General features: G+C 42.6%; 3 long non-coding RNA genes and 1 other non-coding gene across 4 annotated transcripts, besides 4 other annotated features; 2 read left to right on the top strand and 2 right to left on the bottom strand.

Moving 5' to 3' along the window:
• Window positions 1–20,986: 20,986 nt before the first annotated feature.
• On the bottom strand, window positions 20,987–40,034 carry LOC105371988 (uncharacterized). The gene is made up of 3 exons (XR_935142.4): window positions 39,298–40,034; window positions 24,563–24,745; window positions 20,987–22,122 (listed from the first exon to the last, which is right to left on the bottom strand). It is a non-coding gene; the product is annotated as an uncharacterized LOC105371988 (long non-coding RNA).
• Window positions 31,322–32,521: an enhancer, noted in NCBI's record as "BRD4-independent group 4 enhancer chr18:10413718-10414917 (GRCh37/hg19 assembly coordinates)". NCBI's record gives its function as "activates an origin of replication core promoter dependent on BRD2, P300/CBP, MED14 and CDK7 cofactors, and independent of BRD4, by STARR-seq in HCT116 cells {active_cell/tissue: HCT116}" and the evidence as "EXISTENCE:reporter gene assay evidence [ECO:0000049][PMID:35650434]".
• Window positions 31,872–41,109, top strand: LINC01254 (long intergenic non-protein coding RNA 1254). The gene is made up of 3 exons (NR_110775.1): window positions 31,872–33,461; window positions 40,027–40,104; window positions 40,871–41,109. It is a non-coding gene; the product is annotated as a long intergenic non-protein coding RNA 1254 (long non-coding RNA).
• Window positions 39,078–39,864: an enhancer, noted in NCBI's record as "OCT4-NANOG-H3K27ac-H3K4me1 hESC enhancer chr18:10406375-10407161 (GRCh37/hg19 assembly coordinates)". NCBI's record gives its function as "activates a minimal SCP1, AML or CMV promoter by ChIP-STARR-seq in naive and primed H9 embryonic stem cells {active_cell/tissue: H9 hESC(naive and primed)}" and the evidence as "EXISTENCE:reporter gene assay evidence [ECO:0000049][PMID:30033119]".
• Window positions 39,865–40,651: an enhancer, noted in NCBI's record as "OCT4-NANOG-H3K27ac-H3K4me1 hESC enhancer chr18:10405588-10406374 (GRCh37/hg19 assembly coordinates)". NCBI's record gives its function as "activates a minimal SCP1, AML or CMV promoter by ChIP-STARR-seq in naive H9 embryonic stem cells {active_cell/tissue: H9 hESC(naive)}" and the evidence as "EXISTENCE:reporter gene assay evidence [ECO:0000049][PMID:30033119]".
• Window positions 41,433–42,086: an enhancer, noted in NCBI's record as "H3K4me1 hESC enhancer chr18:10404153-10404806 (GRCh37/hg19 assembly coordinates)". NCBI's record gives its function as "activates a minimal SCP1, AML or CMV promoter by ChIP-STARR-seq in primed H9 embryonic stem cells {active_cell/tissue: H9 hESC(primed)}" and the evidence as "EXISTENCE:reporter gene assay evidence [ECO:0000049][PMID:30033119]".
• LOC105371989 (uncharacterized) lies at window positions 45,097–62,165 on the bottom strand. The gene is made up of 3 exons (XR_001753348.1): window positions 61,904–62,165; window positions 58,274–58,400; window positions 45,097–46,172 (listed from the first exon to the last, which is right to left on the bottom strand). It is a non-coding gene; the product is annotated as an uncharacterized LOC105371989 (long non-coding RNA).
• Window positions 56,242–56,344, top strand: LOC124904370 (small nucleolar RNA U13). The gene has a single exon (XR_007066488.1). It is a non-coding gene; the product is annotated as a small nucleolar RNA U13 (small nucleolar RNA).
• Window positions 62,166–70,854: the final 8,689 nt, after the last annotated feature.

Here is a 70,854-nt window from a genome sequence, read left to right as displayed (position 1 = left end):
CAGGTTAGCTCCAAGAGATAGGTGGCTGGTTAAGCACGGCTGTGGCCAGAGACTTCTAGAGAAGCAAAAACTGAAATCATCTATTACCAAAATAATTTGAAAACAAAATTATCTCTCTCCAACCAGCCAGAGAATAGGTAGATCTGAGAATAAAGAAGAATAAGGAAAAGAATTGTTGCAGCACAATCCTTGAAGAATGCCGTATACAGAGAGCCAAGCAGTAAGGAGAGAAGCATGTCAGACCTTTTTTTGTTCCACAAAGCTTTACTGAGAACCAAATCTTATTCTTCCTCTTACACATGTATATTTTTGAAAATTAAGATCTCTACAGTGACAAGTCTAGTCACATGTGTGTGGGAACTACTGCCGGCAGATACACTCTTCATTTGAAAACCAGTGGTTTTCTAGAATTTCCCAAGAGAATCTACTGAGTTATCTCTAAGGTCTTGCCAAACACTGGTGATAAGAGTTGAAGGAATCATAATATATTTTCACTTTTTCCATAAGAAGGGAGGCAGCATCACCTGTGGTTAAGAGTACAGGCTTTGGGGTTTGTCGGAACAGGATGAAAATTCTGATTCTATCACTTGCCACTTGTGACTCCTTGTGCAAGCCAGTGGTCCTAAGAGCGATGTGAGTTGCTGCTTAGAGTCTATGGTGGGTTAGGGAAGCGGATGATGGAAAGTACTTAATGCACTGCCTGATTCCTGAATGTGCTTCATCCATGGTCAAGTGGGGTGGCCCAAGGGGCTGCAGCTCCGATTGCCTCCGTTTAAGTCCTCCCACATTCTATGCCACCTATTATGACTATTGCTTGGAACGTGGACATGTGCTTTCCATGTCTACTTTGAGTCACTCATACATTCAATGAATATTTACTTAGCATCCACTGTATTTCAGACACCATGTTCTTAAGTGCACCACTACTTTCATTAGGAAGGAACAGAAGGCTTCCAGACTAGACGAAAGACTCTCAGTGAGAAATACTTCCCAGCTTCTCTCACTCCCAGGTCCCCTGCGCTGTGCTCTGCTTTGCAGGGCTCAACATTCATCTCTTTGGGCTTCTTTTTTCTGCCCTCATCCTCCCAAAAGATACCAGAGTATTCTTATGTCCTCTGTCTTTCTTTCTTAACAGAATAAGAATTGATCTTATAAATGCATTCATGCTAAAATATAAATAATTTGTAAGTTCAAAAGCATTAGCCTTTATCTGGATTTTTGCATTTAAACTGCAAGTGAAGCCCTGAGCCAGAAGAGACCTGGAAAGGTGGAATTCCATGGCACTCACGATGTGTCGCTGTCACCTTTACCACCGGTGAACCACTGACCTGTGTTTCAGAGACCGCCCTCCCCCTCTTGGGGTGTGAGTTTGGAGGGAGTGGTGGAGACTTGGCTTTGCTGTGTTTATCTTGAGCCCTGGGCCAGCCAGATTTCTCTTTCATTTACATTATAGCTGTGGTCGTTTTATTTATTGATTTTAGCCGGGGGTGGGGAATTTGGTAACGTCACTGAGTGTTGTCTTTTGGTTCTGTTCTAACTTGTAAATGTTATCTAGTTCTATTCTGTTTTCCACTTTATGTAATGTAGATCCAGGATCTCAATTATCTGAGCCATTAATCAGGTTGCAAAACCTTTCTCTTTCCCACGTGAAAGCAAAAAGGAAGAGTGGGACTTGTCTACAGATCGCCACCACACCTGTTAGTTGGATTTTTAGGATTGTCTGCTTCTCACATACAGTTCCCTCCCTCACTCTCCCTTTCTTTCCCCTTCCTTTCCCTCCCTTCTCCTCACTCTCCCCTGGGAGAGAGGGGATATAAGGTATTACTGAGAAAGACTTCACATGCAGGGCAGTAACCAAAGACTACCAACTTTTTATCTCACACTTTGTCTTGATCACTCTCTTCCATTTCCTAGTGGTGATTTCTCCATCACTAGCAAGCTGGGGATCTGTGATTTCTAGTGCTCGTCCCTGCTGGCCTGTGGCCCCACTCCTGAGGTCCTTTCCAATAGATGAGCAGTTGATGCATTCCACACCTGGCAAGAGCTGGCATTGAATATGGTGATGATCCTCCGTATTGTCCAAGAACACTGTGAGATGGAAAAGGCTGAGGATACCTGCAAGTAGCAGGCTGTGTCAGGATGGATTTTGCAGGCTCTAGATGGATCTCAAGATGTGTCAAAGGCTCCAAAATTGGCGACAGTGGCCTGGGGCTGGGTGGAGTGAGTGATGGCTGGCCCAAGACCCAAACAAATTACTCTGGTATTTCACTATTATCTAAGGAAAAGATAAGTAGTCTATCTTTATGTTTGGGACCTTAATCTCATAAATGTCTGCCATAACAAGCTTATTTATAGCTCATTATAAAAATTAGTGTACCTGGCTTAAATAAATAAGTGGTACAGACCTTGACAGACACCGGAGGATTGCTAGAGGTTTGCCAATCTTGCAGATGAAAGCAAAGATATGTTCTTACCAGACTTCCCATGCAATTTTTTGCACTTTCTATTCCATTTAGATACAAAACTCTTTGAAGTTAAAATAAATAGAAACAAAAAGACAAAAACAAACAAAAAACCTAAAAACATTTCTCTGGACTGCAGTAAGCCTCATGACTCTTTAAAAGACATGGGAAATGCAAAGAGAAGTTTCTTTTAGTCCTACTGAGAGGTGTACTGTCCATGTTTATTTGAAATTTCCCCTTTGTTTATTTTCTTCTTTAGAAGTAGAACAACTTTTTCTAGCACTATGAAGATGTGGTGTCTTCGACCCATTAAGTTAATTTCATTTCAAGTGGAGATACAAGTTCTTATGAAGTTTTTACAAAACTTCTGTTACAAAAGCAGAAATGGGATGGTTTAGCTTTCATTTTCTTTTTGGGGTGCAATTTAATTTAAAGTTCATAAAATATGCATAATGACTAAAATACAGCCTGAATTTACACACACAAAAAAATGGTATTAAAGGACATTGTATATTATTACCCAAATGAAGCCATCTTTAGGCAGCTGTTAAACAATCAAGCTTTGTGTGTGTGTGCACGTGTGTGTGGTGCCCACTTCATACATTTACAAAATACACATGGTAATATGAATAAACTGAATAAGTTAGAGAAAAACAAAGCAGAATTGGACAAAGTTAATACTGCCAGCCAGTTTACAATCTTCTTTGAGCATTTTAACATGAACATTCATACAAAAAAGACAATATTAAAACCATAAAGTCCAGAACCCACTCCTTTTACATAAAGTGGAGACGTGTCACTAGATTAGACAACATGGCTTTGTAACACTAAAACAAACCGTCTGTTCAAAAAGACCCATGCACAAGGAGGCATTATTGGGCCTTGTATCTGCATTGAATGAGCATTCAGAGCACTGATTTTCTATTGTCCCAACTCCATGATGGCCTCCCCCAGCCTCAACACAGATGACAAAAGAGATTTTTAACGATGTAGCACCACGGTAGTTAGGACCCACAGGGCCAAGGCAGAGAGGCAGCTGATCAGAGGCACAGGGAGGATTCTGATAGTGTTTCATGGTCTGGCAACGTAAAACCACTAGACTGTGTTATCAGTGATAGGGTGTTTGTCCTCTAAGGCAGGACATTGCAGCAGGCTCCCAGGAGAGAGTGCCACAGACTGCCTAATGGTGGAAGAGCACTTTCTATTCTGTTCCTTAAGGCTAAGTACTCAACAGTTTTTTAGGCAAACATTTTTTCAGTCGCATTGAAGGTCACAGCTGCATTTGACATGACTTGAATTGGCTGTTTGAGGTGTGTCTCAAACTTGTGCTATTGGCAGCAGAGGTCTGAATGTCTAGGTTGAAACCTGTTCCCCATTTTAAAATCAGTTCATGCTGGATCAAAGGTGAGACCCCTGTCAGGGTTAGCAACGAGTTGCTGATCTGTGTGGTAATAAATAGCTCTGAGTCTGGGAGGAATGGCTGGTGAGGCTGGAGTGCTGTAGCATGTAGAAGTGCGGACGTTGGTGTCTGATGCGCTGCAACGAGGTTTTCACTGTATCGGTGTGACTCTGATGCATCGCTGGATCTCTCTCTCTCTCTCTGTTGTTTTTTTTTTTTTTTTTGAGACAGACTTTCCCTCTGTCTCCCAGGCTGGAGTGCAGCGGTGCGATCTCGGGTGATTACAACCTCCACCTCCTGGGTTCAAGAGCAGGAGGTTTAGCCTCCTGAGCAGCTGGGATTACAGGTGCGTGCCACCACGCCTGGCTAGTTTTCATATTTTTAGTGGAGATGGGGTTTCACCATGTTGGCCAGTCAGGTCTCGAACTCCTAACCTCAAGGGATCTGCCCACCTCAGCCTCCCAAAGTGCTGAAATTACAAGCATGAGCCACCACACCCAGCACTATCACTGGATCTCTTGAACACCCACTTTCTCCTTTGTAAAGTGGTGGCAGCAGCAGAGCTGATCTCTGATGGCTGCTGTGAAGATTCGATGAGATGACCATGGAAAGTTCAATAGTGGTGACGGGTGAGCAGCCCAGAGAGAAGCTGAGCAGGTGAGCTCCTCCCGGTGCTGGCCTTTGCCTGGGACCATGTCCACAGCCAATTATGAGAGCAGACTGCAGTACTCCAGACAGCCCTGGATCCACTTATCAGATTGCACAAGCTAGGAGGGCCTTCAGTTGTAGAGCAGCAGAAGCTAAGTTTGGTTAATTTAATCACAAAGCATAGAGCTGGCCTTGTAAAGACATAGTCACTGCACCATCAGACCGGACAGTGCAGATTGCCTCACAGACACCACTGACATTGGGCTCTGGAAATAGCCACTAGAACTATGGCCCTGTCCCCTCTGAAATGGTGGCTGGCTGCCCCTGCTGCCCCCACCCATAGCAGAAAGGATTCCTAGAGAACCCGTCTTATCACCACAAGCTTATGATCCAAACTTAGGGTGGATGGGCTGTTTGGCAATACCTAGATCTCATACCTGAACCCCCTACCTGTGAGGGGGCAGGCATTTTTAGCTTTTCTGTGGGAGGTGGGCTCCTCCACTAATCACGTCCATGGAGTTCCCTAGTTGGGAGGCCAGAAAAAATGAAAAATGTCTACTACAAGACCCTGACAGATGTCCCTAGGGTTTCCTGTAATTGTCTACTTACTGTCTGCACACTCAGCTTGTAATAATGAACTGATTCCCTAGAGGCCAATGATAGACTGATGTTTGGAGTATTTGACAAGGCAGAAAATTTTCTCTCATATCCTGGATTATGTTCATTGCTTTTATGCCCAAAGTGAAGGGAGTACCATTTCCTCACAGCCTCAGAAGTGGGAAGTGAGCTCGCATGTTTAAAGACCTTCTACATACCTGACAGTTGAGACAGACTGTGGATGGCGGAAAGAGGACTGGACAGAGTCAGGAGACCTGGTGCAACCCGGGCTATCACTTACTAGCTTTGTGAAATTACTAGCTTTGTGGGGTCATTACAGCAGATCTCTGGATGCCAGTCGCTGTATCTGAAAAATGAGCATCATCATCATAACTATCTAAGGGAACTGTAAGAATAAATTACATGACGTTTACGACAGTCCCTGGGACATAGTCGGCATTCAGTGCCCTCAGATGGTTTGGTCTTTGAGCTTTGATTACCTCCTGAGATGATGGTTAGAATCATGCCTGTGTTGTCGGAGGGTCCTTAAGATTCCTCTCCCCATGGCCTCTTCTTGTACTTCTTAGCACGCTTGAAGAAAAATCCCTTACGGGAGCCTCATGCTCTGGGTTTGGGCTTCCTGTCTCCAACAGAATCCAAGTTTTCTTTGATCATGAGAAAAGCTGTGTCCTGAACCAGGAAAGAGGTCAAGGATAGGAGGAAAAGACAGAGAAGGCATAGAGTCCAGGTATGGGGACACGAACCGAGAGGCAATGGGGCTTAGGCAGGGGCTGGGTCTGTGTGACCACCTCACAAGACACAGAAATGAGAGTTCCTTTCTTACTAACTGCATTAGGCATAGGAGGACTCCCTTTGTGTTCCTGGGGGCTTTCTGCCTTGGGGCCCCTTGAAGTTACTCAGGCTTTCTGCATGGCTGCCCCATGGGGCTGCCTGATTCTGCACTGGAGCTCCTGAGTGGATTCCGGCCCCTGCGACTGTGTCAAGAGGAAGCCAGGTTTGAGGACTGGCTGATCCTGGGCTCTGCAGGCCCACGTGTTTTCCTTTGACTCAACCCACTTGAAATTCCCTCCATCTTCTCTAAAGCTCAGAAGGAGGAAACTGGCAGGCCTCCTTATAGAAGGTATCTAGGAGATGAAGCCAGGGAAAACAAATTGGGAATAGAAAGTAACGTGTTGAGACGTGAAGATGGAGGACGACGCTGGACGTTGAGATGAGAGGTCAGACAGGAGAGCTGACTCAAATCTCCGACACCTGGGACTGTGGTCCTGAGAAGTCGGGGATGCCTGGGTTGCCGGGAGGTGAGCTCAGCGTGTCATATTCATTGTCACAGGCTCAGGCCTGGGCTATTGGAGTCCCAACCCTGTGTACTGAGAGAGGTTGAAGAAACTCCCCATGCCCCTCCCTGTGCTCAGAGAGCTTTTACTCCTAGGTAAGCCCTGCCAGCAAAGTTCATGGAACATCATCAAAGCTTTCCCTAACCCCTAGTAGGTAGAGGTTTTCTAGGGAGAACATAGACTTAGCTAGAGCTTTTTAGGGTATTACTGGCACGTGTTGATGTTACATCATTCAATGCAGCTATAGCTTTGCCTCTTCCCAGGCAGAAAGTAGGTTGGAGACTGGAGGATAGAAACACAGGGCATGACTGGGAAAGCCAGGGAGGAGGTTTCCAAAGTGGTGTGTGTGTGCCTCCTGCCTTAGTTGGGACAGGAAGGAAATAGTAGTACTTTGCCTTATTGTTATTCTTATGTTAAAAATAAGAAATACTGAAGATTCCCTAATTTTTAATTCATAGGCTGGCCCATGATCCTCAGTTGGTCTGTATGTCAGGAAGTCTTGAATCACACATCAAATGCCGTGTGCCCATGGGGACCCCCACACAGAAGGAGGCACCTTTTCTCCCTGTTCCCTTCCAGTCCATGACAGGTGGCATGTCATCTGCCTAGGGTGTCAGCCACTGGATCTTTCACTAATATTCACTAATAATCTTTTTTTTTTTTTTTTTTTTTTTTTTTTTTTTTTTTTTTTTTTTTTAACATGGAGTCTCCTTCTGTTGGCCAAGCTGGAGGGCAATGGTGTGATCTCGGCTCACTGCAACTTCTGCCTCTCAGGTTCAAGCAATTCTCCTGCCTCAGCCTCCCACAGGCATACACCACCATGCCCAGCTAATTTTTGTATTTTTAGTAGAGATGGGGTTTCGCCATGTTGGCCTGGCTTGTCTTGATCTCCCGACCTCAAGTGATCTACCTGCCTTAGCCTCCAAAAGTGCTGGGATTATAGGCATGAGCTACCATGCCTGGCCTCACTAAGAATTTTAAATGGAAATACTTACAATATTTTGTAATGAGATTCTGAGTTAACATGAAAATCTTTTCTACCACACTGAAGTTTACTGCTATTTTATGGTAAAGTTCTTAGAAAAGTTGTCTAATATACAAATAAGTAGTGCATTATTTCTTATTAATAAAAGGCAACATGTTTTAGAAATTCTGACCTTTTCTATAACAAAAATTCATTCCATGTCAGTGGAGAGCTACCTAGCAGGGTTTTTGTTGGGTGGTCGGTGGGAAGCTATCTCCTAGAGAAGCAAGCCTCAAAAATAAATAATAGTAAAAGTGACTTAAAAGTGACTTAAAAAAGAAGGAAGGAGGGAAGGGGGGGGAGGAAGGAAGGAAGGAAGGGTTTCAAAAGAAACACTTGCTGTAGAAAAAGATGAAAATAGATGTTTGTGATTATTTCAATCATTATATGATTTTGTTACTAAAATAATACAAAAACCTTCATATCTCTACTCTTCCAAACTCTTCCAAACTCTTTTCAAACAGTTGGAAAGAAAATTCTCTCAAATGTCCAATTTAATGTCCAAAAATTAAAGTGCAAAACTTTCTGATTAGTTTGCAAAGAAACAGAACACTGCAAAATCTTGATTGAGGTAAGGAAATGAAAACTTTTTATGTAAATTTCTAAAACACTGATGAAATTGGTGGATGGGATTGAAAAATAAGTGGTGTGATTTAGGATGCCCAGCCAATAGAGTTTCTTCCATTTGTAGCTATGTAATGTGAGTCTTGCCATCTTCAGCCACCAGAGCCACTACAGCAAAGAATCAGATAAATGAGCTGAGAGCCAGATATTTAAATCACTTTATCACAAAGTGCTAAGGCAAGATTTTCAAAAAAGCATAGTCAACCATGAAGGAACAAGATTTATGTATCATTGATAACCTTTAAAATATTGCTTGGTTTACCTTCATCTCATCATTTTAAAAATCTTAGTCTTCCTATATGTCTCCTTAAGGAAATAGCAGTGTGACACTTTTTTTTTCTTTAATCAATAGGACTAATGTGGTAAAAAAAAAATAGTGATAATAGACCTCGGCTCTAAATGTTTTATAAATTTGGAGAAATTTGATTTCTTTCCTTCAGGTGAGGCAAATGGAAGATGATCTCTTCTCCACTGAACTTTCTTCTAAAGTTAGAAGGCGCTTTAATTGCACTATATAAAATTTAAAGCTAAATTTAAAACTTCAAGGAGATTACTGAAATTTGCTAATTTCATGTCTCAAATAAGAAGTGAAGGACAAAGAGTATTAACCTGAGAAAGTGTGTATAATTTTAAATGTTTAACTATTTATAAACATATTGACTATGAGATTTTTAACATTATATTAATAAGCAAGGGTCAAAAATAGCTGATAGCAGTACATGAAAAATCATACAGAAATTGTTGACCACTTGACTATAGTAACCTGTTTAATTTAATTGCATTTGTCTTAAAAGGCTATTTCCAGCCTCTAATTTTGATACATTTTGAATAATTGGTTTACTAAATAATACCAGTTTTTTTTTAAAGGGCTCATATAAATGATATGCTGTAAAGTGGAATTTTGGTGAATGTTTATGCCACATTAACTTTAAATAAAAAACCTTTGATTTTAAGTTTAGGAATACATGTGCAGATTTGTTATATAGGTAAATTGCATGTCTTGTGGGTTTGGTGTACAGATTATTTCAACACCCACATAATACGCATAGTTCCCAGCAGGTAGTTTTTTGATCCTCTCCACCCTCCACTCTTAAGTAGGCCTCACTGTCTGCTGTTCCCCGCTTTGTGTCCTTGTGTACTCAATGTTTAGTTCCCACTTATTAGTGAGAACATGCAGTGTTTGGTTTTCTTTTCCTGCATTAGTCTGTTCAGGATAGTGTATGCCATGTTAACTTCATTGCAAAGATTTGCATATTCTGTATGTTCACTGAAATCTGGTTATTTTAACTGAGTTCTTTATGATTAATATTTAATTGATTTTAATTGCATACTCCTGTGGAGATAATAATACAGCAGCATTTGAATTTTCAGTTTGTTTACCTGCCTACTTTTGATTCACCAATATATTGTCACTTCCATCTAGTTTCTCGTTAATCACCACTCCAACATCTATCTACGCCTTTCACTTTATGGCTCCATGAATATATAATCCTAAAATATTTGGTCTGTTCAACTCTTGGGCACAAACTTAAGTTAAAAAGGCAATATAATAAAATATGCTATCTGTTAGGAATTCACAATAGTTACTGAACAAGTGCAAAAAGATTTAATTTGTAGAGCATCTAATGGACCCAATCATTATTTCAGTAATGAACAAATAAATTAATGAATAAATTAAAATGCTCAGCTGTTCCATCATAAAGATACAACATTTCCTGGATTAACTATATTGTAGTTAATTGCATGATTGCACGTGGGCTTATTTTGTGTCCATTCAGCAAAAATGGGACAGCTAAGCTACTCGATTGAATGAATTCCAGTCAAAAACCCAAACTTTGTTGTTAATGGCTTTAAGACAACTTTAAAAGTGAATCTTCCAAGTTATAACCTTACAAACCATTTACCTAGTTTTGAACCTGTTTTCTGAGTCCTTCGGCAAGCCAAGGCCCTGGCATAGGATTTGCTTCCTACTGAATATTGGGAAGTCTTACCCTAACTGCTTCCAGGTGTCCTTTCCGGACCCATCTAGCCCTTCCAGAACATTAGCACTTGTTTGGGGGAGAAAAAATCCTTTTGAATCAGGATCTGTTTTTCAAATGTTCAGCGCATGAAGATTGGCCATTTGATGTGGTCAAAATCACATTTCTTCTTATGTATTTGATGAATGTTAATTAGTTGTTTTAGGTTTTCTCCTAATGATTTACTTTTAAAAATCATGCCAATTGTATGCTCTTTCAAGACAATACCATATAAAACATACATCTGAAATGTCACATGTGGTTTGCTGAAAACAATCATGTTTCCTCATTGCAAGGTTTTTTTTCCTTTTCTTTTTCATTAGATTCACTGACTTTCAACATGTCAAGTAAAAATTCTGGAAACAAAACCAGTTAAATTATATTCACATGAACAATAACAAGCTGGCCCAGAAGGCAGAACGGTTTGTTTGACCACAACATATAAATATCAACATCAATATAAAATCAATATAAACATACACACATATGCATACATATGTGTATGCCTAGATCTACATCTTCAGACACCAAATGGCCACCATAAACTTTGAAGATTAAGCCTATTTTAAAAACACAAAGGAAAGAAAAACCTATAAAGGAGAAGAAAGCTTTGAAATATGACTGTAAACCATGTGAAATGCATTTAGGATTTTCAAAGTGAATCGAAGCCTTTCAATTTCAACAGAAGTAAATTGCTGTCATTATTAATAGCAGACATGTGGTAGTGTTTTTAATTGAGATCAAAAGTGAGGGTTCTTCCTAGTACAAAGACAGTGCAAACTCAGACTGTGAAATGCTCAGGAGTGATTGGGAGAAGTCAGAGGCTTTGTTTTGTTTTTTATTTTTTAAAGTGCCTGAAAGTTCAGTGTACAGCCTTAGAGTTCAAGGGATAAGATAGTTTGAAAAGTGGTGGCAATCCTTAGAGCAGGAGAAAAGCTGTCTATTGTTCCAGTATTAAATGACAGTATCCAAGATCTGTGACTTTTATTGAGAATTAGGGCAATATTTACCCATACAGATACTTCAAGGAAGCATATAAGCACCTGCTCCTCTTCATTTTCTGACAATCCTCTCACTAGGATTACATATTTCTCTCCGACATGGTTTGACTTAGGAGACTAAATATAACTTAAGAAGCATGTTCTCTTAATAAAAGAGCTAATAAAACTGCCAAGGATATATAAACATAGACTGATATTACCTGGAAAGCAACAGAAAGTGGCAACACTGCAAAGAAATTGTAGTTGGGTTGGGGAGATAGACATGTTAGCAGATAATTGCAATTTAGTGGGATGGGTACAATAATAAAAATAGGAACCAGGCCCATGGTAATGTGTGGAGGGGACTAGGCAAGTCTGCTTTGGGAAGCAGGTCACTGCTCCCAAACTTCTCATACTTCAGCATGCCCCAGAACCCCCTGGAGGATTGCTGGGCCCCACTCTTACAGTTTGATTCAATAGATCTGGGGTGAGGCCCAAGAAAGTCCTAGAAAGTCCCCCAGGGGCTGCTGCTGTTGGTGGTTGGGAGCCTACCCTTGGAGAACCACTGTCCTAGAGGAGGAGATGCTGGGTGGGTTTTGCAGGAGGAATAAAAGGAGAGGACCATCCTAGGCATACTTTTGTAAATGCCAAGGGGGAAGCCCCAGGTAGGAAGACTTTGGGGAAGTCTTAGGGCTGTAGGGAAGGGCCCAGGTGAGGAGACCAATTTCCCTGGCTTGCCAGGGGCTGAGAGGTTCCCCAACGCAGGACAAAAACCAGGACAGTCCTGGGCAAACTTGGACAGTTGGCCACCTGGGAACAGCAAGAGGATGAGACCAGACAGGTGGGCATAATTCACACCCTGATTGTCCTGGGCCAGGTCAAGGGGCTTTAACTGGAAAGCCACTGGGAGTCATAAAAAGGGCGGTAAACATGGGAGAATCACAAGGTGTTTTTTTTTTTTGCTGTGGGTTGGGGGGGGTGGTGGCGGTGAGGAGACAGAGTCTTGCTCTGTCACCCAGGTTGGAGTGCAGTGGCGTGATCTCAGCTCACTGCAACCTCCGCCTCCTGGGTTCAAGCAATTCTCCTGCCTCAGCCTCCCAAGTAGCTGGGATTACAGGCACCCACCACCATGCTCAGCTAATTTTTTGTATTTTAATAGAGATGGGGTTTCACCCTGTTGCCCAGGCTGGTCTTGTACTCCTGAGCTCAGGCAATCTGCCAGCCTCAGCCTCCTGAAGTGCTGGGATTACAGGCATGAGCCACTGTGCCCCGCACAAGGTTTTTGTTTTTAAAAAATCACTTTGAAAGTCGTATGAATGACTGATTAGAAGAGGGTGAGACTCAGGCAGGGAGGAAGCTCCGGAGGTGACCTGGGTGGGAGACGCCATGACCTGAGGCAGGTGTTTGGGGGCAGCACATGGATGAGGAGGAAAAGAGGCAAACTATGCTGGAAGCCTGAGTGCACTGGACTTAGTGACCCATGGAAGAATGTAGGAGGACTCCAAGGCCTGTGGCCTGGGGCCAAGTGAATGGTGCTGACCGAACACGCATTTTACAGACAAACACTGAGACCCTGAGAGTTTGTGTGATTGGCCAAGGCCACAGCATCCGTGAGTGGAGGAGCTGTGTGTGATGCACATCCATGCTCAGAACATTCCTGCCACAGTACTCGCTCTCTTCCACCTGCTAATCATATCTCCATGGTGCTTTCTACATACACCTGTTAGGTAGGTTGGCACAGTGTTTGTCCAGTGGTCTTTACAAGTGGTGATGACAAGCTGTGCTCAGAGCATCTCTTTAGTCCTCGACTTCCTTTAATGGAAGCATCGTGCCTCTTTTTCAGAAGGAGACCACCACTTATTACATTTCACAGGTGGCTCTTTATTCCTAGTCTGACCCTGTGCATGCCTGGTTTTTCTCATCTTTGTTCCAAGTTTCACATTAGTGAAGCAGTATGCATACTTGGCTTTTGTAGTCTTCGGATGTACACTTGAGTGACTAATATTGGCTTTTAAATGAATTTCTATTGCTTGATATTAATCCCTTCTCCCTTTTTGGCCCACTGTGTCGTGGTGCTGCCAAACACAATCTTTGAGAACTCTGTGGACACAATGGGAGTGTTGCAAGGCTGCTTGAGGAGCACCTTCTACTACACATCGCACTAATTGGAAATAAATCTCGAGTTTCAGCGTGAGTCAGCCAGCTTCACAGGACTCAGCGCAATTTCCATTCTACTGCTGTGCAAACAGGGGCTGGGCAAACTGTTACCTTTCGGCTAGGGCAGACCAGTTTACAACTGAGAAGCAGGTGAGGGTCTTTGCTGGGTGTGCAGAGTGACCAGCATGGATAGATTTCCTCATCCTGATCCATGACAGCTGTAATTGGTACCCTGACTGAGTTAGGAAAAGCAATCCCAGGGTCAGCTGACGGCGAGAGGCCTGTGGCACAGGGAGGATGAGGATGGAAACAAGCCAAGATAGTAGGCAGAAGAAAAATTGGCCAAGAAACAGCAACCCAGAGAGCCAAAGACTGCATACAGCACAGAGGTCAGTCTGAGAACCAAAGTCAGTTAAGAGCCAAGGGAAGATAAGGTGGAAGAATAAAGGTTCAGATGGGCTCCTTTAAGAGAGTTTCCTGGGCAAGAGTTGTTTGCCAGCTTCGTCTTTGGCAGGACCCTGGCTCACATTATAGGCTCAACTCTCCAATTTTGGTGCCTGAAGGGTGCAATGACAACGTTAAATATCAGGCATGAGCCAAGTGGGCTAACTCCGATGGAGTCCCAGTTGTAGCCTGGGAGTAGCAGGCAATATCTGAGTCTTCACTGGGAGGGGGCAAAGCATAGCCTTGAAAAGTGTGTGTGAAGAGATGGGTGATGGGTGAGCCCCCAAAGTCAACCTGACATCTTCACACTTTCCTCCATATCCAGCTGGTCTTACCCCTGTTGAAACTGTAGGACACACCCTTTGTAATAAGCCAAGGCAAAGGTGTGGAAGAACTGATGCAAAAGGTATGTTCAGGTGGCAAGGGGCCAGCCTCCTATAGATCAAAAGTGAGGGTTCTACAGATCAGGGTGAGGGGATCTATCCATGCTGGTCACCCTGCACACCCAGCAAAGACCCTCACCTGCTTCTCAGTTGTAAACTGGTCTGCCCTAGCCGAAAGGTAACAGTTTGCCTTGCCCCTGTTTGCATTCTTTGCAGTCTTTCAGCCACTAACAGGTTGGAAGGGGATTTTTTTCAATGAGTTCACCTTGACGTGCTCATAGTTAATCATTTGAAGGAATGATCATTTTGGATGGACTGATAACCTTCTTGTGCCTTCAAATCACACAAAGTCAGGAAGTGGCTTCTCTGCCTTTCAGATTAGCTCTGTGTCTGTAGGAGAGCTGTTTAAACTGACTATTGGGGTGTACAGCTCTCTCCCTCCCCACCCAACTTTTCACTACCTGGGACCACGCTTATTTTCCTTTAATAATAACTACTTCATTATTTTTGAAGAAACAATTCATAATTATTATGAAAATTTAAGCAATGCAGAAAATCCAAAGAAGAAAGGAAAATACAGTCCTTGACCTCAGGTGATCTGCCCACCTCAGCCCCCCAAAGTGCTAGGATTACAGGCATGAGCCACTGTGCCCAGCCTAGATATCCTTCTATGGTTAACAAAAATGATTGGGAAAACAATAAGTGGTAGAAATCACTGGCTGTTTTACAACACGTTTCAGTATTAGATAGGCTAGATTCACTCCTATCGTGAACAGTGGGACATTTGAGTACTTCTATTCTTCCTGACACTTCTCTTATGCTTTATTATGATTTTTCCTAATAAGTTTCATAACACATTTATTTCATTTATAGCCACAGGTTGTTTAGCCTTAGCTCTACTTGTAAGTGACGCCCTACCATTTATTCTTTTACTGTGGCTGTTCCATTCTTTATTTCTTTATTTTGATTTATCACTTGGTTGGCTGGATTTCATTCTTAAAAGCTTGAAAGGAAAACTTGGCTGGATCTCAAATTCCTGGATCACTTTCCCTTAGAACCTTGTAAACTTTGCTGGCCTATCTTCTGGCATGAAATGTTAGTCCTCAGTTTCTCCATGTAGCCCCTGGTGAGCTTCATGTCATCAATACGTAGTTTTGCAGAAAGGACTCAAGGGTGCTATATTTCCTGAGTTCTTTCATGTTCAGGACCTTTGACCTTTTGTCTTTGTACTTGAATGACATCTTGGTTGGGTGTGACATGCTTAGATCAGAGTTTCTTTCCCTTATAACGTTGCTCCAATGTATTTTGGCTGTGACGATTGTTATGCACAAGTCTAAGGCCAGCCAACCAGGCCCCAGGAGTTTCTCTATTTGGACAACTGAAGAATTCTTGATGTTTCCCCTGAAGGTTAATGACAACCAGGATAAGTCTTTAGAGCCGTCAGTTTAAAATCTATTTTCTGGAAAATACACCTCTATGATCTGGAAGGCTGCTTCTTCCTTCATTTCAGAAAAATGTCTTTCCTGATATGTCTTTGTATACTTTTAGGTTTTCAGTTGCTGGCTTTTTTTTTTTTTTAAGGACACTAGCTTTATATCTATTAGGTTCTCTTTGTTATAAGGAATTAATCTTTTTCCTTTGTATTTACTCTGATTATTTTAAATTATTCTTTTATGTTAGTACTCGACTTTTTTGTGTGTGTGTGTGTGTGTGTGTGACAGAGTCTCACTCTGTTGCCCAGGCTGGAGTGCAGTGGCCTGATTTCAGTTCACTGTAACCTCTGCCTCCTGGGTTCAAACGATTCTTCTGTCAGCCTCCTGAGTAGCTAGGATTATAGGCATGCGCCACTGCACCTAGCTAATTTTTGTAGTTTTAGTAGAGATGGGTTTCACCATGTTGGCCAGGCTGGTCTCGAACTCCTGACCTCAAGTGATCCGCCCGCTTAGGCCTCCCAAAGTGCTGGGATTACAGGCATGAGCCACCACGCCCGGCCAATAATTGATTTCTAACCTTAACTATATATTTTGTTTCTTGCTGTTTCCAATCTATTTACTGGTTCTGTAATGGTATTATTTCAATGCTCAATTTATTTCCTCAGCTCTACAATTCACCTCAATCTGTGTTTTTCCCAGATACTATTTTGCCTCTTGTTTTATGGAGTTCTTGTTAACATTAGATCGGTGATTTTATGTGCAGAAAGGATTATTTATGGCTTATTTGGTTTAATTTAAGTTTACCTGATTAACTTGCAAATCTTTTTTTTTTTTTTTTTTTTTTTTTGAGACAGAGTCTCACTCTGTTGCCCAGGCTGGAGTGCAGTGGTGCAATCTTGGCTCACTGCAACCTCCGCCTCCTGGGTTCAAGCGATTCTCCGCCTCAGCCTCCTGAGTAGCTGGGACTACAGGTGCCCGCCACCCTGCCCGGGTAATTTTTTTTTTTTGTATTTTTTAGTAGAGACGGAGTTTCACCATGTTGGCCAGGCTGGTCTCGAACTCTTGACCTCAGGTGACCCACCCGCCTCAGCCACCCAAAGTGCTGGGATCCATCGCGCCCAGCCACAAATCTTAAAATCTAATTTTAAGAGTTCAGGTTTAACCCACAACTCTTACTGTTTTACAAATACGAATTTGATACAAATAATCTTGTGTTTGAATTATTTTGCCTCCATATTCATTTTTTCAAATTCTGTGTTCTTATACATTTCCACATCTAACAAAGAGGAGTAATTTTACCTTCTTAACTTGACAAAGGTTTCTTGGGCCAAAAATTCCAGGCATCAGTGCAGTTGCTTATCAACCAGGGATCTGAGCCAAGGATTCAGGAACCAGAGGCTACACTCTTGCAGAATTATTCCACCTGAGTAAAGATGTCAGGAGCAGTTGTGCAGATTGTGCCTTACACAATGATATCTGCAAGAGGGCATTGTGGGAGCTAAAATCCAGCCTGCACTTTTGCCAAGACACAACTGGAAAAAGGACACTCGTACGAACTGCTCTGCCCAGAGGGGTTGCTTTTATCTAACTGGTACAGCCAGAAAAGCATCTTTTTGTTCATCAGCATACTCTCCTATAGCTGTGCCTGTTTCTAATTTGTACATAAACGCCTTATAGTGGTCAAGTGCTAATGGTGACTCCAAGCCATGGATGAATGTGCTGAACCTGTCTGATAATCAGTGCTGGCTTTTAGGGCAGCAGAAAAGCCCCAACCCTCACTTTTAGGGAGATTTCATTTCACAGGCTAGTGCATCATATGCTCAGTGTTCGTGTTTCCAGTCCTGCTCTGCGGCAGGAGTTAATCCCGACTGGGAGAGATGGAATCCTGTGCCCTGCTCCTGCTGCTGCCAATTTATTTTGTGACATGATAGAGTCAATTACCTTCCTGACTGCCTTGTTGGACTTGGCATTATTTTACACTTCTCTTGATTAAATCTCAGCCTCACTATAGTCATTTATTAACATGTATTTTCAAAATTCTATAGTCCGAAACACTTAGGGATCATCTTCTTTTTCTCAAGTTGTATTCAAATTTCTTCCATGTCCTAAGTTATGTCTTCTTAATTGGGCTCTTTGTCGTCACATAATGCTTCTTGCTTCCTTTCTTTCTCTTTCTTCTCTTTTCTTTTTACTTCTTTCTTTTTTTTTATTCTCATAATTTTGTTGTTGCAGATTTGCATACCAGCCAAGAGAAGGGTTTCTTTTCCTTGATTAATAAAATGTATTTTCCTGGCCATGCACGGTGGCTCACGCCTGTAATCCCAGCACTTTGGGAGGCCAAGGCAGGTGGATCACTTGAGGCCAGGAGTTCGAGACCAGCCTGGCCAATGTAGTGAAACCCTGTCTCTACTAAAACTACAAAAAACAAACAAACAAAAAATTAGCCGGGCATGGTGGTGCACATCTATAATCCCAGCTACTTGGGAGGCTGAGGCAGGAGAATTGCTTGAATCTGAGAGGTGGAGGTTGCAATAAGCTGAGATCACACCACTGCACTCCAGCCTGGGAGACAGAGCGAGACTCCTTCTCAAAAATAAAAATTAAAAAAATGTATCTTGCATTTTTGAGCAGTTTTAAGTTTATTAAAAAAATTGAGCAGAAAGTACAGAGTTCTCATACAACCCCTCACAATCCACCCCTCCACCAACGTCTCCTATTTTTAACATCTTGCATTAGTATGCTACATTTGTTACATTGATGAACCAGTACTGACGCATTATTATTAACTAAATCCATCTTTTACACTAGGGTTCACTCTTGTGGTGTAGGTTCTGTGGGCTTGGAGAAATGTATGCCATGTGTCTGCCATTACAGTGTCATACAGAATAGTCTCTCTGCCGTAAAATGTTCTGTGCTTCACCTATTCATCAGAGGAAACTTTTTTCATCTAGTTTTGGTGGCTCAGTTAATTATAACGGATATTCACTGACAGCCTACTTGGAGCATGAATTGTAAGTAAGTCCTGACACCTGAGAATTAATAATGACCTCCAAATATCAGCCATTCTGCACTATGCTGTAGACAAGAGGTAGGCAGACCTGCATAGATGGAGGGATTGACCTTGGGATAAAAAGTATGGGTCATTGTCATGGTCTCCTGAAACTGTAAATACATTCTAAGATGCTGGCAAAACCAAGTTGACAGAAATGAAATTGGTCTATGATACATTTCCTGAGTAGGATTTTTAGTAAAATATGTTTAAAAATATTTAACTGAAAAAGAATGGTTCATGCAATTTACCTGCCCTTATTTATTGACATGATGGGAAGTTTGTTAAAAATCTACTAGAAATGTCATCATAAACGTCTGAGGGAGGAAGAAAATCCACCATTTTTCATGATTCTAATAACACTGTTCTTAAGACCTAAGAATTGAAGATAGAATTTTGACATCATCACTGGTAATGTTCCACAAAAACAGATGGGAAGTGCCAAAAGTTTGGAAAGGTGAAAATATGACCTCACCTTCCAAAACAGGGGAGAGAAGTTGATGGCAAAACTCTACAGCAGATTACTAATGAGTTAGGTTACGAGTATCTCTTAAAGAAGGGATGTAATGGTTCCACAGTGTGGCATAGATGTGGAAGAATGGGGAGTTTTGAGTGTCCTATTTGGGGAGGTTTCTTGGCATTCTGAAACATCTCAAAAGGAAGTGTATCCTTGCTCTCCAAGCCTTCGGAAGCATCTCTTAAGTTGACCCTGTGTTACATGGCCTCCAAGGCCACAGTAGAAGTAGGGTTTCTGCTGTCTAATTAGCTGTGAAGTCAGACGAACCTGATTTTGAATGCTGGCTGTGTCAGTTATTGGTTGAATTACCAAGGACAAGTTATTTAGTGTGTCTAACCCTCAGGTTCCCCATCTGTAAAAAGGGGGTATTAATAGTTCCTATCTATTAACGTTGTAATGAGAACTGAGCATGAACTCACAGCACTTAGCGTGATGTATAGCACATGGCGTGTCCTAAGCAAGTAGGAGCTGCAAGTGGTGTGCCAGACTGCATTTGCGAAAGCTCTGTGTGGCATTGCCCTATACACGTCTTCAGCTGGAGAGTCCTCATGCTTGAAAAGCAGATCCTGCCAGCTATCTTATAGAGAGAATTCCTGAGTTGACTGAATATTGGACTAGATGATCCACAAAACTCTTCCAGTTCAGAGTCTGTAATTCTTTGGCTTTTATAAGACCACAGTTTCCAGGCAAAGCTGAAATGGTACTGGGCCACAAAGGGACCTCTCCTTTTTCACCCGTTTGGAAAACTTGTGGTGCTGTGACTGCCTCTTGTCTAGTTACCAGGTTTCTACACCAGGGGGTGAATCATTTTTTGGGAAACATCCCTGACATCCCTGATTGAAAAGAGCATCTGGCTACCTCTTATGGAAATGGAGACTGGTTACCCGAATTACCAAAGGTATCACGTACACGAGAAGGATGGGGCAGAGAGGACTGGACACCTGGGTCCCTAAATCATCACATGCAGAGCAAGAACAAGGCAGAGAAAACTGAACACCTGGATCCCAATGTATGACATCCAGGAGAAGGACAGGGCAGAAAGGATGGAATGCGTGGGTCCCAAAAGCATCACATGCAGTTGAAGGACTGGGTCAGAGGGAAAAGCTCCATCCACCCGTGCATCTCTGGAAGTAGGGCCTGATGAAGGCAGCTGCATTTTGGTCTTCCTTACCTCTGTGGCTTCCTTCCCCACCTCACCTTCTATTCTCTTCTGAGTAACCCAGCATGTTGTATAATGATAAATGTTCATAAGGCTGCCCCTAGGACATAGCATTAGCCATTGCTGCCTTCCTTTGTGTATTTGTGCAGCCAACATTTTTTATTCATTCATCCAACATTTTTTGTTCATCCAAAAAATGTTGGATGAATGAATGTACAAATGAAAGCAGCAAAGGATAATGATTATATCCATCAGCTCCCCGCTGTAGTCATAGTAAAGGGAAATGTTCAGAGATAGATGACTGCGGACTACAGTGGTCGTCATGAGCAAAGATGCCCCAAATGGTGTCTGCCAGCAGGTTTGAAGCAATGAATATTTGGGGTCTCAATGCACAGGGGCCAGTGGGGGCTGCAGGCATGGGGCCAGCAGGTACCAGGAAGGTTTTCTGTTGCAGTTTCCTCACCTGGAAAATCCAATTGCCTGCATTGCCATGTTCCTAATTGGGGAAGAAATTGTGTCTAATAAGAGATATTCAATCCTTTAGTTTTGAGAAACTAAGGACTTCCCAGGGTTTGAGAGAAGGGGGAGATGGCATCATCAGGAATGCTTGCACTGCAAGGGAGCATGTGGCTGTGGCTCTTATTTATTTATTTATTTATTTTACCACACATGTTTATAAATGTAGATTTTTAGACAGAACAACCATTTCAGCATTTTAAGCCAGTGCTTGCTAGGTCTCTGCTTAGAAAGAATACTTTGCCCTCAAACCCATTTTCAACCCCAATTCCAAAAACAACAGAGATGAGAGAAATTTTGGATTTAATGATTCTTAAGTGCCTGAACTTGACATTGCAACATGCTTGAGAACATCGTAGCTCAGTGTCAGGAATTCTGCAAGAGGTCACAACTAAGGAAGGAAAAAATCAAAAGCAGCAGCATGAAGTGAGCTGAATATGAAAATCCTGCCAATCTATATTTGTCCAAAGACATAAAACTGAAACAAATCAGTAAATTTGCTTGGTAATGAAATGCATGCTGCTTCTAAAGCTTGCTGTCTTCTCTGGGACATTTATGAATTCTGAACTTGTATGTTCATTTGTGGGTTTACCACTCAAAAGCATGTCGCTTCTGGCCCGTGTGGCTCTTCCTGTGGTTCCACATGCATTTCCTAATCTGGCCATCCATGGAGATCAGAGAGAGGGCTTGAGTTTTCCTGCCTCCCTCCCTCCCTCCGGCACCCTCCGCCCCACTGCGTCATCTCTGAGCCTCTGCACTGAGAATGTTTTATCTAAAACTGAGCTTCAATTTGAAGTCTGCCTAAAATCTGACCTTCACATTCACCTCCTTCTGGAAGCAAAAGACGTAAATTCAGCATTTTTATTTCACTGCATATGGTAACTTTCTTATGCACTGCTTTTTAGAAGAGCAAAAATAAAACATTAGGGGCATGACTAGTGTCACCAACTTCTTCTCTCTCTCTCCTCCAGGAAATATTTATTAGAGATTGACTGTATGTTGGGCACTGAGCTGGCACAATAGGCATAATTTGAAGGAGGACACCAAGGAGGATTTAAAACAATATCAGGTGACCATCCTCCTCACCAGGGCAGGTTTTAGGGTTTGCGGGGCTGTGGGCAACTAATTTTTGTAAGGCTCCTGTCTACACAATTTGATTGTAAAATATGTTACAAAATTCATGGGTCCACGTGGGGTATAGTGATTTATCAATGGGGATTTGCGATAGTGGGTGGAGAAGAGGAACCGCTGTATTTTTCTATCATCCAGCCAGTGCACGTGATGTTTGTGGTGTCCAGGCATCATCTCTTCTTTTTCTTTATTGTCAAAGGCAGCATTCCTGGTCAAGGTCATATCTCTAGGAAGAAAAGGTAGCAAAGCTGTCATCACTCACTGCCATGGGTCTCAGGGACCTGTTTGTACTGAAACAATGTAGACCTGGGACCGTTCATGCACCACTGGTCACATCACCTGTGAGGCTGCAGTGTCACGACCAGGCATGGCTTCTGCTGACTCTCAAAGTGGTTTATGTGCTTTGCTGACATGGACCACCAATGCCAGGATTACCCAGATGATTCAGGAAAATGCAAATGAAGATTTATTTTCTGGTCATGTGGTATTTTGAGTTATGTAGCATGAATGTGGAATAACCCATCATCCACGGCGTCATCCCTTGACTTCTTTTTTTTTTTTTGAGATGGAGTCTCCCTCTGTCGCCCAGGCTGGAGTGCAATGGCGCGATCTCGGCTCACTGCAACCTCCACCTCCTGGGTTCAAGTGATTTTCCTGCCTCGGCCTCCTGAGTAGCTGGGATTACAGGTGTGCGCCACCATGCCCAGCTAATTTTTATTTTTAGTAGAGACAGTGTTTCACCATGTTGGTCAGGCTGGTCTCGAACTCCTAACCTCGTGATCCACCCACCTCAGCCTCCCAAAGTGCTTACAGGCATTGGGCCCTGGGATTACAGGCATGAGCCACTGCACCCAGCCATCCCTTAACTTCTTTAGGCTGACATCATGGCATGCCTATAATGAATGGGGTCTCTTTCCCCATGGACAACATCTGCCTTCCACGCCGCACCAGCAGGAGGCCAGGTGAGAGGGCTGCAGCAGAACAAGGACAGGGAGCCCATCCATACAAGATGGGCTGTCCTTGCTAGTGATGGCTTCAGAATGACCCAACAGAGCAGTGTGGCCACATTGATGGGAAGTTTCATCAGGAGAAATGGATTTGACCACCTCCAAAACATAGCAAGACACATGTGCAGAGTCTGTGGAGGGCGGCTGGTCAGTGGGTGCTGTGCACCATGAGGGACACATGTTGGCACCTACAGCACCATCCGGTGCTATGAGCTAGAGGGCGTCACAGCCAGAACACAGAGGGGAGGAGCCCATGTGTGGAATTGCACACAGGCTGAGACTCAAGGACCATGGTCACCTTAACCAGGCTGTCAGCACCACTCTGATGGCCAGATCCCAAACGATCTCCGGTGGCAGTGAGTGGGAGTGACGGCCATGCTGGGCTGCCCCCTGGAGCCAGAGCCCACCCACGACCCACATGACTCCACAGGCACAGGTCCCTCAGCTGCTCTGGGCACCTGCAAGGAGTGGGTCAGTGCATGGGGCCAAAGCACAGGCCCCTTCAAGTGGGGAGCCCTGCAGGGGACCCTTGCTGGGCCAAAGGGCCTTGCTGCCCCTCACTTCCCAATATGTCAGGAGAAAAGATTGGGTGAGGCCCCGGGGTCATTAGAGGGATGTGTTGAGGGAAGCTGGCCAGGGACTGTGAGACGGAAGCCCAGCACCTAGACACTGAGGGCTGCCTGCACTGGGAGCCTCAAGCCACATGGGAAGCCAGACTGCAGGCTCTGGAAGCTGGTGGGACCAAACTCTCAAGATGCTCCCTAACCTGCACATACACTTGACGGCAGAGAAGGGGTGTTGTTAATTCCCCATGTTTCGGTGTAAGGATGAGAACGAAATGTAACTACCTTTATGCTTATCATTCTGAGGAAGACACAATATGTGGATTAATTCAAGGAACAGTTTTTAAAAGCAAAGTAACTTTTAGGTAATAAAATTGACTTGTTTTGAAAGATTCTTTTCCAAAACCATAAGGAAAATAAGCCAACAATAGGAGGTTACAAAGGTTGGTATTCAGGCAACCTAATTCAATTGCTAGATCTTGCCTCTGTGGATGAAGGAAAGGCTGTGAGTGTAGACCAGAAAGCCTGGGCCAAGTCCTGAATCACTCACTGGGTGATCTTGAAAAAAGTCACCTACATTGTTTGATTTCGGTTTCCCCACCTTAAAATAAGAATAATATTAACACATCTCACAATGAGCTGTTTTTAAGATCCAATGAGATAATGTACAAAAAGTGCAGTGTAAAATGCCAAATGCCAGATGGATATTAGTTCATTCTTACTTAACCACAAAGAAGGTTTCCTCCTTGGCTCTCAGATGCCTCAGCGCAGCTGCAGAGTTCTTGGGCATTCTGCCACTGCCTTCTTTCTGGCCACATCCCCCCAACCACTCACGATGGGGTCCCTGAGGATGTCCACGTGCAAATCCCTGACACTCGTGATGAGGTTAGGCTACATGACAGAAGGGAACTAAGGTTGCAGATGGAATTAAAGTTGCTAGTCCACTGACTTTAATTAGGGGGACGATCCAGGATTTTCAGATGGGCCCAAGGTAATGACAAGAGTGGAGGAAGGGGACAGAAAAGTCAGACAGAGAAGGGGGGATGTGACAGCAGGAACAAGGGCAGAGTGAGCCACGTGAAAGGACTCCATTCACCATCTGTCGCTGGCTTTGAAGATGGAGGAAGGAGCCACCAGCCAAGGAATGTGGCAGCCTCTCGAAGTGGGAAAAGAGCAAGGATACCGATTCTCTCCCAGAGCCTCCAGGAAAGGACACAGCCTGTTGACACCTTGATTGTAGCTCAGTGAGACCCATTTTTTGGACTTCTGATCTCCAGACCTGTAAGATAATAAATTTGTATTGTTTTAAATCACGAAATTGGTGGTGGCCATTCTGATAGCCTGGGAATTGGTGGTAATCTGTGAGAGCTGCAATAGACAACAAATAGTGCAATATCTGCTATCAAACTAGCTATAGCAAACAGATGGCTTATTACAGTGGCAATAGGTGAGAAATACAGCACCTCATTTCCCAAGCACCCTGCAGGCTTTCCCAATCCTGTGGGATTGGGACTGAAACTAACTCTGCAAAGATTATGACAGTTAGATAAATCCAACATAGTTGACTCCATCTGTGACAGTAAGATAAATTCGATGTAGTTGACTCCATCATGCTTCTAACCTCCAAGCTATTGTTAGTCACTCCTGGGTGTAGGCCAAGCTAACTTTGGGAGGAATTTAGTTTAGAGTTTAAGCTTCAAGAAATGATGATAATACCCCTTCTCAACACCAAACTGCCTTTGTAAAACTAACGAAAGGCCACAAGCTTAGGATTATGACAGGGACCTAAATTCTGCTAAGAGGTAGGCGTAAACAATAACCAGCTATTGTTGAGGAGGTCACAAGGTTTGTGACTTCTCCAATTACTCCTGTAGATAACATCACTATCGTAGATACTATGATTGGCCTTTTGAGATGTTTTTTGAGACTTTTGCATTTCTGATGATTGGCTGACTCCACCTGGACCAACAACTCATGACTCAACTGTTCCTGTGGCTCCTACCAGAGATTGACTCAGCCCACAAGGACTGTTTTCCACACCCCTATGATTTCATCCCCAACCAATCAACATTCCCCATTCCCTGCCTTGCCAAACTTTCCTTGAAAAACCCTAACCTCCAAGCCTTCAGAGAGACTGGATTTGAGTGAAAACTAGGCCTTCCACATGCCTAGCCTGGCAGCAATTAACTTTCTTCACTGCAATACCGTAGTCTCAGTGAACTGGTTTTGTCTGTGCAGCAGGCAAGAAGAACCCATTAGGCAATTATGCAGCTCTCGACTTCTAACCCTTTTTAGACCATGAGAATCCTACTTACCCTTTAATCCCTGGTCGGATGTCTCCTCCTTCACAAAGCCCTCCCCAGCTTCCCTTTGGCTAGGTACAATGACACCTTCCTATAACTTTCTGCAGTGCTTGGCTCATTTCAGTATATTTCTGTTTCAGATTACAGTTTAATATTTGCAAGTGTGTCTTCTCTGACAGACCGTAAGCTGTATAAGTTAAGGGATGGCCTTTTAGTTATTTCTGTACCCCTCACAGTGCCTAATTCAGAGCTTTGAACTGAGAAACAAAACTGAAATCCTAAGCCCTCCAACAAACTGAATAGACCCCCACTTGGCCAAGAGGACCCCAGAGAACCCCTAAAAACTGAGTTCTGGCCATGATAGGATGGGAACTCAGACATGTTTCACTATCCCCCCTCGTTTGCTGGCCCCATTAGCTTTTCTTCACTGGGGGCTGAACAGAAACCAGCCCTTTGGAAAGACTACTCCACACCTGATATCAACCAACTGCATGACAGTGCCCATCCCTTTTGCAGTTTCAAAACAACTGACCAGCATTCCTTCCTGATAAGACTACCACTGACCACAGTGTGGTTTTGGCCAGTCTACAGAGGATCCACAGAGAGGGTTTTTTTTTTTCTTTTCCTTTGCTTCACCTTTTGACATCAGAGGGCTAAAGTCTCCACCCTCATGTCATGCTAATGCCACTGTTTTTGGACCTGGGTCCCCATGGAAAGGCATGAAGCTCAGTTGTGCGTGTGCATGTTTCTCCTCCCATAAATATCCACAACTCCTCCTAGAGATTGTTAAATATGTATACTTGGCCACACCATTCCGTATACATTCTTGCACCCTTTGCCCCTCCCTCTGAGTATCTGTTTCTGGCTTCTGGCTAGAGGCTACGATTCCCAGCCTATCAGACTGGCCACCAGCACACTGCCCTTTATGAGAAATGAAGTTCTCCTTTCCAGATGTATGAGCCTAATCATTCTTCAGTTGACAAAATCTTGCAACCTCTGTGTGCCGAAGTAACATAAAGTAAATTAAAAGGATATTTTTCACAACAAGCTACTATCTTAATCAAGGTCCTCCAGAGAAACAGAGCCAATGGTGTCTATAAAATGAGGAATTGGCTCCTATGACTATGGAGGCTGAGAAGTCCCATAATCTGTTGTATATAAGCAGGAGGCCGAGGAAACCCAGTGGTAATTCAACAGGAGCCAAAGGCTGGAGACCCAGGAGAGCTGATGGTGTAAATAACAGTTGAGGGCTGGAAAGATGAGACATTTCAGCTCCAGAAGTGAGGCAAGAAGGAAAAGGGACAGGTTCTTCCTTCCTCTGCCTTCAGGCTGTCAAGGGATTGAATGAGGCCCACACACATTGGGGAGGGCCATCTGCTTCAGATGCTAATCCCCTGGAAACACCCTTACAGAAGTCACAGTTAATCTGGGTACCCCACACTGCAGTCCAGGTGACACAAAACACAGTTACCCAGAGGGGCCTCAGCAAGGCAGACAGGCTTGTGACCCAGGAAGAGGTTAGGAGGCTTCTCTTCTCCAGCCCTGATCCTGCCTTCTTTGCCATCAAGGACCTTTCTGGGGCACCCAGGGTCTCTTTTTGCCACATCATTTACTGTCTTTCAGCCTTCTTTTCCCAACCTCCCAGACTGCTTCCTCACTATCATTTTTTTCCAGAATATATTGTTCATGGCCATTATTATTATCTTAGAGTGAAATTAAATCATATGTTACCTCTCTCATTGTGTTTACATTTCAGACTTTATGTGTACTTCTGGAATGAAAAGCTCTTCACTCGTTAAAAGCATTTAGGACTTTCATTGCACATTACAAAAAAGCACTGGGTTGGGACTTAGAAAACCTACAAAAGGTGGACACTATGTAGAACACTTTTAGGATTTCTTCCATCCTGAGATTCTGCAATTTTTTTTTTTTTTTTTTGAGACAGAGTCTCGCTCTGTCTTCCAGGCTGGAATGCAGTGGCCCGATCTTGGCTCACTGCAAGCTCTGCCTCCCAGGTTCACGCCATTCTCCTGCCTCAGCCTCCCGAGTAGCTGGGACTACAGGCACCCGCCACCACGCCCAGTTAATTTTTTATGTTTTTAGTAGAGACGGGGTTTCACCGTGTTAGCCAGGATGGTCTCGATTTCCCGACCTCGTGATCCGCCTGCCTCGGCCTCCCAAAGTGCTAGGATTACAGGCGTGAGCCACCACACCTGGCCAAGATTCTGCAAATTTTAAAACCTGTGGAAAAAGAGTTTGAAAGAATAAGTCAGGGTAAATTTGCCAGGGATAATAGAGCTGCAGTTTTTCCATAAACTCTGTTTTCCCTGTAACTGTGTAAAAAAAAAGGTAATCTTACAGGGACATGTGATATGGTCCTGTAGTCAGTGCCAGGCACAGGAGCAACCTCTGTCAAGTAGTGTAGAGGGAAAATAGCAATGGGATATGGGGCATAGCTGGTCTGGGGCTAAGCACATTTTGTTCAGGCCAGGCCTAACCTAGAAAAATGCTCTTTGAGATGCAAGAGGTGGCACAGCCAACAACCAAGAAACAGCTCCTGACCTCTTGGTCTGTGTGGTATGCTGTGCTGGGGGGGGACTTGGGTTACTTCTTGTGGACACACTATTAGCTGGAACCTATTCAGTGGAGCTGCTTACACAGAAATTTTCCAGCACACAGCTGCACATAACTAGAGCCCTGTTTTCTCAACCAAGACTCACAGTAGGAATTGCAATTTACATCATAACTCAGTACTCAAAAGGCTGGCCTTGGATGTATTCTCATGGCTCAAGGATTTTCTCCAAGTTCTTCTCCTTGCCATTCTTCTGTCCAGTTGCCTCAAACCTAAATTTCCCCCTTGTGCCTGTCTTCTTTAGTCTTCTTTAGTCTCTTTAGTCCCACCTCTTCTTTGGGAGGACTGCATAGTTTTTAACTTTGGTTTCTACATAAGATGTTTTCTCTTGCTGGGTTCCCTTGTCTCCAAGCATCATAGCCCAGGGGCAACTCCTTACCCAGCTACTACACCCAGTCTTGGCATGCAGACTCCACCCACCCCAGCTCAGGTGCAGCGCCCCAGGTCCTTGCTGTGTGGGAGGAAGAATCAGACAGGGAGTGACATGGCTCATGGCTGAAGATCTGGGAATCCAGTACACGCTCTGAGTCAGCAGGGAGGTAGCAAGCAGGCTTTACCACCCAGAGCACGATGGCTCATTTTTTGGGGCCTTTGGGATGGAGGGCACAGTAGCCAAGGATAAAGGTATAAAGGCACCTTGGAATGACCAGGGGAACTGACCACCTCCATTGCCTGAACCAAACTTATTCTACTTGTCGGTTTGGGACTTTCCTGTTGCCTGTCTGTCATGGTTCACTTTTCCTCTGAGAGTGTTTCAGTTCCAAGCTGCTTGTAATTTTTAATTTACTGTTCATATACTTGTGTGCGAAGTTGACACGGATGTAGATGTAGCTCGTATATAGCTGAAAACACACTGAATAAATCAGTGGCAACATCTGCTCCCCTGGGGGCCTAGGTGCTCCTTCTCAACCCACCCACCACGAGGATACATGGGCAGCCTGGGATATCTTGTTTCTTCCCTTCAACGGATGTTCATAAAAGGAAAAAATATCACACATATTCGTCCAAATTCCTTCTCTGAATATGTAAAAGAAGCTTGTCCAACCCGCAGACCATGGGCTACATGAGGCCCAGGAGGGCTTTGAATTTAGCCCAACACAAATTCGTAAACTTTCTTAAAACATTAAAACATGAGATTCTTTTGGAATTTTTTTTTTTAGCTCATCAGCTATCATTAGAGTTAGTGTATTTTATGTGTGGCCCAAGACAATTCATCTTCCAATGTGGCCCAGGGAAGCCAAAAGATTGGATGCCCCTGGTGTAAGACAGCCCCCTTTGAATTCTAGGCATCCCCTGTATTAAGAACTAATGAGTATATTAATTCCAGTGTGTATCTAGCCATCTAACTTTGACCTTGGATTTCTCTTTGGGGGTAACCTTTTCATGAAATGCCTTTCCTCGGTGTTTAAGACCTTAAATCTCCCCACAATGAGCAGGTGGTTGTCTTTGAGAACTATGTGAGAAAACACAGCATTTTGCCATGTAATTAGGCCTCTGGGGCACAAGGCTCTTTACAGTTATAACACACTGCCCGGCTGAGGCTGTGTCTGTCAGGAGTGCCGCTCCTCTGCGTGGTCTTCGGGTCAGTGTGTAGACTGATCGCGTTTTGGTGAGGAAAGGACATCTTATATGCTGTATCGGCAATTACACCCTGTCTATGAATTGCTCATTGCTGAACATGATTTGAATTTCAAAGGATGCAAAAGAGGACACTGGAGCTCATGAAATTCTCCCTTTTCATCTCCCCCCACCGCCACCAAGGTAATAAAAAATTCAGTGTCAAGCTAAGCAGCTGAAGCAATTGTTGAGACGGGAACTGCAAATCACAAGTCAGGCTCTGTCTCGATTCTGATTATATTTCTCATGATAGTTTAAGATCTGAAACCTACTTTTTCCTTAGTTATCAATATACAGAAGCAAAGTAACTTTTGGGTCCCCAAATCTGCACAGTAACATAGGGAATGGGATATATTTCTGTTGGGGAAGCATTCTTTATTTTTAAATGTCAAAGGAATTGGGTATTCAGCAGGACACCTAAGGAATAGAATGCTGGGTGTTAAGATCCGAAGGCAAAAACACTGTCCTTATGATTGTGCCTTCAGAACATATTTTCCACTTCTCGGTTAAATAGACATTTACGTCATACGCCTGCATTTGAAAGCTAAGTTCCTGTGTGGGGCCAGGAGAGCACCAACATGCAGATTTCACATTCCTACAAGTTTGCAAATAAATAATTGTGCCTGTGTTGAGAGTGTCAGGTGCAGTGAAGTCTGGGGAGAAGGGGCCATAGTGTTCTATATATTCATTCATTCTTCAAAAAAGAGTGATTGTGTTCATGCCCCCAGTACAGTCCTATACACGAAGGATACAACAGAGGCCTGCTTTCCTGGGAGAGACAAGAACAGATGAATACAGAAAAGAGCGTGCAGTGTCAGTGCAAGGCGAGGACTGAGAACCGGGCGATGCGGCTGCACAGCTGGGTCAGTGTGGATGATCGGGAAGGGGCTGTCTGATGGGCTGGCCCCTATGCTGAGATTTTTCTTTCTTTTTATTTTCATTTAAGATGGAGTCTTGCTCTGTCACCCAGGCTAGAGTGCAGTGGCATGATCTTGGCTCACTGCAACCTCCGCCTCCCAGGTTCAAATGATTCTCCTGCCTCAGCTTCCCAAGTAACTGGGATTACAGACGCCTGCCACCATGCCCAGCTAATTTCTACATTTTCAGTAGAGATGGGATTTCACCGTGTTAGCCAGGCTGGTCTCGGACTCCTGACCTCAAGAGATCCACCTGCCTCATCCTCCCAAAGTGCTGGGATTACAGGTGTGAGCCACTGTGCCCGGCCCTGAGATTTGAAAAGCAAAGAGAGCAGCTACACGATGATCAGGGAAGATGAGTTGGATGCCAAAAATCCCTTGCCCTATTCGTGTTGGTTAAATCAGGGAACAAGACTTGCAGGGCAAGGAGCAGCGAGTTAAGGCTCTATGATGAGGGAATGCTGGCAACTTGAAGGAAAAGCAAGGTCACCTGTGAGCTTCAAAGTGGCATGGAGACGAGGCAGGGCCACAGGTGGAGGGCTGAGCCTCGGGGTGAGGAGTTTGAATTCTATGAGGGATGTGAGGAAGCCTTTACAGGGCAAGCAAGGGAAGGGCATGATACACTAAATGTTAAGTGAATGCCTCCGGCTGCCAGGTGGAGGAAGGATTACAGAGAAGCTGGGGAGAACCAGGGAGAGCTGCTAGACTCCACGTGGTGGGCGTGGTGGGCGAGTACCAGCAGAAGCCGCCTGGACAGCAACCGGAAGTGCGGTGGCTCTGGTGGGCGTGGTGGGCGAGTACCAGCAGAAGCCGCCTGGACAGCAACCGGAAGTGCGGTGGCTCTGGTGGGCGTGGTGGCTGAGTACCAGCAGAAGCCGCGTGGACAGCAACCGGAAGTGCCGTGGCTCTGGACTCTGGGCTGTCGTAGCCAAACACGCCTTCTTGGCCGAGTGGTGGCATTCTGCCTGCCCCCTGTGGGCATCATTGAGATTCTGCTCCCCAGCTTCCGCAGTGCTCCGTTTTGTGATGGAAAGTCAGCATCCCTTGCCTTAGGAGAAACCCAGGTATCTGGTGATGGAAGAACTTTTGAGGGAAGCTTGAGACTGGCCAGTCCACACTCTGCTTAACCAAGGGAAGGGCACCACTTCTACCACCAGGAGATACCTGCTGTGGGACACAGTGCTGCTCCAGCCATGCAGAAGCTCACACAGGCCTGCAGCAGTTATTCATCCGTGCACAGCTGCCACTGGCCAGCAGAGCCTGTGACGGGGCCTTCACAGGTAATTCCCAAGATCAAAACAGCCTCTTGTACTTAAAATAATTGCTTTGCCACCATTTCCAAGATGCTGCAGAGTGCTTCTGAATTCTGTTCATTTCAAAGAACCCACTTCCTCTATTTGAAAAACGGGTATTTTAATGTCTGCCAGGCCACAATTCCATGAGGCATGATGGTGTGCAGAATGTTCTGGAGATTTCCATAAGAAAGATCTCTAAGGGCCAGAACTGACTAAAGTCATGTAGGCCACCTCTAAAAGAGGCAAGGCTCAAAGATAAATACTAGCATCAAAAGAGAGGTCCTTTGGTGTGATATGCCCCATGTCATTCAGCTTTGTTGTGGCCAGTCATCGTTGGTGGCAGCTGACTGGTGGCAGAATCACACCCACTGTGTGATTCTCTGCAGAAGGCTGGTGATTTGAGGATGGACAGGAAGTTCTGAACTCAGGAATACCATGCATTTTCACAAGCGTTTTCACTTTGCCTTAAGATTTGTAGAAGAGTTAAGTTGGGATCCCATCATCAGCAAAACCTAACACCACCATCCTGAGATAAGCTAAGAAAAGCTAAGAAAAAGATAAGCTGAGAAAAGCTAAGGAAAGATTTGTCAACCTTTCTTCTAGATCAGAACAGCAAACGTGATGCAGGATTTCCTGAGGTTGGGACCGGACCGAAACGTTTTCCATCTTCTATTTTTGTTTACTCAGCTTCAACTGCCACCTTTTATGCTATCCTGGGGGCAAGGGGGCACCCATGTGAATGAGAGATACTGGATTTGGCCAAGATCATTAGGCAAGGGTGCCGTTCCCACACAGTAATGCCTTGCAGGCACAAGGATGGAAAATTATGCCAGGAATGCGATACCGCCAAGCCTGAACACAGAGAGGACACGACGTTGGCACAGGCCTGTTGGGTCTTGACTTCAGCCTGCAGAGGAGCTGGAGGAGGCTGGCAGACTCTGCTCACAAATGGGAAGGCCCAGCTGCCAATGGCTTTTCCTCTCTGCCCATGTAACACTTTTTGTGGGGAATGTGTGGACACAGCTTGAGGCTTTGTATCCACCCTGTCAGTTGGTGAGATAGAGAAGAGATGGGCTGATGGTTATTGAGGCACTACTGCTCAGATGGGGCATTGTTGGAGCCCATAGATGGGGCATTGTTGGAGTTGTAATGAGAGAAGTTGCTAGTGGCCCCTGGAGCAAGACACCTGGAGCTTCTATTCAGCTTGCTCTTCTTCAACATCCATGCTTCTGTAAGATGAGATTTGCACGGTGCTTTTATTTATATATTTTATTATTATTATTTTGAGATAAGGTCTTGCTCTGTCACCCAAGCTAGAGTGCAGTGGCATAACCATCGCTCACTGCAGCATTGACCTCCCTGGCCCAAGCAATCCTCCCAACTCAGCCCCCTGAGTAGCTGGGACTACAGGCACACACCATCATGCCCAGCTAATTTTTAAATTTTTGTAGAGTTGGGATCTCACTCTGCTGCCCAGGCTGGCCTTAAACTCCTGGACTGAAGTGATCCTCTTGCCTCAGCCTCCCAAAGTGCTAGGATTACAGTCATGAGCCAGCATGCCCACCCACATCATCCTTTTAGAGTGACAAATTCGGGCTGGCTCGGTGGCTCATGCCTGTAATCCCAGCATTTTGGGAGGCCGAGGCAGGTGGATCACCTGAGGTCAGGAGTTCAAGACCAGCCTGGCCAACATGGTGAAACCCTGTTTCTGATAAAAATACAAAAATTAGCTGGATGTGGTGGTGGGCATCTGTAATCCCAGCTACTTGGGAGGCTGAGGCAGGAGAATCACTTGAACCCAGGAGGCAAAAGTTGCAGTGAGCCAAGATCGTGCCACTGTACTCCAACCTGGGCAACAGAGGGAGACTCTGTCTCAAAAGAATAAAAAATAAAAAAAAGTTAAGAAGGACAAATTCAAATAGGTCTAGGGGAGAGGCAGAAAAGCTGCTTTATGTTAGGACCTGGCTTGTATGAGAGGGAACAATAACTGCAAATGTGGAAAACTGGTAGGGAGAAAGGGGATGAGACTGATTTTGTATCACTCTAAATGGTAACTACGCTGACAAATGGAAATATCGAAGGAAAGTTTCCACTCAATAGAAATGAAGTGTTTTCCAATAATTAGAATGGTGGAAAAAAAAAAGTGGCTCCAGGTGAGAACACCCAGAGTTCAAATTCCAGGTTTGTGACTGACCACCTCTGTGACCACAGGCACATTAGACAATGACTCTGAGCATGTTTTCTCATCTGCAAAACACATATGTTTTTGACGATTTCTTATTGATCACCAACTACATGCCATGTTCTAGAGACCATGTTCCACCCAAGAGTTGGAAAAAAAGGGGTAAATAAGTCCTGCAGTTTGCCTTCTAGGTGGGAAGAAAGAATAAAGAATGAAGTGAAATACCCACTGCACAGTGATCAGTGTGATGAGAACAGAACAGCAGGGACAGACATAGGTGTGGGTAGGGTGTGGCTGTGTGTGAGCTGGTAGGAAAAATCTCTCCCCCTAAGGTGATAAGACTGAATGAAAATCACACATCTAACACCATCCACATATAGTAAACAACAAATAATAGCTCCTTTCCCTGCCCATTTTAGCAATGGAAAGGCTATAGAGAGAGGCACTGATCCCCTGGCCCTTCGGTGTCACATGGCTCTGCCATGGCTGGGTGGACAGGTTATGCCTCTCATCTGTAGTATTACCTTGGGAAGTAATAAGCCAACATATGCAGTGTGCTTAGAGCAGCACCTTGCACATAGCAGGTGCTGTGTGATTGACAGATCTTCCTGTGATTGCTTTCCCTTTGATTCGCAGGGCTCCCACATGCAACACCCATTGTGGAGCACCAAAATGATCTCATTGCAGGCAGTGTGAGAATGCAGAACCAGCCAAAAGGAAGCACTCTCCAGTGCATTATTCTCATGCCGCAAAGACCTCCTGGGCAGTAGGAGGGGCCTCTCCCTGGCAGAGGGCTGGATTTGTTGACCATATGACAGTGGGCCTTTCAGGCCATCTGAAAGCAGACAGCAACAGGAGGTGTGGTCTTGCTGGAAATGCTGTAAGGACGATCCATTGAGCACATCACAGGCAGTGGATTTATTGTTCAGATGGGTAGTGACTAAAGTGTGAACAAGTGGGAGAAGGTTTCCATGAGCTGGCAGGGCTCATTCACTAGGAGTGTTGGTTTCTCTTTTGCACGGATTAAAACAGTCACCTGGATCATTCTTAATCTCGATCAGCTACTTGTTTAACATAAGTTTCAGCTGAGAACTAAGACAAGCTGACCAGGGCAGGCACTCCTGTTCTCTGTTCTTGGCTCCACTATCTGCACCGTGAGGCCTGAGGACTGCATATGACCTTCAAGCTCTCTCTCAGCTCAGACACGGTACAGTTCTCGGATGTACCTGGGATCTGAGCAAGGCGAGTGGCTCTAGGATAAGAGGATACTGGAATGATCCATGGGGGGAGAGGTGCCTTTCACTCTCCAGATGGTCCTTAGAGCAGCAGTCTCAATGTCAGCACAGTGACACGCGGGTCAAAACTGCCATGCTCACACTGTGGCCTCCCCGTTTGTTTACAGGGACATCAGACCAGCTGGACTCAGTTGGCTTTCACCACTGGGATGGCTTCTGCAACCCTCGACACCAGCCCAGGAGCTGCAGCACAGCTCATAGTGGGGCTGGCCAGGGACTCTCCTCAACATCTGAGAACATTGTTCTCCAAAGAGTATGGGTTTCTGGAAAACACACTTATCTGTTTCTTCTGCTGTCCTCCCATAAAGGCAACTTCCCACCCACAGTTGAATTCCTTCAGCTCTTCTGAAACTTCTTTAGTCTCTTGGGGCCCAGGAGGTCAGAGGGGTGTAAAAGATGTCTTGCCTTCTGCCTAAGCTCCCCTATCCACCTCTGAGTTCAGTGGAGAGCAAGCAAAAGTGTAAGGTCATGTGATATCAACGTCCTCCCCACATACTCTTCATTCCCTGGGAGAATAACTACTGGAGAAAAAAAAAAATGGTGCCTCTTTCAAGAACCGAGTCATTGTGACGACCTCTGGGCCACGTGGTCAGGAGCTGTCGATGGTGTCCGGCCAACAGTTAGCAAGAAAGCAGAGACCCCAGACCCCTTATAACCACAAACAGCTGAATTCTACCATCCACTTATTGAACTTGAGAGACTACCATAAGCTACAAATGAGATCCGTGGCATGACTAATACCTGACTGCACCTTCGGGGGACCCTGAGCAGAGGATCCAGCTAAGCCATCCAGACTGCTGGTTGGCAGAAATGTGAGCTCATACATGGGTTTTGTTTTATGCCACTAACTTTATGGTACTTTGTTACTATAATGCACTTTGTTTGTATAGTGATAAATAACTATACAAAGGGGAAAAAATCTCAGCCTCATAAACAGATAGTTACTTTGAGTTCCCTAAAGGGGTACTATTTTTTGGGTGAAAGTGACAGTTCCAGTGAGTAAAGATGCTCCTTGGCAAGATGCATATTAAACTATTTTCTTTTTTTAATTTTTAAATTATTTTGTAGAGATGGGGGTTCTCACTATGTGGCCCAGGCTGGTCTCAAACTGCTGACCTGAAGTGATCTTCTTGCCTCAGCCTTCCAAAGCACTGGGATTATATGCAGGACTCAACATGCTCAGCAATTTAATTACCTTCTTTTTTGGAAAAAAATTTACCTGCATGAGGTATAAATACCTTGGATGACTTGAGTTCTCCAACAATAGAGAAGAAATTTTGCAAATGACACATCAATTCCAATTTAATATTCCCATGGAATATGAGAAATGTAAAATAGAAAACAAGAAAAACCAGTTAAACTAATCAGTAATAGCAGAACCATTTTTAAACTCATGTCCACAAGGTCAAAGTTTCCATGCAAACATTTATTTAAGATGAACATATGTACATTTAATAGGAACTAAGGGCAAATAATCACTGAACTCTCCTTTCATCAGTTCCGTTTTACTTCTTACTTTTATCATTGCCGAGCCATGTATTTTTCTATGCTACATCCTATATTTTAATTGTGCTTCTTTAAGTGATGCTATTTCATGTTCATAAGCCATTCCATGTCTCATTGCAATCCACTGAAGTGTGACTAAAGAACACGGATTCTGCATCATAAAATTTGGAGTCAAGTATGGGATCTGCTTCTTAACAGTTGCTAGCTTTTTAAGCTGGTAACTTAACAGCTCTGAGCTCCCTTTTCCTGAGCAGTAAATACCCAATTTATAGCTGTGAATGTCAAATCCAGTGTGGATGTAATGTATCTCAAGCCTCGTGAAGTGGTAAGAGGTCTGCAAACTCTCCTGTCTCTCAGAAGCTTGCAAATACATCAAATAGGCCCAGAATAATTTTAGCCCAACAACTGCAGCTAGGCTGTATCAGGGCAGCGTTGCATGTGTTTCCATAGCTGCCACTACTGCTGAGAGATTCTGGGGGCTCGCCTTAGAACAAAGATGCTCCTAGCCCCTCGGAGAGTCCTCCTGCAGGGTGGAAGCATGCGCTCTTCCATTCAGGTACAGTCTTAGCCTCCCGCTCGCTGGTGGGCAGCCTCTTTCATCCAGCATGTTGGATAAATTCAGCCAGCCTCTCCAGATCCTCGTGGCTGAGATGACAAGTCTCATTATGGCCTGGCACTCACCACTGCCTATCTTCATCAGATTTGAACCCTTCTTTATCCCTGGACCTGTCTGCCCAGCCTTGGGCACAGCTCAGCCACTCATCCCAAGGAGCTGACATAAGACAATGAACAGACCCCCGAGTCTGAGGCAGCACTGCCCTGATGATCCCCATTGCTCCTGACCCTGACATTCCATACTCCTTCCGTCCACTTAAAATCCCTCCACTCATCAGCCATCACCTCAGCTGTTAGTGGTGTTTCCCCCCATTGACTTAGATGTCTTCTTCAATCTGGGGCAATAAACTTTCTGTTCTACCGCTGGCTCCTAGGGTATACCCTTGTCCTCCCGCTCCAGCTAGGGGAGAATTAGAAAAGATACAGTTTGTGTACCTTAATATTGCTTATTTATTACATAAACATTTCTAACAAGCACATGGTATAAGATTGGCAATTTTTTAGGACCTTCACCAAGGTTAACTCATTTAATCTTCACAGGACATTAGAAGATATGGACTATTATTATTCCTGTTTCTCAGATGAGAAAAACCTAGGTACAAAGAAGCTGAGTTCCTTCCCATGGTCACACAGCAAAGAAGTGAAGGCCACATTCAAAGGCAGGTATCCTGGCTCCCATGCCCTTAACCGCCACACCACACTACCTGGCACTGCCTGGATTCTCCTTCTAGGTGGGTGAGTCCTTCCTACTTTGGGCATTGGAGACTTAGACATTATCTGAGAGGTCTGGTGTGGGTAGGCACAGCTTCCTTCACAAATAGACATCTCCCCTGATTCAGTTCATTATTTTACTCAGACATACCATCATCTAACCACGTCCTGATTCTTAAACTTTCATTCTCTCACCACTCTGAAAACTCTAAAACATTACCTTCAGGCAAATAATTTGGGGGACATTTAAGTTGATCTCCGTTTTCCTCTATCTTTGCACAAGACATTTAATTTTTTTTGTAGATTAGCTTTTTGTTGAAGGTATTCGGGATGATGAGCTGTAAATCTGAGCAGTGAGCTTATGGCACCAGAAATATTGAACCAATTCACATTGCCACATAATATTGAATGGCTTACTCATAATCCCAGTGAAACTGGCTCTTATATTTTTTATTTTTTATTAGGTTTGTAATGATACTTAGATATGCTTAATCACATTTCCTTTACTGTTAGTAATATTGTTAGTATGCACTTCTATAGGTGACAATTTTACTTTTTGAATTCATGTCTTTCCAAGCTTATTTAAATTGCATGATGGAGTTTTAAATATCCATATCAATCTGAAGGGCACAATGCACTTTATCTTTAAATAGGCCATGCTATCCTGTTCCACAAAACAGAGTTTTGGACTTTAGGCTACAAGAAAGCTGAAATATGAGAGGTAATATTGGTATTATTTGTATTTTGTGAGCACTTACCATGTGCTTGTTAATCAGTTGACTTACAAGGTGTTTTCTAACCTTAGTTCTGTGCATAACAGTTGTTCCTCACACCCTTTGAAAAGGACACATCTCATCCCCTATGATGGAAGAGGCAGGAGGGAGGACGGAGCGCAGGTGGGAATGTTGAAATGGGAATATTCCAGAGCTGCTGGAGTTCAGAGGTGCTTGAGGAACTCCTCCTTTCCTCTGCATGTTTAAACTTGGAATCCAGTTGACTTCACAAACAATGGACCCCAGGCTCATGAACATCCTGGCTGAAAGTGCTGTGAGTCAAAAGAAAGCCCCCAGCTGGGGTGTTTCTGAGGAAAGCCCTTGATGTCAGGACTGTGTGGGGCGCCTCCCCCAACTTGGAGGAGGTCTCCTGCTGCTGGAGGAGGTGAAATTCTGATGATGGGGGCTTTGGGGCTGCTGCTGAGCTGGAGATTCAGCTGGCGCGCTCACGGGGGAGGGACGGAGCAGCAGGCGTGCCTCTCAAACCGGGCTCAGGCTGACGGGCACTTCTCGCTTGAATAAGGTCGAGGTAATTATGGGGGTCACTCTTGCTGTGACAGACATTTACACAGGTGCCAGACATTGGCCAGGACTTCTCGGCTCCTTTGTTGGGATCTCAGCCAGCATTTCCTGGCCACATCAACAGATGGTTCTCTGAAGCTGCCTGGGGAGGAAAGACCTCTTGATAATGAGCTCTCTCTCCCTCTCGTGTAGGGAACTTGCATTCCTCACAGTGAAGGATGGAAGCCCTTTGGCCTTGCCCTCCCGCCCAGCTGATGGGATGAGAGGCAGGTAAATGGGTGATATGGGAAGAGGGGGCTATACTCCCAGCACAGAAATAGTCTCGTTGCCCAATGTAGGACTACACATTCTAAGCGCCAATTTCTGAGGCTCAGGTTTCCAAAAACCAGCTTTGGATTCACAAAGAGAATAACTATCTTGTCAAAGGTTGCTTCCCATCCCCAGTTGGTGGCAGATTCGAAGGCAGGCCTTCTCTGTTCACAATGGGGTCTCAGCCCTTAGATCACATGATTTATAAGGCAGGAGGGAGTCCCCTGGATGATGGAACCCCCTCCCTTGTATAAATCATTTGATTTAAGGGCTGAAACCCCTTAAAAATCATTTGATCTAAGTCATACTGCTTTGGGAGTTCCATTCTCAGATAGGTTGTTCTGGTTGTTTATATTTTCCCTTTACAGATAGCAATACTCCAAAAGTCTGGCTTTTCCATGTAAACCTTCCAGTGCCATTGAAGATATACCACTGAGACTTGGCTTTACTTCTTACATACAATGGAGCCAAATTTCTTATCTTCCACTTATTTAAAAAGTATTGCAAATGCCATTGAATTTAAGGAAACACGCAGTGGCTGCAGCATTCAGCTCCGTGTCCTAACCCCAGGAGGGCTCACCTTTCCTTCTAGATCCTACTCTTCATCATTAATTACTTCCTCTTCATTTTGATTTCAAACATTCTTCACAGTCAGTTGATAATTGATAATGAATTTGAAGAGCATAATGAATCCACATAAAGGATGAGGTTATTTAATGTTTTCCAGATGCAGGCAGCTGTCAGGAGAGCAAAGGGAAGGGAGATACTGGGTCCGGAAACCCTGCTGCTGCTGCGACAAGTTCTCCGGGTCCAGGCTGTGATTTCCACAATCTGCATCCAAACCACAGAGTGAAGCCGAAATTGTGTGAATGATCGGGAGTGTTTGCAGAGTTCAACCACAGTGTTATCACGTTTTATCCAAATCTCCTAGTCCAAAAAAGAATACCACGCCCTGTTTTTATCTCAGTGCGGAGTGTTTCATTTTGATCAAAATTGCAGTTGCGTAATTGACAGATGAGAGTGAGTGCTTGCAGATGTGAAGACTGGGGTGAAATAACACAGCAACAACACCCGCAAGACTGGGTTAATATCAATACAAATTCAGTCCGCTTTTGTTTCCCAGTTCATTTTTCCTTAAGAGATGATAAATTGTCTTGAATTCCAAATTCATTTCTGAACCAGAGATGTAGAAAGACCGCAAATCCCATGTATAAAGTTTTAGTTCAATTGCAGATTCTAATTTTGCAATATTGTGGAGTTTAACTTTGTTTCCAGGCTTAAAAAGGGCCATTTGAAAATTGATCGTACCTACAAATATAAATCTATTTTAAGATACTTTTGAAGGATGCCAAGTTTTTAAACTGTTTTTTCTAGTTACCACATTTGTGAGCAACAGGAGAAGTTAGGAGATTCCGGGAACCCTGTACAATTTAACAACTAGAGTTAAAACTCGGCACCTTCAATTTTCCTAGTTTGCCACTAGAGTTGGCGATGAGACAAAGTAACAAAAGCCTGCAGCCTTCACAATAGGTGAATCCCCAGTACAATTTTCCTCTCCTCTGCTTGTTTTCGGCATCACCATCTCTCCGCCCTGGGTGTTTAATCCTCTTAGGGTCCTATTCTCTCGGGTTGCCCTGAATCTCTGAGAATAGAGGAAGGAATTGGCTCCGATTGAACCATTTGGCAGGAAGAGCAGACTGGGCTTGTGATCCGCTCAGGACTTCTGTGCTCAGCACAATGGCATGGAGAGAGAATGGTGGGCTTGCAGGCACCAAGCTGGTGGGAGAGAGCTGTAGGCTGGGCCCTCCCTGTCCCTGCAGGGACACATGCCCCGCCCCTGTGGCCCATGTGCCAGGCTGGGCCTAGGGCTGGCGAGTTCAGAGCCTTACCATCAAAGCTGCTTTGAACGTTAGAATAAGACGATATTCTTAAAAGCCTTATCAGAAACTTTCATGGGAGTCAGTGGGTTTTAGGCAATAAGGATCTCTCTGCGTATTCCTTTTATTTACTTTACTTCTGATAAGCCAAAGGCTCTTGAGTCCCTCCAGTTTTCAAAAGGCAGGCATTCGGAGCATTTCCAGGACATGCAGGCTTATTATCATGGTGGACAGCAGCTCCCGCCTTCAGACCGTCAGCGAAGGAAACCCCCTCAGTAAATCAGCCACAGACTCAGTGCCGGCGCGGCGCAGCTATTCACACCCTGTCACGTGTCACGTGTTTCAGCTGCTCTTTCTCTGCCCACCATGTAATCTCTGAAAAAAATAGAAGCCTTTTTGTGTGCCTGGGGTGGGGGTGGGGACCAGCCTTGCAAATCCCCCTGCATGGATGCAAAGCTGGACCACTGTTGCCAGGGAGTTGTTTCAGCCTCTGAGGAAATTAAGGAGCTCATGGAAGGAGCTTATTCCCCATTTATAGTGAGTTCAAGAGGGACAATGGATCTGTGTGGCCGAGGATTACCCAGCCAGCCACAAAAGCATCAGGGCCTTTTAATCTGAAAATCAAAATTGTGCATCTAGTGACCCCACCTCAGAGGGAGACAGAATGCCAGAGTGAAGGAATTTTTTTTCTACTCTCATGATGGCAAAACTTTCTCAAGATGCAAATATCACTGTAAAGCTTCAGCCAGGCCTTTTCACAATCTATGCTACAGAATAACCTTCCCTCGGGATCCACCAAGGAATGGTGAGGGCTGCCCTCAGTGGTGCCTCAGGCCCATGGTGCAGAGGTGACAGAGGGTTGAACTGGGCTTGGAGGCAGGAAGGATGCCCTGCAGAGGGCTCCAGGTGGGGCCAGAGAGTCCTTCTCTCCAGGAACACTGGTCCCTTTGAAGACGGTGACAGGGATTAATTTTTCCCACCAGTTCACTTCTGGCCAGTTTTGTTTCTTTCAACTCAAGGGGATTGTACTCTGAGGAAGCCAACGTATCAAAGTACAAGTAGAAACAATAATAATAAATTATAGTGTTTCTCAGACGTATTCTAACACCAAGTGTCCATTCTTGCTAACTACTTTTTTGGCTAGCAGCCAGCTGTCCCTAGGTTCCTTTGTATGGGCAAGAGTGCAGTTTCCTATGTCAGGGTGGCGTTAAATCTTACCAATGGTACTTGCACAACAGAGACATTCAGAAAGTCTTGAACTTATTTGGAGACACATTTGCTTTAATGCGTATGTCCTTTAGTGAGCAGGACACGAGGATGCCCCCTCTACGTGCTTTGCTAAATGTGCTTTGCTAACCTAGAAGTCTCCGAGGCCATCTCCCTGGGGTTGGAGAACTAGCACCAACAAAGCAGAAACACACTTGTGGGCTTGATCATGTGCGTTAAGTTTATTTTTACAGGATGTAAAGTGTCTGCTGCCTGCCTTAAGAATAAATGTTTGCTAAAAAAAAGATAATAAAAATTTAAAAACACAAGTTTACCTATATAACAAACCTGCACATGTACCTCTGAACTTAAAAGAAAAGTAAAAGAATAGGTGTCTGCCAAAAAGACCAAGGCTGTGATCTAAGGGCCACCACGGAGGACCCAGAGCAACATGGCAGATGAGTCTTTGTGTGCAAACTCTACTGTAACATCCTTGGGGGAAGAGATTCTTCTTATAAAACCATGGGTGGGCTCTGAGCCCCCCTGCCCTAGTTTCACTGCAAGAACAACCCCAGGAACTATTATATAATTTGTGCACTCAAGTCATCAGCCTATGCTTCTGCTGTCATCTGGAGGACCCACTGAAAGCTGACCATTACCAGGAAGAGCACAAAGATAGGACTACCACCCTCCATTTGAACAGTGCCTGCCTCTGGCACCCCACATGGCTCTGACTGCCACATTTTGCGGGACCGCAGAGAGCACCTAGGCTGCTGCTGCCTGGTAGGGAACAGCAGGGACAGCGGCATTATTCCAGCTGACTGTCATGTCCTTTTCTACAGGAACAAAGCCCGTGTATTGTCTTCATTGAATCTGACGGCATCCTGGGGGAAAGAGCAAGATAGATACAGCTGACTCCATTTTTCATAAAAGGATATAAAAATGGTTTCAGTGACTTCCAACATGACAGAAGCTCCCCACAGTGGTGGCAGAATTATTCCAACCTTCCTCCTTCAGTTCTGTGGGTCTTTTCATTACGTTTTGAATGGAATGGATTGAGGTGTACTTGTTTCTCAAATCACAGAACACTACCATTAAGTAATATCATTGTGTCCCAAGAAATAAGTCATTTTTGTCAAAATAAAAGGAAAAACAGATGGTAATAAACTTATCTTACTTATTCCAAGAGCTGTTTCAGCCTAGAAGAAGCCGGTACCACAAAGGCAAAGCTGAGGTCTCCTTCCTTCCCCTCCCCTTCCCCTTTCTCCTCCCCGCTCCTCTCCTCTGACTCACCCCCCGCACCCCCGTGCAGATAATTAATCATGACAACTTCCCAATGAGCCAGGGGAAGGCTCAGAATTCTCAGCGCAGCAACTTAAGCAGCTAGTCCCAATGCTTGGAGTTAGCCCAGGAAATGACAAGTCCACTTTAATAGTCTAAACATTTTGACCAGGTAACACATTAACAAGGTTACAAATCAGAAAATGTAAAAAATTATGATCAAGATCTTCCTCCTACCACATTCTCCATCTACTCAGATTCCTTCATCTCCAAATTAGAACACAATTAACAAGTCACCATAATTATTGGTTTCTTGTATATCCTCTCAGAGATTTTCTTTGTGCTTGTAAAAGCAAATACAGATATCTATTTCCCCCACTTGAATATTGCCTGCACTGTCCATAGCTAGCATCACAATAAATCTTAGAGATTTCCTCATCGGTCCATACGGAAGCCTTGTTCTTTTTGTAGTTGCATTGTGTGACTGCACTATGATATATTCAATCAATCCCTACAAATGGATATGGGTCGTTTACATTCTTTTGCAGTTACAATGAGGTCTCATTAGATCATTTTGAACATATATTATTTCCCATGTGTACTGCTATATGTAGGATATATTCTTAGAAGTGGAATTTCTGGGTCAAAGGATAGGGTGTATTTATAATTTACTAGGTATTTCGAGATAGTCATCCTCAGTGGTTTTACACATTTACAAACCTTCCAATTCTACACGAAAATGCCCTTTTTCTGACAGCCTGACCATAGTTGTTTCATCCAACTTCTCTTCTTTCCGCCAAACTGCTGGATTAGAAACTGTATCTTGCTGGAATTTTTACTTAGCATTTTTCTTATTATGAGTGAGACTGTGCACTTCCTCTTATGTTGAAGATGCACTTTTATTTCCTTGTTTCTGTCATCTCCACTTTTGAACTCATAAGTAGATGACAGATAATGTGCTGCTAAGGAGAAGTGGGCTGTTCTGAGGCCACACCCTAGCCCTGTCCGAGTTTGATGTGAGAAGGACGTGCATCACTGTGCCAGCACCAGCACTTAGTACACAGCTGTGGACCCTGAGGGAGCATGAGTTTCAGCCACAGAAGACAGAAACGACCTTCTCGGCCGAAGGAGCAGCTCAGCACAGATGCAGAGCTCTGCATGGCTTATTTGGAAATGGAACATGTCTGTATGACAGGACCCCAGGTCCTGTGACTGGAACATGGCACTAGGCAGTTAGGATGGAGTCAGCTAATAGAGGGTCTTGAGTGCTGCGGTACAGAGTTTGGGCTTTGCTCTGCAGGTTGTGGATGACGATGCGAGTTACCGAGTAGAAAATTAATACCTCAATTGCCCCAACTGCTAGTGCTGTGTGCACTGCTGTGTGCCCTGGACATAACATTTAAATTCATATTCACAAGCAGTACATATTAAAGAGTCAGTCACTAAAAATAACATTAGTTGCTAGGGATCCTGGAGAGACAGACACTAATAGTTGATGGTATTGTGGTCCAAAGTCTGGTGTCTGAGTCGTCCCGCCAGGCGCCAGCTTCGGTCCTAGGTCACAGATCCTGCTTCACTCCCCAACATAAGCTGAAAGATGCTGCTTGCTAGAATTGAGACTGGAGAGAAGGGAGATAGGATCTGCCGTCATCCCCAAGCCGGGTCCTGTTAGAGGGCAGAGAGGGTGACTCTAGGGCCCACTTCTTCCCAAAATGGATTCACAAGATTAGTAGAAAAAGGAAAGAAGAGAAAATGAGAGAGAAATTAGGCAAACTGAAGCCTAGAAAAATGACGGGTTTTCAAATCTCAAGATTTTCATTTCCTGGTCATTCTTCCTTGAGGTAGTAAGGTCCAAAATTCATCAATATTTCCTATTTTCATAGATATTTACAGCATGTCACCAAGAAAAGAAATGGGTGTCTCTTAATAGACAGTCATGCCTCACGTAACCATGGGGATACGTTTTGAGAAATGCATTATTAGGTGATTTTTGTCATTGTGCAAACATCACAGCATGTACTTACATAAACCTAGATGGTAGAGCCGACACACCCAGGCTATATTATACGGCCTATTGCTCCTAGGCTACAAACCTGTGCAGCATGTGACTGTATTGGATACTATAAGCAGTTCTAACACAATGGTAAGTATTTGTGTATCTAAACGTAGAACAGGTACAGTAAAAATATGGCAATATAATCTTATGGGACCACTGTCATATATGTGGTCAGTTATTGACCAAAAACATCATTATACAGGGTATGATTGTATTTTAAACCTACATATAACTTGCTTTTGAATTAAATAATTTTAAAAATATTTCTATGTTACATGATTCTTGAATAGCCCAAGTCGATAAAAGTATTCTGATTTCATTCTATGAACAGGAAGCGGGGGAGGATAGGCAGTCCTTTAATATTTTTGAACCCACGTATTTGTCTGTTGTGCCTCTGACAAAAGGGGGGAAAATCCTATGGTCTCTGTTTCAGGGGATTTCATGTAGAAGTATTTTATAAGCTTGACCTTTTTCATGTAAAATACCAGCTTTGTGACATTTAAATCTACTAGTGAAAATGAACAGGTTTCATTTACTAAGGGTCTAAGATCATAGAAGTCAATTTTATTGTTGAAGTTTATAAAAAGAAATCATAAGAAGAAATGTGCCAGCAGAGACACACAAGACCATTTGAACAACCACCCACATTTGAACAACCTGATGTGTGTGGACAGGTGTGTGTGTGTGTGTGTGTGTGTGTCCGTGTCAAGACCCACATTGCAGAGAGCTGCTGCTCAGTGACTTCTCTGTCCCAGGGTTTTCCTTTACTTAGCATTCTTTATTACCCTTTCTCGCCCTAAGGAGACAGATGGGCTCCACACTTGTGCTTTGCCAGAGATCATTACATCAATTCTCAGCAATTCTCAGAGCTCCAAGTCCTGTGCCTTTCACAGCTGATGGTGAGGACTCCCTGGGTGGATGAGTTTGTGAGAAGTTGGCCTTCAATATTAAAATAATGAATAGGCTTTAATGTGATTCTTAAGAGCCATTCAACCAGGAAATGTTGGCTTAGATGCAAGAAGCAGTTTTCAGTGAGTTCTCATTTACATATGACTTTCCAACTGCATTTTCTTAGGAACACGGAAATCCAGCGGCTTGCCCAATCATTTAATTTAAACAATTGAATGAAAAACTTTTTCCCCTTGTTAATGTTAGGTACTCTGTACCAGGCAAACAAATACCACTCTTCCTGTGCCTTATAAATTTCTTCAAGGCCATAACCTCAAGTTATCAGAAGAAAAGGAAATCAATGAAATCAGGGACAGGACTGGGCCATCGTAGTGTATTCCTTAAAGCTTAGCAATCATAGTCAATATCGTAACCTAAACATGTGTTACTTATAGAATGCAGACTGAAAACATGTCACTCCATCCTCATGTAACCCCAAAACTATTGATAATGCTCTTTTTTCAGATGCCAATACAATCTTGCTGAGTTTCTCAGAATTCCATAGTAGCCACTAGTTCCTGTTGTAGGAAACACACCACCCCTATTGTAGTGTGTGTTACACATAGTACCAAAGTTTAAGCCAGACAGGAACACTGTCCCTGCATTTTTCTTGCATACGTTTAATTCCCATTCAAGCACAGTACACTTTTGTACATGTACACTGTTTTATTAATGTCCAGAGCAATAAAAGTGCAAAGTTATGCCCATTTTCAGATGAGAATCTACTAAGGTCATCGTTCCCATGGAGCCTTGCACCTGCTTTCCCCTGGCAGTGAATGCATCGGTGCTGTCTGCTTTCATTCCAAAGATCTTTCTCCTTTATTTGATTTTTTAAAGCAAAAGCATATGCAAACACCCAGATACAATAAAATACAGAAAAAGTTAACATGTAGTCATTTTTTTGTTCTGAGTTTTATTAAAATGGAATATGTAGAAGACAAAGCTGCATCCATCTTTGACACCCAAGTGCAAACTTGCTCACCTCCTTACAGAACCAGTGTCATGAATTTGGTGAGTGTCCTTCTAGTTAATTTTTTTACGTTGTATGTTATGTATCCATAAACTATACGTAGGACCACTCTCTGTGTTTTTAGATTATATAAAAATAGTGTCATCCAGGAAAAACCACTTCATTTCTTAAAACTCAATATTATATTTTCAAAATTGATTTATTTTCATTCATATAATCAGCACATAGCTGAATTTTAAAATTTAACCTCTATTTTTTTTAACGTGAGCTAAATTATTTTATAGTTAATTTGACTACTGGATATATTTGTACTTATTTCTGCAATTGTATATCTGTTTTTCATTTATCAGGCTTTTATTTGAAACAACTTCTTACTTTTATTTATTACATTTGTATGAAGTTAAAGTTCTTGAAAGGTGTCTTCCTGAGCTTGTTTTCATTTCATCCTCGAAGCGACCATTCTAGTCCCATTTTTGTCATTATCCTGAGAACCTAACTCATGTGTGATCCTGGGCAAGTTTCCCCTTCCCCGCCTCTCTTTCCTCATCCAGTTGGCCTCGCTCTATGGCCAGGGGTTTTAATTCCACATGCCAGTCATCTTTAATAATAACACTAACCACAGCAGTAATGACACATCCATTTACTGAAAGACTGCTATATTTTAGACAGCATTCCTGAAAAATAAGAGGCTGTGGATAAACACTAATTTCTAAACCAACTGCAAAATATACCCAAAAGTCAGATTTTTTTTTTTTTTTTTTTTTTTTTGAGAAGGAGTTTCGCTCTGTCGCCCAGGCTGCAGTGCAGTGGTTCAATCGCCGCTCACTGCAAGCTCCGCCTCCAGGGTTCATTCCATTCTCCTGCCTCAGCCTCCCGAGTAGCTGGGACTGCAGGTGCCCACCACCACGCCCAACTAATTTTTGTATTTTTAGTAGAGATGGGCTTTCACCTTGTTAGCCAGGATGGTCTCAATCTCCTGACCAGGTGATCCGCCTGCCTCACCCTCCCAAAGTGCTGGGATTACAGGCGTGAGCCACTGCACCTGGCCAAAAGTCAGATATTCTTTATTGCCCTGTTAGCTGGACTAATACTTTGTTATGACCAGCATCTTGATTGAGATTTCTCATTCTTTTTTTCCAAGTTTAGATGGGAAGTGAAAAAAAAATATCCAACCATACTGAGAATCTCTGGTCTATGAGGTTGGGAATATCCTTGAAACTGTCATCCCTCAGACAGGATAGAGGTGTTACAATAAAGATGTCTTGCTCTTGATTCATGCTCATTCTGTTACTGTGGTGAGTTCTTGAATTGATCACTTTCAGATTCTTATCAATGGCAAGGTTCAGCTGTGGATATGATACTCTGAGCTGATAACTCATTAAATGTCCAAACAAACCCCCAAATGAACATCAAATCATAGTCATTCTTTCCATCTTTGTTTGCTTAGGATCCAAAACATTCTGGTAAAACCAACCTACCGCTTGTTAAGCTTTGATAAAAACAAAGAGAAAAAATTTTTCTAAATTCAAGCAAAGAAATGTTTGAGCAGGTTCATTTGATATAATAATATTTCTTGAACGTGTGGAACTTGAAAGAATTAGAAATGCACGAGCTTGAAATAGTAACTAGTTCTCAGTTTTTGAAGATTTTCCCAGAACTACCGGTGAATTGTTCTCTTCTAACATAAACATTTAGTGCCATAAATTTCCTCCTCAGCATTGCTCCAGCTGTGTCCCACAAATTTTCTTATGTTGTATTTTCATTTTCTTTCAGCTCAACATATTATTTGAATTTTTTTCCTTGATACTTCCTCTTTAACCCATAGATTATTTAGAAATGTGTTATTTAGTCTCTAAGTGCTTGAAGGTATGTCTGTTATTTTTTCTGTCATTTATTTCTAGTTTGATTCCATTGTGGTCAGAGAAGACAGTCTGTATTATTTCAGTTCTATTGTATTTGTTAAGATTTATTTTATGGCCCAGTATATGATCTATCTTGCTGTCTTGGTTCATTTTGTGTTGCTATAACAAAATATGGCAGACTGGGTAATATATAATAAACAGAAATGTATTGGCTAACAGTTCTGGATGCTGGAAAGTTCAAGATTGAGGGGCTGGCATGTGGTAAGAGCCTTCTTGCTGCATCTTAACACGGGAGAAATCATCACATGGCAGAAGGGCAAGGAAACAGTGAGAGAGAGAGACAAAAAGGGGCCAAACTAACCCTTTTATAAAAAACCCACTCCCATGATAATAGCATTAATCCAATCACGATAATGGTGCCCTCATAACCCAAGTAACTCCCATTAGGCCCCACCCCCAACACTACTGCATTGGAGATTAAGTTTATCACACATGGACTTTGGGGAACACATTCCAATCACAGCGCATAGTAAATGCTTTGTGAGCATTTGAAAAGAATGTATATTCTACTGTTACTGAGTGAAGTGTTCTATAAACTACTGAGTTGTTCTACATATTTTCTGATTTTCTGTCTAGATGTTCTAGCAGTTGATGAGAGAGAGGTGTTGAAGCCTCCGACTACAATAATAGATTTACCTATTTCTTTTTTTGGTTCTATCAGTTTTTGCTTCACATATTGATACAGAAGGGGGCAGAGAAGTGCTGAGAAGGGAAGGGCATGCTCCCAGGTGAGGGCTCCACCCCCAAGCCTGTGCCCATGGACCTAGGTGAGGACAGGCATTTCCGTTTTCCTGCCTAAATGTTGCATTTCCCAAGACCACTCTGGCCTGCCATGCCCTCATCCTGTGCCTATAAAGACCCTAAGACCCTAGCAGGACGGGACACAAACAGCTGGCGTTGAGAGGAACATATTTGCAGAAGAACACACAAGTGGCTGGACATCAAGAAGACGTCCAAAGGAGCACGCTGGCAGAAGAGCACACAGACAGACACTGGCAGGCCATTGACTGGCAGAACAACATGGAGTTTGGCGGGGTGGTTGGAGGAGAGCCGGCCTGACTCCAGCCAAAAACCACCTTCCCACTCCATCTCCCTTCTGTCTCCCCCATCTGCTGAGAGCTACTTCCACTCAATAAAACCTTGCATTCATTCTCCAGTCCCACGTGTCCTCTGATTCTTTTGGTACACCAAGGCAAGAAACCCTGGGATACAGAAAGCCATCTGTCCTTGTGATAAGGCAGAGGGTCTAATTGAGCTGACTAACACAAGCTGCCTACAGATGGCTAAACTAAAAGAGCACCCTGTAACACACGCCTACTGGGGCTTCAGGAACTGTAAACATTCACCCCTAGGCACTGCTGTGGGGTCAGAACCCCACAGCCTGCCCATCTGCATGCTCCCCTTAGGGGTTTGAGCAGCAGGGCACGGAAGAAGTGAGCCACACCCCCATCACACACCCTGCAAGGGGGACAAGGGAACTTTTCTCATTTCAGTATGTTGCAGCTCTGTTGCTTGATGCATAAATGTTTAGGATTGCTATGTTTTCTTGGTGGATCGACCTTCTGTCATTATATAATGTCCTTTTCTGTACCTGGTGATTTTCTATACTCTGAAGCATACTTTCTCTGATTTATAAAAAGAATTCCTGAAAAGAATTTCTGTTTTCTTTTAATTAATGTTTCCATGGTACATCTTTTTTCAAACTTTCATTTTTAACCTACTTATATTGCTATTAATAAAAGAGAGTTCAGACAGTAGATAGTTGGGACATAGTTTAAATCCACTCTGCCAATCTCTGTCTTATAATTGGTAAATTCAGATCATTTACATTTATTGTAATTACTCATATGCTCAAGTGTAAGTCTGCCTTTTAATTTTCTTTGTGTTTTTTCTGTTTTTTTATTTCTCTTTTTTTCTTGTTCTTGCTCACCTGTGGGTTACTTAATTTTTTAGAATTCCATCTTTATATATTTGTAGTATTTTGACTATAACTATGTGTGTGTATTTTTAATAATTCCTCCAAGTATGATATTGTACATATATAATTCATCAAAGACTATTGGTGTTGACATTTTACCAATTTGAGTGAACTGTAAAAACCTTACTTCCTTTTAAGTCCCTTTGCCCTCCTCCATTTGTAATATAATTTACTAAGTATTTCCTCTGCGTACATTTGGAACCATACCAGAAAATTTTTGCGTTGTAATTTTGACTTCAAAGTCAAACATAACTTACAAAACTTAAAAATAGAAAAAAATCCATTTACAAGTAATTTTTTGCTTTTTCCATGTTCTTTTATCCTTCCTAATGTTACCAAGATTCTGCTTTTGATTTCCTTTCAGTTTCAAGAACTTCTATTAGCCATTCTTTTAGGATAGGTCTGCTGGTGACAAATTCTCTTCGTTTTACTATATCTGAGAGTGAGTTAATTTTTTTTAATAAGTTCATTTCTAAAGGCTATTTTGGCTGAATATAGGACTTCAGTTTCTTTTCTTTTATCACTGGAAAAATTTGTGTCATGTCCTTCTGGCTTCCATTGTTTCTGATGAGAAATCTGTCATTTAAATTATGTTTTTTTTTTCCTCTTGCTGCTTTAAAGATTTTTTTGTTTGCATTTAGTTTTCACAAGTTTGATTACATTGTGTCTTGGAAACTATTGCTTTGGGTTTTTATTGTTTGGGATTCACTCAGCTTCTTAAATCTTTAGGTTTATGTCTCTTGCTGAATTTGGAAAATGTTTAGTCATTACTTGTTTGAACACATTTTCAGCCTCATTCTCTTTCCTCTCTTCTTCCCAGACTTTCATTAAATCAATATTAGATCTTTTGTTATAGTACCACAAATCTCTGAGGCTCTGTTTATTTTGTTTTTTTGAAACAAAAGTTTTTTTCTCTATTGTTAGAATTGGGTAGTTTGAATTGTTTTATCTTTGATTCATCTGGTTCTTTCTTCTGTCTTCTCCATTCTTCTGCTGAACTCAGTTATCATATATTTCAGTACTAAAATTTGTGCGTGTTTCTTCTTCATTTCTTCGTATTTTTTTCTATTTCTTTGTAGAGACTTTGTATTTTTTATTTGTTTAAAACATGTTCATAATTTTCTGTCAAAGTGTTTTTATAATGGCTTCTATAAAATCCTTGTTAGATAATTTCAACATCTCTGTCATCTCAGTGTCGGTATATTTTAATTGTCTTTTTTCATTCAAGTTGATATTTTCCTGGTTCATGATATGATGAGTGATTTTCATTTGTATCCTGGCTAATACACACACACACACACACACACCCCCACACACACACATATATACATGCAAATAATATTGTATTACTTCATGCTATTACTGTCATTTCTTTTCTATGTATGTTATAAGCCCCCCAACACACTGTTAGTGTGTTTTGTTGTTCGGTTCTCTTTTAAAGATAAGAAAAGTTTCTACTTTATTTAACTGTATTTTTATTTGTTCTAGCACACTTTTTTCTTTGTATACATCTAAATTGCCATCTGCTGTCATTTTTTTTTTTTTAAACAGAGTCTCCACTGTCACACAGACTGAGGTGCAACGGCATAATCTCGGTTCACTGAAACCTCCGCCTCCTGGATTCAAGCAATTCTCCTGCCCGGTAGCTGGGACTACAGGCGTGCCCCAGCACTCTTGGCTAATTTTTGTATTTTTAGTAGAGACGGGGTTTCCCCATGTTGGCCAGGCTGTTCTTGAACTCCTGACCTCAAGTGATCCACCCATCTCATCTTCCGAAAATGCTGGGATTACAGTTGTGAGCCACCGCGCCTAGCCTCCATCTGCTATCTTACTCTTTCTTTCTAAAAAAAAATGTCCTCAATATTTTTGGCAGTAAATTCTCTCAGCTTTTGTTTGTCTAAAATCTCTTCATTCTGCCTTCATTTTTCTAAGACATTTTCACTGGATATAGAATTCTTGGTTGACTGATGCTTATTTTAGTACTTTAAAGATGTCTCTCCATTTTCTTTAGGCTTAGTTAACTTCTGATGAGAAGTTGTCCATAATTCTTATATATTTTTTCTCTGTGTGTAAGTTGTTCCTTTTGAAACTTTCTGGCTCTCTTCAAGATTTTCTCTTTCATTTTTGGTTTTCTATAGTTTCATTATGATGTAGACAAGTATATATTTTTTTAATCCTGCTTCAGTTTTCTTGAGCTTCTTCAATCTGTAATTAGTTGACTCTCATTAACTAAAAAATAATTATCAGCCAGTCTTTTTAAATATTTCTTCTGCCTATTCTCCTCTCCACCTTCTCCAATTTTAGGTATTTTATGTTGTCCCATAGCCTTATATCCCTTGCTGTATTTTTTCTCTTTGTTCTTTCTTTGTGTTTCACTTTGCTTAATTTCTATTTACTTATCTTTAGGTTCACGGATGTTTTATTTTGATATGTCCAGTTTGCTGATAAACTCATTGAAAGAGTTCTTCATCTCTGATACTATGTTTTTCACTTCTAACATTTTCATTTGACTCTGGTTATAGTTTATATCTCTCTGCTGACATCCACCATCTGTTCAAGCATTATTGTCTACTTGTTGTACTATAGTTTTTTAGCATATTTAACATCTGTACTTACATATTTATTTATTAAAATATTTAACATCCTTATGATAGTTCCAATATCAGATCATTTCTGGGCCAAGCTCTGTTGAATGCTTATCAGCACTGCTACAGCAAAATGTGGTGGTATAAATGCTGTCCATCATTATCAAGAAAGGAAAATGCAGTGTGAAGATAGAAAACGAAGAAATAAACCTATCATATTTTAAAACACTATGATCATAGAAAATTCAACAAAACCCAACTGAAATAATAAGAGTTTTTGGCAAGGTCAAATTTCAAAAAATTAGCATGTTTCAAAAATTTATTCATAATTCAAAAATTAATAGCATTAACAGCAATCAACTGGAAAATATTCTTAAAAAAATGCCATTCAGAATTGTGACAATATCTGTAAAGCATCAGGAATTAGCAAATAATGAATAAAAGCAATTTGGAAAAATATTAAAATTTAATTCAACTTTGTACAACAGAATCTGAATAAATAGAGAGTTAGTCATGTTCTTGGATGGACTTTTTGAAAATATCAACTCTCCCAACATTGTTTCATAGCTTCAAAACATCAATCAAATGCCAGATATATTTGTAAGGCACTTGTTAAACTTATTCTAAAATGGTTTAGGACATAATATTCTACTATGTAATAGTCTATGAAGGGTTAAGTCAACTTTAAAAAAGAGGAGCACAGAGTGGGATCTTGCTCTATGAGCCACTAAGATAAGCTTCAAAGACACAGTAATAAAAACAGTATGGCACCAGATAAGAATAGACAAACAGGCCAATGAAATGGCATAAAAAGTCGCAGACAAGATCCCTTGTATATGGGAACTTAATATATGATAAAAGTAGCAGTATAGATCAATAAAGAAAGGAACATTCAGTAGACATTTCAATGGCGTAGTGGTAAACCAGTCCCCTAAAGGAAAAAATACTTGATTTATTGATAATTCCCATGGTATAAAAACTCCCAGCACGGCCTATTTCAAACTGCCAACAATTTAGCAACCAGCTTACAAAATTCCTCAATATTTAACAATTGGCTCTTGCCACATGGCACAAGCTGCTCCAACACATCCCTGGGTGGCTTTCTTTATGGAGGAAAATAAAACCAGATTCTTACCCAACATCATTTAGAAAGAGGTGTTGCAGATGGGCAAAAGACCTAAGAAATGGAGATATTAACTATAAAATAATCAAATAATGTAGAAGAATGCAGTATTAACTTCTGGAGGAGGAACGGATTTTTAAACATAACCTTAGATCCTTTTGTGGATCATAAGCATGATGATTGGTTTTTCACACTAACGTGTGAAATGTGCCTCCTTAAAGCCTTATTATAGCATTGACATATTACCCATTGAAGGTGAAAAAAAACATAACATAACCTTAAAAGCAGAAAACCATAAGGCACAACGATTACATTAAAATTAAAAATTCATGTCCAATGAAGGATACCATGGACAAGACAAGCAGATATAAAAACATAAGAGAGGATATTTGCAATCAATACACTAAAAAAAGAGGCTAATATCTCTGCTAGCTAGGAATCTATCAAGAATAAGTAAAAGACGACACAACCAAAAAATATGTAACAAGTAATTCATGGAAGAAAAGTCCAAAAGGCTGACAAACATACAAAATGATATTCAAAATTATTAGTGATTAGGAAACCATAAACTAGAATGATAACATTTCTTTGCACTTAAATGAGAAATGTCAATTGAAAAAGTGAGAAAATGAAAATATTGGTGAAAATGTAGGAATGTAAGAATCTCATGGGCTGTTGGTGAAAATATAGACGGGCAGCCACTTTGGAGATTAATCCGGAAGTACTTAGTCAATCTAAGTATGTTTATACCCAATGACCCCGAAACTCCACCAGAAATATATTTTCTAGACTATATACCACTTCTGGGTATGTATTCTAGAAAAATTCTAACACATTCTTATAAAATAACAAGCATTAAAACCTGTTGTTTGCATAGGCATAAGAGGCAAAGTAGGTGTTCATTCCTGGATGAACAGGACAGCAACATGGCTATATATTAAAAACATAACTAAGTGAAAAAAGTAAAAAAATACCATGAGCACAATCCCTTCAGGTAAATTAAAAGTGTATGCACACAAAACAACATAGTTTTTATGAGAAGACATACAAATAATCAGATACACATAAACCACCTTATAATTGTGGCATACAGAGGAGGGAGGAATGGAAGCATGGAATGAGATCCTGTACAGGCCAACAATACCACGAGAACTCAAAGCTCGACACCTGAAGTCCCAAACAGACAAAAGAACCATCATGTGGATGATGGGTTAAAATTGTTCTACGTGGTTCTGGGAGGACATAACTAGAGTAAGAGGCTAAATTTCTAAGGGATCATAGATTTTTGCTTAATAAAAAAAAAGAGGTTTCTTGATGAAGCAATGAGTTCCTCCATATTGGAGATGTACATTAGTTGCTGAATGATCACTTAGTAGATGTTTTGGACCTAAATCTTGTGCACCTTCTGAGAGTCCCATAACTGCCTCCTGCTGTCCAAAAACATTTCCCACTTCCTGGGGCCATTTCTGCCATGATCCCTGAGCAGATTGGTGTCTGAGTTGCACCCTGGGCTCCAAGGCTCATGTGCCCAAAGGCCAAGCCCACGTGTGTCAAACCACCACTCCTCTTCCAGATATGAATCAACGTGATCTCATGTGTCTTGGACTTTCACCAAACAGCCAGTGTTGCTACTGGGAAGTGTGAGGGAAATATCTTGCCTCATGGTGAACCTTGACTAGTAAGAACTGGGAGAAGGGAGATAGCTTAGCAGACAAACATGTTTGCTTTCTTTCATCTGTGAAATACCCCCAAAGAAGTCATTAATTTCAGCAACTTCTCAGAGAAATGCTCTGTGCCCTGTGGACACACCTGCCAAGCCACTGCTGAGTTTCTTCATGGCTGTCATGAAGCAGCAGCCAGCACACCCAACCGCATGGCTCCTCTCATTCCCTTGTCTTGTTTCCTTGTACACACCTTTGGATTTTTACCTGCCAAGTTAAGGGCTAGTACTTTAATCCTTGACTCTGGCTCTGCTTTCTAGAAGACCTTTCTAAGGAGCAAAAATGTTGTCAGGTGGACTCAAGCTGGATGTGGTGATCTGTGAGGCCACTTACACCTCCAGGGGTCTAAGGTTCTACAACTGTGGCCTCATCTTCTGAACAGCAAGATTTCCCACAGGGCTCCTAATGCAATAAATCTTTTGCAAAACTGTGAATATAGGCTACCCATCTCCACTTTCCTTACCTCACATCAGATCATCAAGCTCTTCTTTATCCTTTAGGTGTCAGGGACCAAGTGAAGCTTTCAATATTTGCCAAGAGTGATGACCAGTATGTTATTACATGTAGTACTCCAAGTTCCTGCAGCCCTCCTGAAGAATGATGAAATATTAAGGATCAGTTTTTGATAAGAATACTTAAATGAGAGTCAAGACTGTGGATGGCTCTATATCCATTGATGACTAATATGTGTGTTTTTGGATAAGCTATTGAACTCTTTGTTTTTTCTGCCTTTAAAACTAGACAACATAGTGCTTGCGTGAACATATCATAGAATCGCAATGTAGGAGCTAGAAGCCTGCTACCTCTGACAGATGGGGCCGAGGAGAGGATTGGATAACTTCCAGGAGGAACTAGAGAGATGCAAGGAGTGAGAAGACAGGGAGCTGGCAAGTCTGAGCTCAAGGTTTTTATCTAGAAAAGAAGCTGAGTTTGCCTGCATACAGAGTGGGTGAGACAATGTGTTTTAAAATACCTACAGGATGCTTGGCAGATGGCAGGTGTTCACCAAGGAATAGTTAAATTTGATTCTATGCATTTTTTTTTTACAATAAGGAGGAGAGATAACGTGTATATGACCTTGTTCAGTGAGTGTTGGAATAAAGACACAGTGGTGCAGAGCCCTAAGGACTGATCATCAGGCCAAGACTGAGGACCTCAGCACAACCTTCTGGGGAAATCGTGTGGGGAGAGCCTCGATGATAAAGATGTTAGAAATTACTTGGAGGGATGCTTATGCCATGGTTCTGCTGATAAGAACAAAAGAGTGCATCTGGACCTTTGATTGTTTAGCAATGGAGCAAATTATGACTTGCTTTGAAAGAATTTGCTGGTTGAAAGCTGCTGGCTAGACTTCTTAACCATGCCATGAAATGGGACAATGGTCCTGATCTGATGAGGAACTTGAGAGTAAAACAGTTGCTGGGGACAAGATGATTGCAACTTGGGTTTCAGATTCTTACATTTCAGACAACACTAGATAAAATGTAGAGAAACTAGAGAGATCACACAGGAGGCTAATTATTGGATTCTTCAAGAAAATGGTGATTATGAATTCCCAACACAGGGAAAAAGCCTTTTCTGCAGAATGATGAGTTTTTAAGGATTGGCTTTTGAAAAGAATATTTAAATGGCAGTCAGGAGACTGGATAGTTTCAGATCCATTGATGACTAATATGTGTGTTTCTAAGTCAGTCACTGAACTCTTTGTTTTTCCGTTTTTAAAACCAGACAACATAGTACTTGCCCAAACATAGCAGAGAATCGTAACATAGGAAGCTAGAAGAGTGCCACCTCTCGCAGATGGGACAGAGAAAAGACAGAACAAATCTAAACAGATGCAATTGTTGTAATATAACCTCCAGGGTGTGGGAGGTAGGTAAAGGAAGCAGGGCCTGTGTGTTTTACTATCAACCTTGTCTTCCAAAGACAGTGTTTCTGGGAAAAGTGGCAACCTTGTCCAAGCGGCATTGTAGTGCTGACTTTTTGTTGAGTTGCTTTCCTTACAAGCTCATTCCTCAGGGATCAAGTGCTCCTGGGTTCTGGTTGCTTTTATATCCATCCTTCCCTTTCCTATTCCCCTCCCGCCCGCCACCCTTTTAAAAGCTGCTCTGGGAACAGGACCTATTTCCAAGCAATTTTGCGTACACTCGACCTCTTCTAACATTTTAGATTGTTTTTGCCAGGCTCAGTTTGGGAAGCTTTTCAAAATAAAAGAGTCATCTCTCCTGTGTAGTTCTGCTCTCTTGAGAGCAAAGAAGGGAGGCCTTTGCTCTCTAACTATGAGCAATTCCTATTGCAGAGATTTCAGGCCCAGCAGGAGGGAAATAGGAACCCCCTGCTAGATAGCCTGGGCCTGAAGGGCTGAATGGGGCCTGTTCATATTTGTGTCTCCAGTTACCTGCAGAATGTCTGGAGAAGACCTTCAGTAAGATGAGGGGTGTGCACTTTACTACCCACATTTAGAGAAATATGTAGGAATTGTTTACAGGGCTGTGACTAATATTCTGCCAAACATTAAAGTAGGGTTGCATTTATTTAAAGCAAAAGTTTTAAAAACACCCAATAAATAAGAGAAAAAGGCACAATCACCCTCCTAAATAATAACATTAGCAATATTTAATTACCTGTATTCACACTGAAATGAACAGTACTAACATGTTCATTTAAATTAAGACTGGTTCATTTAATTTATATTTATGAGTATATTTAATGGAAGGCAAGGGATACATGGCTAGCTTTCAAGAGAGGAGCCAGGGAATCTTTTGATGCCTGATGCCCCAGAAGGAGTATAGCAGACGCCTCCGAAACAATGCAGACAAACATTCCCAGCCTAGTGGCCTTTGTTCCATGTGGCCACAGTTCACCCCCTGCTCAGGACCCTAGGTTTGGGCCAGGAGGCGGCCCTGAGGGTGCTGAGACAGCCTGGGTGGGACAGAGCCCGAGGCCCTCATGACCAGAGGCTGAGGCCTGAGCCTAGGGTCACAGTGAACCTTAGCAAACCCCACGCCCAGGGCTCACTAACGTCAGCAAGGACAAGATCAGAGGTGAGGCTGGGCCCCATACAAGGGTGCAGGGTAGTGGCTGATAGCTGCTGAGTCCCCTAGTAATGACCACAGACACTACTTCAGCACTGCTGGCCATTTTGGGGACAAATTTTTCTTTAAAGTATAATTAATTAGGATTCATTGCTCCCTCCCTCCCTTTAGTAATTATATTTTATGTTTTCCCTCCCCACAAGATTCTGGAAGATCCTGAAGTGGATGCCATGAAAAAGCAAAAACGCAAAAAAGAGGGTCAGACAAAGGCTCCAGTAGGCAGACCTCAGGTCTTCATCATGCCCAGGGGGTGAAGGCCATCACAGAGAACCAGCAGACAGTGGGCTCCTAGCACAGGTGAACTCTGACTAATGATAACAACGGCTCACACTGGCCGGGGGCTTCTCTGTGCCGGGCACTACTGTGATGGTCCTATGCACAGTCACTCATTCAATACTCCCATCAAAACTTTGAAGTAAGCATTTTTTGTTGACCCTGTTTTATAGGTAAGGAAGGTGGGGTGGAGAGGGTAAGGGAACACACCCAGGGTTACAATTCTTACAAGAAAGGATGAGCTGTGATGGGAACCCAGAGCTGACTTGAGAGCTGGATTGCCGACACCACCCAGCAGTCCTTCTTGTGCATGTGATATTGGGGTATTATGTCATGTGCTTGCTCTGTGACCCAAAGCAAGTCACTTACTCCTCCCATATCTTCACTTTCTCATCACTGAAAGAAGTGGGCAGGACATAAGAGAGTGCGTGGGCTGTGGAAAGGGCATGAGCCTGCTGCAGGGCACCTGCCATTCAATAGCTGGGTGGCCTAGAAATTGTCTATACCTCTCTGTGCCATATCTCAGTTAATCTACACAGATCCTGGGGAAGGTGCTACTAGTATCTCTATTTTATTTATGAAAATAGGAAGGTGCAGAAATGGGAGGGAGGTCCAGCAAGATGAGGCACCTGTAGTTGTCTGAATTATTCCAAACCCCAACATTTAAATATGAAACCATTTGTCCTCTTCTAATATTCTGTGATTCTTACATCTGTTAAACCTACCTTGAAGAATTAGTAGGAGGATTAAATGAGGCAATACTATTGAAAGAGCTTTGAAACTAAAAACCACCATGCAAATAGGAGGTCTAGCTGGGGCAGAGAAGGTGCATCGTAGCTCTCCAGCATGTGATGAATTTGCACATGTTTCAGGGCCAGAAGCACTCAGGTCTAGGTGGGAGAAGTAAAGGAAAACAGGTACTCCACTCAAGTTACACTCCAAGCGTTGGGGACCTTCAAAGGAAAAGAATGCAAAATTATGAATACAAAATTGCTAGGACTCTTCTTCGGGCTTTGAAAGGAGCTCATGGAAGTGAGGAATTGCGAAACTGAAGCTCCATCAGCTTCAAGATATCCATGTTTGTGGATTAAAATAATAAATGTTATTAAAATGTCCACAGTACCCAAGGCAATATACAGATTAAATGCCATCCCTATCAAAATTCCAACGGTATTTTCACTGAAATAGAAAAAACAATTCTAAAATTTGTATGGAACCAGAAAAGACCCTTAGTTGCCAAAAAATAAAAAATGTTGAGAAAGTAAAACAAAGTTGGAAGCATCACATTGCCCAGTTTCAAATTATATTGTAAAGCAAGAATAAACAAACAGTATGGTACTGTTATAAAAATGGCACATAGACCAATGAAACAGAATAGAGAGCCCAAAAATAAACTCATGCATATATGGTTACCTAATTTTCAACAAGGCTACCAAGAAGACACAATGGGGAAGGATAGTCTCTTCAATAAATGGTGTTGGGAAAAATGAATATCCACATGCAAAAGAATGAAGGCGCCTTATCTAACACCATACACAAAAATCAAAACTTAAGACCATAAAACTCTTAGGAGGAAACACAGGGGGAAAGCCCCTTGCTATTTTCCTTGGCAAGCATTTTTTTAATATATATATCTCACCCAAAGCACAGGCAACAAAAGCAAAAATAGACAAGTGAAGTTGCATCAAACCAAAAAGTCTCTGCACAGCAAAGGAAATAATCAACAAAATGAAAAGGCAGCCAATGGATTAGGAGGAATTATTTGAAAACCATGTATCAGATGAGGGGTTAATATCTAAAAAATAAAAGCAGCTCAAACAACTCAGAAGTATAAACACAAATAACCCCGTTAAAGTATGGGAGAAGGACTGGAATGGGCATTTCTCTAAAGAAGATGTACAAATGTCCAGTGGCTATGTGGAAAGGTGCTCAGCATCACTCATTATCAGGGAAAGGCACATCAAAACCACCACAAGGACATCTTGCCTCACACCTGTTAGGATGGCTTTTACCAAAAAGACAATAGATGAGTATTGGCAAGCATGTGAAGAAAAGGGAACCCTTGTTCATGTTTGGTGGGGATGTAGATTTGTGCAGCCACTGTGAAAGCATATGGAAGTTCTAAGAAAATTAAAAATACAACTACCATATGACCCACCCACTCGTCTTCTAGGTATGTACTCAAAAGAGATGAAATCACGACCTTGTAAAGGAATCTGCACTTCCATGTTCACTGCTGCATTACTCACAACAGCCAAGATATGAAAGCACAACCTATGGGTCCACCAAGGGATGAATGGATAAAGAAATTGTTATACATACACACACAAATGGAATATTATTCAGCCTTAAAAAAGAAGGCTGACACCATAGATGAACTTGGAGGACATTATGCTAAATGAACGAAGCCAGGCACAGAAAGACAAGTACTGCATGACCTCTCTTACATGTGGAATCTAAAACAAAACAAAAAAAAAAAACAAAACAAAACACCTCAAATACATAGAAACATAGAGTACAACAGTGGTTACCAAGGGAAGGGGATGGGGAGATGGAAATCAAAGGATACAAACCTGCAGTTATATAGGATAAATAGGGCTAGAAATCTAATGCATAGCACAGGGAGCATAGTTAATAACATTCTATTGCAGACTGGAAATTTGCTAAGAGAATAGGCTTTAGGTATGTTTACTATAAAAAAATGGTAACTATGTGAGATGATGGATATGTCAGTTAGCTTGAATATAGTGACCATTTTACTATGCATGTGTATATCCAAACATCATATTGTATACCTTAAATATATACCTTTAAAAAAAATCCAATCTGCTAAAGAAAAAAAATCAAACTGATTTCAAGGTTTGCAATGACTCATGCCAAGAGCCACACATGGAAAGGAAGAGCAGATGGTTTGTCCCAGAGGTGTGGTCGCTGAAAGCGCCATGTAGGGAAAATAGGAGGCCCCAGGCTGAGAATGTTATGTGTGATTCTAAGAGAATGAATTCGATTTTTGAAACCAAAATCACTTTAGGAAGTTTTATGCTCAGCCCAGCGTTGCTTCCATGGCTCAAAACTTCCTTTGTGGAGAAACTATAGACCCTAAAGTAGGTTCTGTCAAATGCTAAGCCATGGCCAGCCTGTGAATGGTGCTGAAATTTGTGGTATAAAATAAAATCATTTTGAGCTGAACCTAGTGATAAAAGTAGGTGAACAACCTGGGCAATAACATTTTGGGGCAAAAGAAATGAAAGAAGTATGAAGTACTAAACAGATTTTCTTTTGTGGTTAATATACTCATTCTGATAATATTTTCCACAAAGGGACAGAGGTCAACTTTCAGAAGATATCCAGTAGCTCCTAAAATTGCTCTACGTATTTGGATGCTGCATCTCTGGTGTGCTTCCTTAAAAGGGAAATAACAGTGTGACATTTAATGAGTAATAAAACTATCCTAATATTCCATTTCCTCATAAAGATGTAGTGTTAATAATAATACTGACTCCTAAGGTTGTCATGAAGATTAAATGACAGAATGTATGTGAAGCACTAAGCGCAGTGCCTGGGATATATTAAGTGCTTAATAAATAAATATTAACTAATTAATATGTTGGTGTTCAGCATCTTCCATTTTCAATTCACTCTGCTGGGAGCATTTAAAAATTATCTTATTTAACATGCTCATAACCATCCCAAAAGAGATTATAATCTGCCTTTTGCAAATGAAAAACCCCAGTCTTGGAGACGTTGAAAATCTTCCCAGTATCAGGAGTAAGTGGTGAGCAGGAATTCAGCCCTACAGAGGCTCCATGTCCAATGCTCTTTCTATTCTTTCTCATGCATTGTTTTTGAGCTATGTCCAGCGTAGATCCATGCAACTCTGTAGGTGCGGATGGACAAGGTGTTTCTCTCTCACATGACAGAGGAGGGGTTCCCCTCACCTACCAAACTGGGGAACTAAACTTGAACCTACATCTACTGCTTTCCAGTCAAGAGTTCTTTCTAAAGTGATGCGCACACTCTCTCGGAGCTGAGAATGTTATGTGTGATTCTGAGAGAATAAATCAGATTTCTGAAACCAAAATCACTTTAGGAAGTTTTTTGCTCAGCCCAGCCTTGCTTCCATTGCTCAGAACTTCCTTTGCGGAGAAACTGTAGACCCTAAAGTTCTGTCAAATGCTAAGCCATGGCCAGTATGGCCAGACCAAGTCAACAAAGTTCATTGCTGGATTTCCAACCTGAAAGTCATAATTTGCAATCCTCACTTATTTCCTGAGATGTAGTTCCAAAACATTCATGCAATAACAGGAGATGAGCCTGGAAATTTTATTTACTGGGAAATCTTTATGATGAGCAGCAAATCATTTGGCAAGATGTCTTATCGTCAGGATCCATTGTAAAGCATTTATGGAAAATGAATTTCTCTTTAGAAAAGATCTGCCAGTATCATATGCATGCTCTGGCTACAACTTTCCACTTCAGATTTCTATTCTTCTATATTTATTTAGAGTCTCTTCTGCTCAGAAGGCAATGATCTTTGCTTGATGATGAACTGTGTGAAATCCTCCCCAAGAAGTAGTCTTCGATGGGGTCACTTCTGCTCTGTTAGGAGGCACTTCACCATGTCTCTATACTTAGACATGTGTCTATACTTAGACAATGTTACCTGGGTAACTCCTGGTAACAGGTCATTTGCAATCCACAGATTATGACATCTCTATCACCCACAAACCATTGTATATGATTCTTCCATTACCATAGAGGTGAAAAATTTAAAGTCACTGCTCATTTTTAAGTCCCTATATAACGATCCCTGTGTGTGGATGTTTCTAGTGTTTAGACTGTTGGATAAATGGTTTTCTACTCTATTTACTTTTGGAGACTGGAGTTCATCTGGTGAAAATGGCCCTCATGGCTACCCTTCACCTTCCAGTGGCCGATGTGCCTATTGAATTCACAATGACCTAGCCCTATGCGTATTCTTGTGATTCTTAGAGGGACAAGTGTCAAGGTGCGTGTGTACACTATGGGAGAGTGCCACTGGGTGTTTTCCATTAAACAGTGGGCTCTGTCGTACAGTGCTCTCATGATGCACTGTTACCTTTCCCACCACATCTCTCGCCCTGTTTACCTGGAAGGTACATGACTTTGTTATCATTAGTTTCTATAGTTAAGAATTGAGACAAATGTGGACTTCAGTTTTTTTCTTTTAGTTGATTAACGTTTAAAACAACTGGGCTTAGATATTTGAGCTGAAAAAGGAAGTCAGTTTGGTTAGTCAGTGCTTGGGGTGACTGCATTCATTAGTAAGCACATATTTACATAAGTTTCAGTGGAAACACATTTGTTTGTACAAATACGGAACAGAATAGGAATATGTTTCCAGCATTCTCACTTGGCAACTCAGAAAAAGACTCATCCTGCAGACACACATACAAATCAACCCTCTTCCTCCCCTCCCCCAGCATTCAGCATGGAAAGCTGGCCGCCCTGGTTCTTTACGGCTCATTTCTAAACGTCAAATTCACCTCTTACACAGAATCTTGGAGGTCATCTGGTTGAACTGATCCCAATCAGAAGTGTCTTCCCTGGGATCCCTGACAGGTGAACTTCCTGAACAAGTTCAAAGGTGGCATCCTTCCTTCTTAGAAGATGACCATTGCTTTTCTGAACAACTGTTACAATGTTCTTTTCACGTTGATGCAAAGTCTGGGTCTTTAGAAACTCTTCCTGTCTGTTCTAATTCTATCCTCTGGCACCAAACAAAACAAAGCATTTCCCTCTTGCCCACAATAGTGCTTCAAACATTTGCAGGAAGCTCTGTCATCCATCCTTTGTTTTTTGCTTCTGGCGAGCACCTCGTTCTGTAAGCAGTCCTTTTAAGATGCAGTTTCTGCTTCTATCACTTCCCCAACCCCACTCTGGCAGCCCGGCCTTGACCTGGGACTTGGCCTGGCATAGAGGCGAGGACACCTCCTCATCTTGCAATATCCTTTTGGATTTCCTCTGACAGACTGTAAATACTCAGCCAACAATTAAATTCAGAAAGTAATTATTTTTGAATATAAATGTAATTACTAGGAAGTTATGAAAATGCATCTGATCTGCTGGATATGATGAGTCAGTAGGTTGGGGAGAGCTGTGTCTTCTGAAGTTTTATGTACTTTAGTCACTGCTCCTCCTTTTCTGCAGAGGTGAAGTCTATAACCCCAGCTGGCATTCTGCTAAGGCAGGGTTTCTCAGGCAGGAGTGGGAACAAGCCTGAAAATCTCCATCTCCCCAGAGGGGCAGAGTAGAAGTTTGGAAAAGGCTTCCAGATGACTTTGATATGCACATATCCCTTTTCTAGAATTGAGAACCACGGCCTCAAGGACCTCTCTGCGCTTTGGGGAAACAGACCTGATTTGGTCCTCCTGGGTTCCTGAAAAGAAGTCCTCTTTACAGCCCCAGGTAAACCCACTTATGCTCATTCCTCCACTTTCTCAAAATCTTAAAAAAAAAAAAAAAAAAGAAAGAAAAAGTTATCTATATACTTTTATAGCTGATTCTGGACTCTGATGTCCACACGCGAACTGTTTGTTAGGAATGCACGTCCCATATGGAGCCCAGCACCCCGGCTGTCTATGTTCCCACTCAGCAGGGACTGCTGTGTCCCCTCCTGGGATGCCCTGCCAATCTATCCTTTGATGTTTTCAGGGGACCCAAATGATGTCCAGATCCAAGTCCAGAAGGGATTACAGTCAGAGATCATTTTGAAGTTTAATGTCTTGGAACATTTTTTATTTCAAATTTGTTATTTTAAGTACACATTGTGATTTAATGACTCTTTCTGGGACTTCAGTTTGTGGTTGAGGTCTGAGAGCTGAAGAATGCATGTTTAATTTTTTTCATCCTATAACCAGTGTTTCATCTTAGACTAAAGAGATGCACATTTTAGGAATCCCACAGAATCACTGAAAAAAACATTGATGTTTATACAAATGCTTGCATGTTTGAGTGAATTTAACTAAAGGAAACAATCAGATCTGGTTCCAAAGACTTTGTGGGACCCTACTAAATCCTTAATTTCTCCCTTACTTCTGACTTCACAGGACTTTACGTGGATGTACAGTGCTGGGCTTTATTTGTGGGCACTAGGGTCTCCTCCGTTGACACTGGTCTTTGTGGCTTCAGCTTGTAGCACAGGGGACATTTTCTCATTGGAGGGAGGCTGAGCTCTGGCTGAGTTTTGACGAGCAGGTGGAATTTTCATCCTCGCTTTGGAAGTGGTGAAGAGAACTGGCTGAAGCTGGATGGATAAGGAGACAGAGAGTATGATGACAGAACTTTGAGAGTCCAAAACCATACCCTTCCCCAGGAAGAAAGGGCAGAGGGCAGATCGCCTGTTCAGATTCCACAAAGTGTCTACTCAGGCAAGGCTACAGTTTCACTTGAAGAAATGTCTCTGAACACCAGAAAGGTAAAGAAGTATTGGCCACACAGGACAGAATTGTCTAAAAGCCTCTCTTTTCTTGGCTGTGCTCAGTTTCTGGAGAGCAAGCCCACATATTATTCATCTCTGGATCAACAGTATAGAGCATGCCAACCACTACATGCACAATAAAAGTACATTAAATTTTAATGAACAAAAAAGTGAATGATTGAATGCTTAGGGCGGGTTAGAGAACACACAAGGGTAGTTCCCGCGGACTTCTCAGTCACACCAGCAAAGTATGTATATATAAAACAATATGCACATGAATTCCCAGTCACATGTGCAGAATTCCTAGAACCAATGATTTCTAGTCCCACTACTGGGCATGAATATACAAAAAAGTGGCAATATTCCCCACATGGATGTAGAACATGTACAGAAAGTGAGACGTTACTGATAAATAAACACATTTCAGCTGGAACCTTGATTCCCAAAGCCACAGAAAGAGACTGTTTTTAAAAGAATTGGTGAATTGAATGTCTGGAGATTTTTCCAAGTTCAGTGAATTCTACGACAATTGGAGGACAAATGTATTTTTTGGCACAATGCGACTGTGGGAATAGGTGGGGGAGAGGGTCACTCCCAGGCCCAGCAGCTGGCAGGGGAGCGCGAGCCATTTTAATGATAGTGGAGTGGAGAGCTGTCAGGGTTTCCAAGGGATTTTAATAGTCGTGCGGTCAGAGTTCCCTGAGTAAATAGCTTCCATTTCCACTCCTGCTGCCAGCTGGCCAAGTCGGGGACCACCTAAGTCGTATGCCCCCAAAGGAAATGGAAAGGCAGGTTCTCCAATCCGACAGTTCTCCACCCCCAGCTACTGCTTCTCCGCTGCCTGAAATCCCACCAAGAGAGGGATGTGCCTTTAGTCAAGATTTGTTCCTGGTTAAAATTTAAATATTACTTAGAGGAATAATACTTCAAACCTCTGTCACTCCTTTCAAGCCTATTCTTACTTATGAATGGGCTTTAGAAACTGTTTTGAAAACAGGTATCGAGTGAGAGAAGAAAGGCTCTGGGGTGAAGGGGCCCCAAGACTGTTTGTGGCCCTGGTCTCGCCCCCAGCCATGGCCCTTCCCATGTGTCTATGCAGTGTCCCATTAAGAGATGAAGGGTGTTTTCCAGCTCCTTGATGCTGAGCTTGGCATTGTGACTTGCCTGGGCCAGTGGGACAGGTGATATGCAAGCACAGCCTTGACAGGCACTTAGGGGACCAGGCCCGATGGCTCTCACACCTTTGCAACTGTCACAAGCACACTCCTGCACCAGCCTGCCAGAGACCAAAAGACACCCGCCCCAAGCCGAGGGGCAGAGGCTGTCCTAGGGCAGCCAAAAGCTAGCCAAGCCCTGCAAAGGGAGTGAATCCACCAGATGAGTTGAATCCCTTAGGCTCATGAGCTAAGTAAGTGTATATTTTTGTGTACCACTGAGCTTTGGGGGTTGTCTTTGTACAACATTACTGTGGTAATAAATAGATGATATACTGGAGGAAAAAAGGGCCTAAGATGGATAAGCCTGAATGCCATCATGACAAAGTGTGCCTCCCTCACAATTACAAATACATGATGCTGCCTCCACATTTGGGCTGTGGGAAAATAGCAGAATATGTGAGCATGAGAGCAACGCTGTAGTTGGCCTGTTCTTGACACCAGGGGAGACTGGTGTGTCCTCCCCCAAATACAGACATATATCTCTGTTCTTTGTGTCTGCTGTTGAGGTGCCTGAGAGGGCCAGAAGGAAGGGATCAAGACTCATGTCATGGTCAGGGTATACCAGTGATTGTCACATGGGTTGCCTTTATGATCTCAGTCAGTAGGCCTGGGAGTTAGGAGTCTCTTTCTCTGTTCTACAGATGAGAAGACTGAGACCTACAGAGATGAAGTAACTTAACTGTGTAAATCAGGGGTTGGCAAACCTCTTCTGTTAAGGAGCAGAGAGCAGGCATCTTAAGCCTATGGTAGTCTCTGCCACAGCAACACAGCTCTGCCATTGTGGCATGAAAGGAACTGTAGACCACACCCCAATGAATGAGCTTCCCCTGGTAGAAATCATTTATGAACATTAATGTTGAATTTCACATACTTCTCACATATGACAAAGTAATATTCTTTTGATTTTTTTCCCATCATTTAAAAAAGTACAAGCCATTCTTAGCTCACATGCTATACACAAAAAGGCAGCAGGCCAAAGCTTGCCAACCCCTGAGGTAGA

The sequence above is a fragment of the Homo sapiens genome, chromosome 18, assembly GCF_000001405.40.
Source record: "Homo sapiens chromosome 18, GRCh38.p14 Primary Assembly".
NCBI lineage: Eukaryota > Metazoa > Chordata > Mammalia > Primates > Hominidae > Homo > Homo sapiens.
Note: the sequence above shows the minus strand (reverse complement) of the source record. Positions and strands in the feature narration are given on the sequence as shown.